This window comes from Malania oleifera, chromosome 3, assembly GCF_029873635.1.
Source record: "Malania oleifera isolate guangnan ecotype guangnan chromosome 3, ASM2987363v1, whole genome shotgun sequence".
Lineage (NCBI taxonomy): Eukaryota > Viridiplantae > Streptophyta > Magnoliopsida > Santalales > Ximeniaceae > Malania > Malania oleifera.
In genome coordinates, this window is record NC_080419.1 from 103886750 (window position 1) to 103958838 (window position 72089).

The window sequence follows — 72089 nt, forward strand, 5'->3', positions numbered from 1 at the left end:
AAATCAACGAAAAAATGGAGACGTTGGAGAACTGTCGGAGAAGATGAATGACGCTGAGACCTGAGAATAAACGAGAGACTGAGAGAGATGAGCCAACGGTGTAAACGCTGTTGTTGCTCTCGTCGGCTACAAAGATGATGAGTAAATGTTTAGAGTTGACGAGAGACTGGAGGAGAGGTTGAGCAAAGATGAATGAGCTTGAGCGAAAAACTGAAAGCTGAGAACTCGAGAGCCGCCGGAGAGGGAGGGAAAGATGCCAACAACGAAGAACCGTGAGAGACTGAGACGTCATCGGGAGCTACTGCTGCTCTTCACTGGAGGAGATGTCGTCGGGGTGGTGATGGTCGTCAGGAAGCAAGGTCGGGTCAGCGGCAGAGAGAGATGTATTGCAAAATAAGTACGTCATCCACTACTATCTGCTATTGTCGGAAACAAAGAGATAGAAGGCTTGAGTGAACGACGGCGGCGGCGGCGACAAAGAAGGTGAGAAAAAATAGGTTAAGGATACTGAGGCTCTGATGCCATGTTAAAATTTGAATAAGGGGATTTTTCTATATTCCTTTTTATTATACATGAGTCAAGGATCCCAGATTATACCTAAATATCTGCTCTATAATAAATACACAATAAATGAAAAATGGAAAGTGTATATGTATCTCTAATATCAATCAACTCTCAAATGCAATCAATGTGCAAGTGAAAGAAGTGAAAGAAGTGAAAGAAAATAAAAGCTCTCTTAGAAATGATTTTTCAAATGAATAGGAGTAAGAGAGTATGATAGCTTGCTTGAATATGTAACAATATGAATAATAAAGCACAAATACTTTTAGAGAATTTGCAAGCTAATCATTAATTAAAAAATGAGTTATGAGGGGGTATTTATAGAGTTTTACAAAAATATGACCGTTTGGGACACAGAGGGTATTTCTTAATTTATTTAATTAAAAAATAATTGTGTTTAAGCACTAAAAAATGGACCAACCCAAGAGGTTCAGTCGACCGGGGGCTTCGCCAGTCGGCTGACCAACGCTAGAAATTCAAATTTTATTTAGGCTCGATCGGCCGAGGAGAGGCCCGATCGGCTGACCATGGTGATTTACCAGACCTTCGTAGGTTCGATCAATTGGGCTCACAAGTCGATCAACTGGTCTTTGAAGGTCGGTCAGTTGAGGCCCATTTTAGTTCAAGTTGGCCGATTGGCTAACCCTTTGAGTTTGGTCAATCTTAGATCGGTTGACTAAGCTCTTCAAGCTTAAAACATGTCGGTCGACTGACTATTAAAATAGGCCAAACAATAGGTTCGGTCGTCTGGTGCCTCTAAGGCCTTCGTGAGGTTGGTTGGCTGGCCATATAAGAAAGGCCGGTCAACTGAGCCTTTTAAGCTTAGCAATGGTTGGTCGACTGAGCCCTTTTGAAAATTCAAGATTTAGCCCAACTTTTGATTTGAAATGATAGTGTTGGTCCCCTATGGTCAGTCTATGATCCTGTGTTTGAGCTTGACATTCATATCATGCATAACATGCATTATTACAAACCAATCTAAATGTAATTACAATTAAAAACAAATTAGTCCTTGCATATATATATATTGATAATTCGGGGACTCCAGTCACTATCGCGGTACTTTGGACACTATGGTGCGGCACCAAACTCAGGGGGTGAAAAACGTCTGCTCATTAATGCAACCATGGTAATTCACCAGTGTAATGTCTCAAGGAAAAATCGAATCCGTAACTTTGGGGTCACCAAAATCACAGATCGCCCTTATCATTTGAACTGGCTCAGCTGGACAGTCCCTATGCATATATTAACTACGTATTCAAAATTATACCATATATATATAACATATATCTTATCGTTTTCCTTAGCGTTTGTGCATTTTCATATTTAAATTATTGGCATTTGTGGCAAGATGTTATAAAAATGTGTTTTTTAATTTAAAAAAAAATGTATAATATGTATCCCTGCACCGCCAATCAAGCGCCATAACACATGCATGCACTTTGGAGACCTTGATTTCCTAGCTAGCTTTCATGTCTTCCACATGCATGGAAGGATTAAATGACCGAATTAGTCACGGCCAACACATGCATGCATGTGTTAAATTTGGGTCACATTATTAGCCAAAAAAATTATAAATGTTAAGTGTTACAATTTGATTGTAGTCTTAAATTTGTGATTTAGGTTTTAAATATAAATACATTAGTTTCAAAATGTGAACATTTAAATCTTAGCTGTTTGGAAAAATTTTTGTTTGGTTATAGATAATTTTACACCAATTATGATGTTTATGACAAAAAATGGTGTCACTTAATTTAAATTACAATGAGAGAATCATAAATTTAAATGATTTATAATGAATGATGCATAATTAAGTTACCATTGTTGGTATATATAATATTAATTAAGTTTTATATTATGAACGAAGCATAATATTTTCATATTATTGATTTTATATTCAAATTTTGAGAAGGATGGTAAGGAATCAAAGATGAGGAATGAGCTACAAAGGAATTTTTACATGGATCGAAAATACCACATGAGATTTACTATCAGTCAATCATGTTTTTATTGTGTCAGTATTTTTCTTATAGGTAAAACCCAATTATAGAAAAATATGAGTCCTACTTATACAAAATGTGAGTGAAAGTAGGTCTCATTAGTTATTCTCGAAAGAAATTAAGACTTGCAAAACAAAAGGATTAGATTGCATCAAAGTAGGGGTGACAAAACGGGTTAACGGGCCAGGTTCGGGCAGGTCATAAATGGGTCGGAGTTAGATAGGTTCGGGTTTGGGTTGACCTGTTTATTAACGGGTGACTATTATGTAAATCCAAACCCGCCCGTTTAATAAATGGGTCATAAATGAGTCACCCGTTTAAAAAATATAATTTATTTATTTTAGATTTTTTAAAAAAATTTCATATAAAATGACATTTAAAAAAAGAAATACTCCTTCATTTCATTTTTAAACGGGTAATAAATGGGCCGCCCGACAAGTGTCCCAACCCAAACCCACTTAATAAACGGGTCAGGTCCGGATTGACCTGTTTATAAGCGCATCAACTTGTATTAAATTCAAACCCGGTTTGAACGGATAGGTCACGGGTCACCCGTCAGATTTCAACCCGTTTTGCCACCTCTACGGCAAAGGCTGAGATTAAGGCATGAACCAACCCGCTCTCTTGGGACGAGGTGCACACTTTTATAGTTTTAGTGTAGTGTAATAGTTTTAATTTACAATATTGCCTACCACTAAACACATCAGCTGCATACAAGTATTAAGTAGATAATATAATTACAAAACGAGTGACAAAACGGGTTAACGGGTCAAGTTTGAGCAGGTCATAAATGGGTCGGGGTTAGATAGGTTCGGGTTTGGGTTGACCTGTTTATTAACGGGTGACCATTATGTAAATCCAAACCCGCCCGTTTAATAAATGGGTCATAAATGAGTCACCCGTTTAAAAAATATAATTTATTTATTTTAATTTTTTAAAAAAAAATTCATATAAAATGACATTTAAAAAAAAAATACTCCATTTTATTTTTAAACGGGTAATAAATAGGCCACTCGGCGGGTGTCCCAACCCGAACCCACCTAACCCGTTTAATAAAGGGGTTGGGTCCAGATTGACCTGTTTATAAGCGCATCAACTTGTATTAAATCCAAACCCGATTTGAACGGACAGGTCACAGGCCACCCGTCAGATTTCAACCCGTTTTGCCACCTCTACGGCAAAGGCTGAGATTAAGGCATGAACCAACCCGCTCTCTTGGGACGAGGTGCACACTTTTATAGTTTTAGTGTAGTGTAATAGTTTTAATTTACAGTATTGCCTACCACTAAACACTTCAGCTGCATACAAGTATTAAGTACATAATATAATTACATAATTATTAGAACACTCTTTTATACACATATGCACATCAAAGTTGAAGGAGTGAGGATTTTTATTAATACTCTACTAACTCCGAGAAAAGGGTATTTGTAGGTAAATGGATAGTTCAAAATGAATTCACAAATAAATTTTTTTGGCCAATAAAAATTATAATTGTAGACCGTTCATTTCCAATTTTTTTTTTTTTTTTCATCTTATAGATATGCTAACCTTTTTTCATTTCCAATATAAAGAAAAGCAAAATTTTAAACCAATGCATGTATATAATATATAATTATTAGAAATGAAATGATTGAAACATTTACATGTGTGCATAACTAAATTATAGTCCCTACCACTCTGTTCTAGGTTATAAGAATTGAATTTTGAGGTAAATAATTAATATTGGACCTTTTAAATTTAGATTTTTAGTATTAAATGGACAGCCTTAATATAAAGTTATGGGACATGTTTGAAAAATAATCATCAATTTATTATCTTTTGCCTTATTAAAGAAATTATCTCGTTTAATATTTATTGAATCCTTCAATATAGAATTAACCAATAAATATAATATAGTTTTAAGTGTTCCAAAACTAAACGTCAATTTATTATCACTTGATTTTGAAGAAAACTACCTTTTGATATACTTAATAAATCCTATAATACAGTGTTACCCAATAAATATAAAATAGTTTTATAATAATAAAAACTAATGTCACGTTTACAAATACAATTTAAAAAAAAAAAAATGGAGCAAGGGAAAGGGAACATGCCCATAGGGGCCACGCCACGGCTAGGGTTATGCCGGCGGCCACCTCGTGACCATGTTTCTGAGCCGTTGCTCTTTTAGCGTTGTCCCTATATTTTTTATCCTATCAAATTTCACTACTTTTCATGATGATTCTTTTTGACCGTTGGACCTTCAAAACCATTACGCCGGTTTTTAAACGGACAAAACCAGGTCCTACTGCCAGATGGATTCCAGTGGCCCAATAAGCAGCTTCCTCAATTCCTAAAATACCCTTCACAGCACCACTCCTAACGGCTAGTTTCTAGCCCCCCTGCTCCATAAATACCAGGGGCTTCTTATCAGCCGTTCCATCAACCACCAGTATTCAGTCATTCACCACAGCCTCTCTCTCTCTCTCTCTCTCTCTCTCTCTCTCTCCGTAGATTGCAAGGGGCTTGCACCAGTTAAGTTTTCTTCAATGGCTTTTTCTGCATTTAGCATTCTTTCATCTTCTCTAGTGCTCCTTCACCTCCTCAGCTTATCGGAAGCTAGAAATTTCGTGGTGGGAGGCAATCCAAGAGCTTGGACGCAGATCTCCGAGACCCAGTCACAATCTCTCAACAAGTGGGCTGAAACTAATCGCTTTCACATCGGTGACACTCTGGGTAATTCAACTGACACCCTCGTCCTCAATCTGGACATTTCTTTCTATCTTTCCCTCTCTGACTCGTTTTGATCTTTGTTTTCTCTTGCAGAGTGGAGCAAAAATGATTCAGTTGTGCAAGTAAGCCACAAGGATTACATCGGCTGCAACACTTCCAGCCCGATTGCAGACTACAAGGATGGCAACACCACAGTGAAGCTCGACCATTCAGGACCCTACTTCTTCATCGGTGCAACCCAACAGCTCTGCAAGAATGGCCAGAAGCTGATTGTGGTGGTAATGTCGGAAAGACACGGGAGTTACACTGGCCTTTCTCCCGCAGCTTCTCCACTGGCAGAGCCTCAAGCCCCAGCAGTCGCACCCACCAGCGGAGCTGCAAGCTTCCGCAGTGGTGTGGTGGTGGCTTTAATGGGGATTTTGGCTTGGGGCTTTCTTTGATGTGGGCTTTAAGGGGGTTTTTGGCTTGGCTCTGGGTTTTCTTTTGGGGTTTGATTTTTTCATTTGATTATGTTGATGTTTTTATGGGATATTTGAGCAAATGGGGGAAATCTGGATTTTCCTTCTAGGGAGGGAGTGTTATGTTTTGGGGTTTATATGTTGGATGTTAATGGCTTACAGTAAATACATTTCTTCATTCATTAAGCTGGTCTTTCCTTCTCTCAACTTTTTTTAGTTAATATTTTTTATTTCTTTCTTTATATCATCTTATCTAACAAAATGCTTTCCCGGCCCAACTTGCATAAAAGATGAAAGACAAAGGGTTTTTAGAATACGTGATGTTCTGCCATAAACATGAATATTTGTGACATTAAAAGAAAGAAAAAGAAAATCTGAACTCAAAATACAGGAAATTTTATGGGTAAATTTGCGAAATGATAGTTTTTTCCAAAAAGATTTTGTACAAATTTCCCACGCGTCACTTTGATTCCTCGTTAAGGCCCTGTGGGGGAGGCATTCCTAAGCTTTGGGCAAGATTGTTCATCCTCTCCTTCATAGCCTGCCAACATTATAACACATTTTTAAGAGAGAACACAAACATCGAGATGGTTAGGGGAAAAGGTGGTTACGATTCTTCACCTGGACGCTCTTCTGGTGTGCATCCTGGTAAGCGTCAGTTACCAAAAGAGAGAGTTTCTGCATGGTAAAAATGTAGAACATTAGACGTTTGAATCTCTTGGATATGTTTCGAGTCCACGTGACAAGAAGAACAAATAACTAAAACACAAGTTTCTTCTTACAGGCTTACAAAAAACATGTCATCATTTCATGTCAGGCTTACAAAAAACAAGTCATCATTTCATGAAGATCCTTGGCTACATTTCTAAAAAGCAAGGAAAACTCACTGCAAGACGCAAGAATTGATTGAACAAAAACGAATTCCAAGCATCAGCAAAATTTCAGTTGTCTGGATCCATTGTTGCGCAATGGACCACGTGTAACCTTTTTAGTTGCTGATTCAAGTTGTAGTGGGCAAAAGAATTGAAAGCCTTAATTTTCTATGCTCCTTACATTTGCTTTTTGGAGCTGTGTGGGTAAGGACAAAGAAAGCCACAAAATCCTCTTCTACCACAAATTAACCAAGTCACAGGACTGACGGGAAGTCTTTGATATATTGGCAAGCATTAATAAAAGAAATTTAGGAATAATTGCAACAATAAATTAAACAAAGTTTGGGATTTGTTTGGATCATTAAGATTATGGTTATAAGAATGTACCAACAGGGAAACTAGTGAATCAAACACCACACACTTTTATTTTTTTATTGAAAAAAAAAATTCTAATGCAACTTCAATCTTTTAAATTTGGCAAGCACTGCAGTTGCAGTTGAATATTCCTAAGATAGGGCTAATGCAGAAATTGGTTTAAACCAACCAAACTAAAGATTATGGTTATGGTTATGGTTAAGATTACGGTTATAAGAATGTACCAATAGGGAAACTAGTGAATCAAACACCGCACACTTTTATTTTTTTATTGAAAAAAAAATATTCTAATGCAACTTCAATCTTTTAAATTTGGCAAGCACTGCAGTTGCAGTTGAATATTCCTAAGATAGGGCTAATGCAGAAGTTAGTTTGAACCAACCAAACTAAAATAACAGTGTCTAATCAGTTTGCTTCTGAACCTGGAATGGAACGGATTGGTTTGGCTCATTTTTAGGTACCGAATCATATGGATTTTGGTTTTCATTGCCAGTCAAAAACCCAATCCGATCAAAAATCAGACTTTCTTTTGCAAAAGAACCTGGAAATATACCCCAGGGCCAGGCTCCAGATGCCCAGGCCCAGGTCAAGCTCAGAGTTTGGGTTAGCTTACAGGTGAACAAATTATATTATATTTGCTCGCTTTCTGTGTCCTGCCCTTCCTCGGCATCACTTAGGATACCTACTTGCCTCTGCACCGTCCTTCCTCCTTCAATCCTCAAAATCAACGAATCAATGCCCAAAATGCAACAGCTCCTCACTCCTCAGCCCCTTGGCATGGAGATCTTCTGCTCCTTTGGTCCTTCCTCAGTCCCCTACTGCCTTCCTTGGTGTTGGTCTTGCATCCAACACTCAGACACTTCACCCAACATTCTGCATGCAGCATTACAGGCTTGCAGGTTGAAGATGTGCGGCATTGAAGGGCTGCCAGAACAATATGGCACTCGCAGCATGCAGAGGCAGCAGAGCAATATCAGTCGGTTCCGTTTGCGGCGCAGCTGAACAGAATTGTTTGGCCAGTGCAGCAGTCAGCTTCCAAAGCTAATTGGTTCAGTTCAGTTCTCAATCTCACAAAACCAAAAAAATTTGACCCTCCATTTTTTCCCCCAACCTGTCTGAACCGACCAATTGCACATCCCTAGCATAAGAGCCATATTTTCCCCGCATACAATACATGGAAAATGATATTTCTCCTTCAAGTTATTCTGAGACAAGTCAAGACGATTCCCATTGAAAAAGAAAGAGACAATTTTCATGAATTAGACACCACCATAAGCCATTCAACAACCACAATAACAGAATCATTAGGATTTGGACATGGATGATTCCAAGTGTTGCATCAATGAGCATCTACCATACCAATGATCAATTGGGATAAATCTCCTATGTAACACTGTCCACATTCTACCATCATGGTGAATCTGGACCATCACTATCAAAACTTTCAGATGGAAGAGGGACTATCAAGAGACTTTTTCTCCCTCCTCAAGGCTCAACTTTCCTTTTGTGGTGAAGAACCTAACACTCGTTTGGGCAAGTACTTCTACCTGCATAGATCTTTTGTTCATATGTGATTAGTTTGTCAACCAGCTTCAGAAATGAAGTTACAATAATCCCGATCCAGGTTGGCATTTCTTTGTCTCTTTATCATGAATTCTGTTTACTTCTCTGTATTACTGAATCATATACCTGGTACTACTCATTCTACAGATCTCCTGAACACACATAATTTATTAAAACTCTTTTGAGTAAATATGGTTTCATCGTCACTGAGTGATACAGGGTCAGCATCAAGGGTCTGCAGCCATGTGGAGAAATTAGAAGAAATTGAAGAGAGGAAAGAAGGGAAGGAGAGGATAGAAGAAATACAAGGGAGAATCACATGTTCACTTCAAATTCAAATTCAACAACCAACTTCTACATGGATTTCGCATGCTATTTATAAGAAAGTCTCTAATACATGAAATTACAAATTTGCCCCTAGAACTGGACGAAATTACAAACATACCCCTAAAAGTACAAATATTACAATCAAGCCCCCAAGCACGGATAATTATATTCTAATTAAACTAAACACACAATTAACTAATAATTAAACGCAACAATCCCTTGATTCAATTCTACTGAATTATTCTCCAAAAAGGATCTTCCCATGGTCTTGCATCTTGTCCTACATCAAATAATGATGCAAGGGCAACATCAAGGATTAGCAGCCATGGGAGAGATTAGCAGAAATTGAAGAGAGGAAGAAAGAGGGAGAGGAGAGGAGAGGAGAGGTGATACAAGAGGGAATAACACTATCAGTCCAATTCAAATTCATCAACCAACTTCTACATGGCTTTCATACACTGTTTATAAGAAAGCCTCTAATACATGAAATTACACATTTACCCCTAAAACTAGACGAAATCACAAACATATACCTAAAATAAAAGAATATTACAATCAAGCCCCCAAGTACACATATCCTTCTGAATTATTCTCCAAAAAGGATCTTCCCATGATCTTGCTTCTAGGACTCTTCAAAAGCCGGCGCTAGATTGATACAAGAAACCATGTTCTATTGGCAGCACCATAGGCTTGGGTTGAGAATTAGCATTAATGAACATACTGGGGACGACAGACATAACAATAGGAATGTTAGAGAGACTTTGAATCTCTTCAAACACGCGCATTTCCTTGCTCATAGTGTCTTCAAGTTGTGTAACTGCAGCTGATTTTTTGTGCTGGTTGATTGGTAGAGCGATGTGATGAAAAAAGCACAGGAAGCCTGGGATTTTGCAAGGCCAGTGGCTGGGGAGTTTATCCCCAGAACATGGGGCCACACAGCTGGTCAGATGGTGATGAAGGTTCGAGGGGAAAGGTTTCAGGGGTTTTTGTTTTCAATGGGATGGATGGTGTTGCAGGATGGTCTCTGGATAGTGTGTTCGAAGAATTGGGACATTACAGGAATTTTTGAAAAAAAAGTTCAGAACTTGTTTCTCAGTTTTTTTTCCTTCTTTGTCCCCCACTGAAATTTCAGAAAAGAGAATAAGAAAATCAGAATCAGGAATAGGAACAGAACAGAGAAGACAGGGCATAGAAATACAGGAGAACAAAATTGAGGAGAACGGAATGGGAAATAAAGAAAATTCGATACAGACAGAATCGAGGAGATAGAAAGAGATTTGAAGGAGAATGATAGAATGAAGAACAGAGTACAGAAGAGAGAAAGAACAGAAATCAGAGGCAGAAACAAAGAGAGTGAGAATGAAAAAAGAGAAGAGGTGAACAAGAAGAGTGAAAGGGGAAGATGGGGGAATCAAAATGGAAGAATGGAGATCTGGTTAAGCTCTGATACCAAATGATGCAGGGGCGGTATCAACGATCTGGGTGAGAAATAAAGAGAATTAGATACAGACAGAATAGAGAAGAGATAGAAACAGAATTGAAGAAGAAGAAGAAGAAGAAGAAGAAGAAGAAGCAAGAAGGAAAGAGATTTGCAGAACAGCACTGAGAATGGAACAGGGTATAGAAGAGAGAGAGAACAGAAATCAGAGGCAGAAACAGAGAGAGGGAGGATGAAAAATGAGAAAAGGGGAAGAAGAAGAAGAGTGAAAGGGAAGATGGGGGAATTGAAATGGAAGAATGGAGATCATTGTTAAGGTCTGATACCAAATGATGAAGGGGCAGCATCAAGGTTCTGCAGGCATGGGGAGATATTACAAGAAATTTAAGATGAAGGGAGGGGAAGAGAATGTTCACTTCAAATTCAAATTCAACAACCAACTTCTACATGGCTTTCATACACTAATTATAAGAAAGCCTCTAATACATGAAATTACACATTCACCCCTAAAACTAAATGAAATTACATAACCCTAAAACATGCAAATATTACAATCAAGTCCCCAAGTAAACATAATCCTACACTAACTGAACTAAACACACATTAACTACGAACTAAACCCAACAATCCCTCGACTTAATTCGTCTGAATTATTCTCCAAAAAGGATCTTCCCACGGTCTTGATTCTTGTCCTACATCAAGAAGTTACTCAAAGGGTTGGCATAGCCTCTCCCAATGGTTTCTCTAGTTAAGTAAATCAGGTGTCATTTTTTTATTTTTTTACGACAATCAAGTGACATCTGGGTAATTGAAATGGATATGCAAAAGGTTAAGATTGATTTAGGCATCTAAAAGAAAGAAAATTTTCATTTTAAGCATGCAAAATAATTCTAAAAAAATGCACAGAAAGAAATGAGGTGCATTAAAACAAATATGTATCTTTAAAAGACAAAAAAGAGGGAAGCTGACAAAAAAATTATGTCCACATACTTCAGCTCCCAGTTCCATTGCAGCCTCAGTTATCTCAATGCGCATAGGTTGCTGGTTACCAGAAAGCGTTGCCTAGAAATTTAAAAAAGATGGTGAAGAGATTTAAGAATAACAATAAAGTTAAAGCCTAATAAAAATAGATGTAAGGAGACTGGTGCTTGCAAAGTCACAAAACCAGGCATTTGCATGATTAAATAGAGCATCTAATAGGGGACTTGTCCATTGTTATTTATTCAATGGGATTTTTTTTAAGGAAAAAAAGTGTGAAAGCAATAGAAAAATACAAATTGAAACCATCATAAAAAGTTAGAGCCATCACATAAGTGACGACTCTGGATCGTTTGGAATCACTTATAGAAAAGCACTTGTCTAGAAAAAGTTTATCTAAAAAAGTACTTGTCTAAAAGTAGTATGAGATTACTTATTATAAGTACTTTTTCAAGTACTTTTTTCAAAAAAAAAATCATAAAATACTTATTTTCCTAAAAAGACATAGTTTGAAAAAGTACTTTTTTTTCAAATAAGTACTTATTTAAGTGTAAACCAAACACTACTTATAGACATAAGTACTTATAAAAACTATTTTTTCTGAAAAAGTGCTTATTTTTTAAGATGTTCCAAAGGGAGCTCAAACAATAGTGAATGATGTCATTTCTCAATTTTTTAAAATGTTCTAAATGTCAGCCAGAAAATGCAGAACAAAATCCTTAAAACTCCCTGCACACTCATACAGGTCATCTTATAAATTGAGATCAAAATAAAGTGAGCAACTCATACCTTTATTAGCTCCCCTTCGCAGTAACCTTCGAATTCTGCTCTGTGAAAGGAAACAATAAAGATCAAGATAAGACATCCATCCTACTAGCAAAAGAAACATAAATGCAAATAATAACAGCTCCAATAAATGATACATACGAAGCAAGTTCTTTCTGAACACGTACTGCCTCAACTTGAACTACCATTTGGGCCTTCTTAACAGTTTCATAGAGATTTTGCATGTTACCTAATATTCCTGCCTGTATTCAAGTTGCATGACAGTAAAGTCATTGCAAAGATGTGGATATGTTAACTTAGAAGTCCTAGAAGACCCACGTAAGTTGATAGTGGCAGGCATCAAATAAGTAAGGCATTATGCACTTCCCTAACTATGAAAAAAAAAAATGATATATAAAAATCATCAATCTAAAATAAGCAAATAAACTTCAGATTATGAGCCACAAAAAATCTAATCAGATTATTAGACAGTAATTATTTTCCAACCTCTAATTATCAATATGCTTGGAAATATTTAGGAGTCAACTGAACAGGGTAAATGTGTCACATGCAGTTGGAACTTATGATGGACCAGCCAAGTCAAGCCATTATGAGTGTAAGACAGCATTCACCGTGCAATCATATGTGTCACGAGCTAAGCTTGTTCAGGGCATTATGCTTGCCTGTGACCGCTTATCTCGTGTGCTTGGGATGGGTTTCCATCATGTAAATACTAGTGTAGGGTTATTTTCTGCTCTTAGTGTCTTTGTACGCCAAATAAGGCAGTATGACTCCTCAATCAAACAACCAAGTACATGGTCGCTGTATTCACCTTTGCCTGTTCTGTGGCCATCTTCACAACGCGAAAGTACTGCTCCACATCAAACAATAAGTTTTCTAACTCCTTGGCATCTCGGGCACCCCCATACGTCCTGGTACCTTGGTCTTGCTAACTCCCAGAGTGTTGGAGTTCCCCAAAGTAAGGACCATTAGATTCACCTTTGCATCCAGATCAGCCATCCGCGACTGCAAAGTTTCAACTGTGTCACAAAAGTCCTTTGACATGTCGCCTATCATACCTGCTTGATGTTTTTGTGATCCCATCACTTCATCAACAAGTTCTCTCATCTGGGCCACCTCCGCGGCCATAGTGTTGGTTGTTGTCTCAACCTGTGCTTCCAGCACGTTGATCCTCTCAACATTATTTGGTGCCATGGTCACTTACCAAAGCTTTCCAAATCCAACAACGAAGGTAATCAAATTCACATAGCAACTCAACCTTGGGTTCTCACCAAGTGTCACCGACTTAGCTTTGATACCAAATGTTACGGTCCGACTATTTTCACACCCTTGTGAAGGGCCGTGCGGTGCTAGCTAAAGCACTCTTGCTTAACTAGTCAGACTATCGTTTACCAACATTCATCCACGAAGCACTTTCATTAACATTCATTCAAATAGCAGCGGAAACAGTAATCAATTTCATGAAAGCCGTGGCAAGCAAGCAGTAAACATTGAAGCAAATGTAATTCATTAACAACACCTCCGTTGACATGGTGTGTTTAGCGAGGGAGGTAAGTAGGCTAAACATGTCGACATATTCACCTTTGCCTGTTCTGTGGTGATGCCAAACTGTGGTGGCGTACCAAGTACCAAGAGATTGAAAATGGAAGCTGTGTAATCAATAGTTGGGCAAACTTGAAGAGAGAGCTCAAGGCCCAATTCTTTCCTGAAAATGTTGAGTATAATGCAAGGAGAAAACTGAGATATCTCAAGCATACGGGGTCGATCAGGGAATATGTGAAACAATTTTCTGCTTTAATGTTGGATATTCGGGATATGTCGGAGAAGGACAAGTTGTTCTATTTTCTAGAGGGGATGAAACCATGGGCATGAACTGAACTTCATAGGCAAAGGGTTCAAGACTTGTCAACTGCACAAGCGGCTGCAGAACGCTTGACTGACTACGCTGGTGATGATACCGCTTCGTCCAAACGGTTTGGCAAAGAGGGAAACAGTGGAAAGTCTTTCAAGAAAGGCAAACCCAAGAGTGGGGGAGCCGACACTAAATCATCAACCTCAAAGGAAGTTTCTTCATCTCAAGGGTTCAACACACCCAATGGAAAGGGGAAGAGTAAAATTTCGTGCTACTTGTGTGGTGGATCTCACAAAGTGAGTGAGTGTCAACACAAGGGAGTACTCAATGCCTTACAAGCTTCTACTTCAGGAAAAGGGGTGGAAAGCGAGGAGGAAGAGGATCATGCCCCAAGGGTGGGTTCAGTGCGGCTGGTGAGCACATTGGAAAAGCAAGCAAAAACACCGAAAGTTACACGAGTAAAAGGGTTAATGTTTTTGGACTTGAGGATCAATGGGAAGAGTATCCGCACTATGGTGGATACGGGGGCTACTCATAATTTTGTTTCGCAATTGGAAGCATGGAGACTCAACTTATCCTTAGAGAAGGATACAGGACGCATGAAAGCAGTTAACTCTGTAGCCCAGCCTACTCTGGGAGTAGCCAAACAAGTGGCTGTAAAGCTTAAACAGTGGGAAGGTCATGCGAATTTCACAGCCGTGCCATTGGATGACTTTCCAGTCATTCTAGGAATGGAGTTCCTAAGGGGGGTGGGGGCAGTGTTGATGCCTTCGGCTGGTTCCCTATGTTTGATGGGAGATCACTCGTGCATGGGGCAAGTCATTGCAATGAAAGGAGACGACGGGAAGTCTCTTTCAGCCATACAACTCAATGAAGGATTGGGTCAGGGTGAGCAGACACGTCTAACCATAGTGATAGTAGACAAAGTAGTAGACAAGAGTTGGAGCCTACGACCATCCAAGCAGTGTTGGATGAGTACAAGGAGGTGTTGCCGGATAAGCCGCCTCACAATTTGCCTTCACGATAGACTGTGGAGCATGAGATCAAGTTGTTATCAGGAGTGAAACCACCTGCTAAAGGGCCATGTCAGATTGCGCCTCGCGAGATAGTAGAGTTGGGGAAACAGCTTGATGAATTGGAAGCGGGAGGTGTTCGCCCTTCCAAAACACCATTGGGAGCATCGGTGTTGTTTCATAGGAAACATGAGGAGCAACAACAAAAGGTGTTTGACGGGCTGAGGGGAAATAGTCTGTATGTGAAGAAAGGGAAGGTCTCTTTCGCTCAGAGGAGCAACAAATTCCTTGGTCATGTGGTTGAACAAGGTCGTATCCGGAGGGGTATGGAAAAGGTAAGGATGATTCAAGAACGGAAGATCCCCACGACAGTGAAGGAGTTGCGTTCCTTTCTTGGCCTTACTAAATACTGCAAGAAGTTCGTTGAGGGGTATTCGCGGAGAATGACTCCAATGACGGGACTACTGAGGAGGTATTATTGGCCGCACACACGGCATGTTGTGGTTGATTATACCAAAACTTGTCTCACTTGCCAACAAGACAAGGAGGAGCGGAAGAAGTATGGTACTTTCATGGCCGCACCAAAGTACTGTTCGGCAAAGGAGATGACACAATTGTTCCTTGTGACTATTGTGAAACATTGGGGTGTTCCCCAAGTTATTATTTGTGACCGAGATTTAATGTTCACTAATAACTTCTTGACAGGATTTTTCAGGATATTCAGGTCACATCTTGGCATCTCTTCGAGTTATCACCGATAGACAGACGGACAGATGAAGAGATTCAGAGAGCTACTAGAGGAGTACTTGTGCCATTGTGTCAACGACAACCAGAAGAATGGCGAGCAACTACTTGATGTGGCTCCGTTCTGTGGCAACGCCCAAAGGCGCTCAACAACCAACAAAAGCCCTCTTGAGCTTGTTACAGGCCAGCTGCCGCTGTTACCTCACACAGTGGGCGAGCCGTACAGACGAAAGAGTCCCAAGGTGTACATCTTCACCAGAGAATGGAAACAGAATGCAGAGTTTGCCCAAGCTAATCTGGAGAAAGCTTCTAAGCAGATGAAGAAGTGGGCAGATCAAGGGAGAAGACCGCAGTTTCATGTTAGCTATCTCAAGTCGTTCAACGCCAACACCAATGACCTGAGCAGAAGTCAGTTCAATAGAGCAGAGTTGAAGATAGTGCAACCTAACAGACATGAAGTTGAAGAGATCCTTGCAGATAGAAAGCTCATATCCTCCAGGAAGAAGCGGCAGAAGTTCCTAGTGAAGTGGAAATGCCTTGATGACAAAGAAATCAGCTGGATTTCTGCGGAAGATATGCAACCATTCGTGGACAAAGTTCAAGTGTACCTACCGCCAAAGTCTACGGGGACGTCGACCGCAAAAGTAGGGGAGAATGTCACGAGTTAAGCTTGTTCAGGGTATTATGCTTGCCTGTGACCGCTTATCTCATGTGCTTGGGATGGGTTTCCATATGTAAATACAAGTGTAGGGTTATTTTCTGCTAGTAGTATCTTTGTATGCCAAATAAGGCAGTACGACTCCTCGGTCACTTTGATGTTTCCTAGTGTCAAGATGATAATTACATAAAAACCTCTTTAGGGGAGGGTGAGTGTTCATCAGTCATTGTAACACTCACTAGCTATTGTCAATATGTATAGCCTACTTGCCTCCCTCGCTAAACACACCATGTCAACAGAGGTGTTGTTAATGAATAACGTTTGCTTCAATGTTTACTACTTGCTTGCCACGACTTTCATGAATTGATTACTGTTTCCGCTGCTATTTGAATGAATGTTAATGAAAATACTTCATGGATGAATGTTGGTAAACGATAGGCTGGCTAGTTAAGCAAGAGTGCTTTAGCTAGCGCCGCACGGCCCTTCACAAGGGTGTGAAAATAGTCGAACCGTGACAATATGGTATATGCACATTTAAAGAATAGATATGCCATCTAATTTCAAAAATAGCATGTATGATTGTACGGCTTGAAAAAGGGAAGTGCAAATCATTGTGCAATCACCTATAACCAACCCATCAAACCTTGTCCATGCTCCTCATTACAATAAACCTGTTACTAAATGTAGATTCCATGAAGTTTTTCACTAACTTGAGTACTAAAATGTCTGAACTAATTGAAGTCAACTGTTAAAACCTTGCACGAGAAGAAGTTGATGTTTTAGTTTCAAATATCCCCAAATATCTAAGCATTTTATTTTATTTTTTTTAAACAAAAATCTACTTCCATGAATGCAAAAAACTAAGCAAAGACAAGGTCAATATGATTGCTTTTAAAAGCAAACAATATTGAAGATGCTAAAAAATGACTTACAAGTATATAGGCTTTCAACTACAAGGAATCCCATCTCCTACATTTAATTATTGCATCCTTTTCACTCCAAAATACTATTCCATTTCTACCCAAGCCACCACAATGTTTATCAACATGTGATTTATTTATATTAAAGAATTCAATGAATCTTTAAGCTAGTAGTCATTTTCAATATCAAACTTCATCTTGTAAACCAAATAATAGTTGAACTCTCTCATTTTTTTAATTAATGGAGCTAAAAAATATTCCTTGCTAGACAAGAGAATGAAAAGTCATAAAATATGTCCTAGAAGAGCACCCACTCTAGTAGATTCATAAATGAATACAAAAATGATGGGGTCATCATAATCCATTTGATAGTGACAAATCAATATGAGTTCTGAAAAGGAATCTGAGGATTTAACCTATGTTAGTATATGGGCATCCGCATTGTTTCCAACTCACTACTAGGACGAGGCAACTGAAACTTAAAATAGCTAAAGAATTCAATTGTATTATAGTAAGGTTATGGCATCCACATGCCAAGCCCATCTATGTCATTTGCTTGAGGCTTGGAAATGGGAGGAGTATGTCGTTGAATCCCACATCAATTATATGAGGGACTTATAGTGAGTTTCTATACAAGTTTGATACTTCATCAAATGGCTAGAGCTTTTTGGGTTGAACCTCACGCATGTGGCCCATTATCTATGGACTTGCAAAAAAATCCACATGGCATTTGAGCATGGTTGCCAGGAAGTCCATCCCTCAATTGTCTATTTTATCATTTCACATGCACGCTTATATAAGAGGATGAAGACCACATCTGAGCGAAAGTGTAAGGCTTGATATATATTTTGGCATATAAAGTGCACAACTTAAGCTTTTAGGTCAAATGAAGATTTTAACACTTGCAACACAAGTTTCTTCCCAGTTTTAAAATTTAAGTTGGCATTCACTAATCCACTACCCTAGATACCCTTGATCAATGAACAGTTGCCTAAGGTCAACTAGAATATTAACTTGCCAAAAGTTAAAAAGAATATTACTTCACAGTTTTGGAATCCAAATTTTCCTTAGTGTTATCATTTTCATCCATCCATCCAAAAAACTAGCATTTGAGGTGTGTGACTAAATTTTCCAGTATATTGAGTCATGGCTTCAAAGCATTCACCATATGGAATTGTTTAGTCTCCATGTTTCTAGGGGAAATTTGGTAATGCTACTGGATTATAGAGACAGGAGATGCCTAATGAGGAGTTCTCCACTCTAGTAGACACCAAGTAAATTATTTTAGTAATCCCAAACTGCGTTCTGTATTTTAAAGAAGTAGAAGAAAATAAATTGTACAACATTGCAAGGAAAAGCTCGATGTTGAAATCAAGAAGAGGGAAGCCTCTGCTAAATTAAAGTTCTAGGTTCGCTAGAAATTACTAATTAGTGGTGTCTAGCAAGAGTGCAATGTTGGCAAGTTTGTCATAGATCTACTCACATATGTGACTCTAAATCTCCAACAACAACTAAGATTACGTTTCGTTTGAAGAATAGCTATTCATAGGAATAAATTGAAATACAATGAAAATTTTAAGAATAGAGTTAATAGTTATTTCTATTTATTCCTTATTATTCCATCCAACATGGAATGTGAGAGGAATAGACATTCCCATGGTGAAACTTAGGCATAGTTTTATTCCATGTCTATTCTTTATTATGGATTCATCAAAAGTTTTATACTGTCATTTGTTTATGAAAATAACATTTTTTTAATACAAACTATCAAAATTTTCTATTATAACTACTTTGTTCCTAGCAATAGGCATCCCGCAAAGTGAACAAAATTTAAGGCATTAGCCCTTGTTGAAGAAGTACAAGTTGCCCAAACATCAACAAAGAGGAGTCTATCATAGCAAAAGCCATCACTCTGAATAGCATGTCTAGCTGCATCTTGACAAAGGCCTAGCAAAAAATTGGAAAGGGTTCGAGATATAAACAAACACAATCAAATCCAATTCGTTCTTAAATATTGCAGATAACGCTCTGTTTTATCTTAATTATAAATTAATGTCAATTTAGCTTGCGTATGTGTTAATTAATTTTAAGTTGGCATTCACACTAATCAATTTACCCTAGCTGTACTTGATAATGACAATTGTATAAGTTCAATTAGAATATTAATAGTTTTGGGATCCCAATATTTTAAGGTTGTGTTTGGGAGTGCATGGATTTCAAGCCTTGGATTGGATTTGTAGAGTTTGGATGAACTTCAATATAATTCTGCATGGCATTTTATGCAAATCTAAACAAGTTCCAATTCATGGTTCGAGTACCAAACTTCCAAAAAAAAGGGTGAGTGCTATATTTTTGGTCCACTCAAAAAACTAACAGTTTGAGATGTTTGACTAAAATATGACTCAATATTTGAGTCATGGTCTCATTGTCTCAAAGCATTCACCATATGGCATTAGTTAGTCGTAATGTCTTGGGAAAATTTGGTAATGCTACTCGATTGTGGAGACTGAAAATGCCTAAAGCTAAGTTACTCTTGTGGAGATCAAGCAAATTGTTATGGGAATCTCAAAATGAGCATTGTATTGCAAACATATGGAAGAAAACAAATCGTACAACATTGTGAGGAAATAGCTCGAATGCTCAATCTTGCATTTTTCTACCCATTTTTATACTATTAACGCAGAGGAGGGAAGCGTTTCACAAATTAAAGTTCTGGGTTCATTAGAATCTAGTGGTGCCTCAGAAGAATGTATGGAGGGGATTTAGTCCTAGATATACTCACATATATAACTCTAACAACACTAAGGCATTAACCCTTGTTGAAAGAATATAACTTATGTTGGGGTCAAATAATAGTCCATAACAGAGGTCATCACCATGAACATTGTGTTTAGCAGCATGACAAAACAGGTCGAGCAAAAACTTGGAATGTGTTAAAGACCTTGGCAAACAGATCCAATCCCAATTCGTTCTCAAATACTGTCGAGCGTTGACCTAGCTTTCTGTTTTACATTAATTATAAACTAATCTCGATTGTACTTGCAATGATTTAATATTAATTGCTTACTAACCATCCCAACTTTATCTGATAATCATTGCAAGGGGCATTGCTGATGCATTGTCAATTACAAATTCATTATGCCATCTTTGTGATATAGCCAGTTAGTTTTATTAATTCCCATCATTTAACCATTCAGACAAAAAATCAAACATCTGTGCAACACTACAAGGAATTTTTTTTTTTTTCACAAACAAAGAATTGTGTTCGAAGAAAAAATAATATGCAACAAAAAAGGAAAATGAAACAAGGAGAACTAGAAATCCTCCTACAAAAGAAAACCAGCTACAACATCTCAGATAAACAAAAAATAACTCAATGAAGCAGAGCCGACCAATGCTGCTGTTAGTCTTCAAGAGAAACATGACGAAAGAAAACACTTCCTGGTAACCGAAAAAAATGCAAGATAAATCACTCTACACCAATGCAAATTGTTAGTAAGACTCTAGCGTTTCTCTCCAACCAAACACACCATATAATAGCCATAACAGTGCACTGTGACAAAGCTTTCCTATCCTTTCCCTCGCCAAACCTTCAAAACATTTAGTATAAAAATCCTTCAACATGTATGGGCAAACCTAGTTTTTAGACACCAAAAAATTTATTCCAAACAGCCAAAGTGAAGGGGCAGTGAAGAAACAAATCTGAGCAAGTCTCCCTGCTCCCCAAACAAAAGACACAAACATCAGGTGACAGGACCTTAGTAGGTCTTCTTTTTTGAAGCAAGTCATTGATGTTGATTTTCTCAAGTATTAGGTCCAAATAAAAGATTTTATTTTTTTAGGGAATTTTAGCTTTCCAAATCAAAGAGTACAAGGCAAAAGGAGCCGAAATAGAGTCATGAGCCAAATAAGGGGGGAAAAAAGGGCTTGCAAGTGAAAAGGATTTAACCTCCATACCCTTATATTAGTCCCCTGATGAACGTGAAAAGAATTGAGCAAATCGGTCAAGAGGACCAACTCATTAATCTCTCTCCGTAAGATTTCTTCCAAAATGGAAATCCCAAGAACACCCATCCTCTTGCACACGGAAAAAAGGCAGAAATTGGGGTATCATGAAGATCTACTATCCAAATGAGCTGAGCATATGCAAGAACCAAAGGCACCTCCCCCACCCAAAGGTCCTTCCGAAAATGAATTCCTTTCGCATTACCCACTTTATCAAATGGACATAAGGGAAAAAAATGATACATCTGAGAAATAAACTATCAAAGACTTTAAGAAGTAATATTAACTCCTACTTTGGCATCCCACCCATTTTTGTAGCAACTGCAAATTATCTTATGCTAAAGAGACTTAGGTTCTAAAGGAAAAATCCATAACCATTTCCCTGTGGAAGAGATGCTTTTGAACACCAAATACCCGGACCCAATCCTTCCTCTGTTTTAGATCTACTCAGTCTCCCAACCTACAAGATGGTCTCTACCCTGCTCACCACCACTTGACTACAACAAATTCCTCCTCAGCTTCTCAAGCCTCTGCCCTACTCTCACAGGATTCTAAAGAGGGAAAGATACTACAACGGGATGGAGAATAGACAACCGTTGATACAAGTAATGCAACACCCCAAAATGAATAACGCTCCTGTCCATCCATCCAATCTCCTAGCCATACTCTCAAAAATTGGGTCCCAAAATGTGTCCACAATGGGTTACCTCCTAAGGGGGCACCCAAGTATGTGGTAGGCCCACTCATAACCACACAGCCTCCGAAAAAGGATCTATATTTTAATACCTATATCCACCATGCCCTGTTAGAAAAGTTAATTTTCAACCCCGGAACTTTCGTAAACACCTGCAAGATGTTCGTCATATTAAAGAAGCAACCCAAATTCCTTGAAAGAAAAAAGGACTCTATCATTTGTGAATCCAAGATGTAATATGATAAAATCCTCTTAGCCTAACCGTCCACCATACCTGTATCAACTCCTGTATCAATCATCCTACTTACAGCATCAACCACAATAGTAAAAGAAATAAGGAGAAAGGGGATCTCCTTGTCTAAGACCCCTAGACACATGAAACCAAGAGTTAGCCTCACTATTTACCAAGATTGAAAAAACCACAGAATAAAAATACCCCCAAATCCATTTCCCCCACCTCAAATCAAAACTTTTTCTATCCATTACCTTTTCCAAGAAAATCCAGCTCACTCAATCATAAGCTTTCTAAGAGTCCAATTTCAACACTGGACCTCTGTTTTCTTCAAACTACATCTTCCAACACCTCATTTGCTATCAAGGCTGCATCTAGAATCTGCCTATCACCTGTCAAAACTCTTACCTATAAAAGCGATTTGACTAAGAGAAATTATATCCTCCACTATTGTAGCCAATCTTTTGGATAACATTGCAAGGATTGGGGCCCACTAAGCATAGGACCAGTTGTGGGAGACGTTTCAGGATTCCTAATTAATCATGGGTTTTGGATGACATAGTGAGGTTTTGATTGGGGAGCCTGAATTGGAGTCCGTTAAAGAAGGCTCGGCCCCTTAACTTTTTCTTAGCAGGCTCAACAATTTGTCAATTGTCATCTATCATCAGCAACAATTGTCCTATCTTGTCCTTTCTCTAATCTTTTCCAAATTAGCCAGATGACACCAGTGGATTATGAAGAACTCTTCTATCATTAGTCAAAACCCTGCATCACCTCCTATCATAGGATGAAGTCATGCTCAACACTATAAATACCTCCGTTCCTTATCTCATGTGGAAGCTTTCCCATAATTTTCACTTGAGACTTTCGACACCCAAAGCTTCTACCCATAGAAACCTTAAACCCTCGATATCACCCTTCCAACTGTATTCCCAAGGACACCATTTGTAAGGATATCATGCTCACATTAACCAACATCCCTCCACATGCCACCTGACACTTGAGCTCCTAAGGTTTTCCTAATTCTTTCTTTGTAACATTGGTGTTTTAAACAGTAGCATCACATCATCTAGACTCACCTATCCTAGTCTGACTTTGCATCTACACTATATGTGAGGTGCCTTGTCAGTTTTACAGTATTTTCCTTTTGTCTTTCAAACAAAATTTACCTTACCAAGGGAAAAAAACATGAGTTTTGTGCAAGGCATATAAAGCTCTTTGTAAAATTGAATTGTGAAATACATCAAGAGAACAAAATTTTCATAATTGACTTGAAGTAGTAGAAGCAACTATTTCTTCACTTATTAACAAATGATGCCCATGACATATAAGGACAACATGGTGGTTTTAATATGAAAAACAAGATGGCCTCAACAAAAGTCAAGTCAATATCCAACACAATATTTAACTAATATAATTCAATTAGGAGAGATAATTAGTCGAACCTTTTGGGTCGTATTGTCACTTTTTTCATTATTGTCTTTTTTCCCTCCAAACAAACCATTAACACAAAGAGATCTTCGAGTCTTCTCAACCTTACTGCTAGACCACGATAAAACTGGAGGATAAACTGGATTTGCATATGGGCTTAACTTACCTGTAAGTAGCACAAGAAACTAAGTTCATATAATAGTCTGAGATCAGGCAAAACTTCTTTGCAAAAAAATAAAACAATAATTATCATAAATTTTTCCTCAAAAAAAGCATTTAATCATATTATCTCATAAAGTTTGGAAACACATGGAAGAAGCATATTATATGAACTTGGTTGGACTGATGAACAACAATAACAGCAATAGATACCATTTCTCATTTAAATAATGTTAAAAAATAAAAAACAAGTTGCAGTATTAATCCCAGAGAATAAGTGAACTGAACAATATCTCTTAATTGATTTTTCACTCAAAACAAGATTTTCATGGGTTTTGAAACCAGGTTGGTTTGACTTCCTCAAATGGTCTCATCCATTTGGCTTCTCTTTTGTTATATCGGTGGGGGGGGGGGGGGGGGGGAGAGGAGTCAAGTAGATGAACCCTAAATCCAAAAGAAATTAACAAACCCCTATAAAGAAGATAAATAGACAAAACATGAGCATGTTTGGTTCAGGAAGGAAGGTATGCCCCCATGGCATCACTTTCCTAGGGATGTGATGCCTATGAGTCAAATCCTGTGAATTTTGAATACCAGTGTTGGGTACACAAAAGATGGAGCTCTCATGGATCTGGTGCGACATGCATAACAGCAAATTAATCATCTCGTGGTGCAATACAGGATTAAATTTGAAAAAAATAATAATAATTTCAGCCTAAGGATAACATCTCAGATTCCTGGGTATCCAACATTATCAGGTGTTTAGGATGCTACAATGAACCAAGCACAGGCATCCCATATGCGAGTCCCATTCCTGGGAAATGAGGTACATTCCATGTACCAAACATGGCCTATATGGTTAACATATGGAAACCAATATAAGCAAACTCAGTTATTAATTTCAGAAGTACTCTCCTAAGCAACCAGAACATTAGCTCAGAATTACTTCGGCGCAAAATTTCTATTAATTCCAGCAGAACCCCCTATTCCAGATGCACAAAGCAAATTCGGTTATTAATTTCAGAAGTACTCTCCTAAGCAAAAAGAACATTAGCTCAGAATTACTTCCACGCAAAATTTCAATTAATTCCAGCAGAACCCCCTATTCCAGATGCACATGCTTCCTCTAGTTGAGACCCAATTTTAAAACACAACAACACAAAGCAAACAATGTCTGAAAGTTCGAACCAAATGGTGAAAGAAAAACTCTATTGGATAAACAAAATAACATGCAAAAATCCATCCATCCATCCATCCATGAGAGAGAGAGAGAGCTTACAGAAGGAGATTGAAGAGGATGCGGGAAATTGGTGGGGATTGAGGGGCAGAGTGCAGGAAAGAATAGGGATTAGAGAACTTGTGGACGCCATTTTTGGGATTGGAGTCTCGCACGTAGCTTCTTAGATAGGCAGAGAGCTCTCTCTCTCTCTCTCTCTCTCTCTCTCTGCGAGTGAAAAGGAGGAGAAGGAGAGAGGTTTGGGTAAATTGAACTGCACGACTGGTCTGACAGAATCATTTGCTCACTCTCGGTGGTGACATAAAAACGAGAACAAATAAAATATTTCCTAAACTAGGATGAGAACACCAAGCACGTGACCCTCGCGCCTTCCCTCTGACCTCCCGCTTCCTATTTTTACTTTTTTTCTTTTAGTAGTGAAGTTGAAATAAAATAAATACATAAATACAAAATAGCTTAAAGGAAATGACATTAACACATGATGTTAACCTTTTTTGAATTTTGGTAAGAAAAAAAAAAGATAATGATTTCTCTTGACTTTTTAAAAATATAATAAATCTTAATTGAGATCTCAAAATTTTCACAAATCTGACTTGAAATTTATCAAATCTTGAGATGGCAAGACAGGTTGTAAACGGATAAGGGTTAAACGGATTCGAGTTTAAATTGATCCGTTTACTAACAAGTGACAAACATAAACAAAAACTCGTATGTTTAATAAACGGATCGTATACGAGTACCCATTAAGAAGTCATTTAAAAATATAATTTATTTATTTTTTTGCTTTTTTATAAAATGACATTTTTTATTAAAAAAATAACACTCTTTTATTTTATTTATTAATATCTTAACAAAAAAACATAAAATGTAGAAAATAATACATCTCTTTAATTAATATTTTTTAAAATTTAATATATATATATATATATATATATATTTATATCAAATTAAAAGGGTCACCTGGTAGGTACCCAATTAAAACTTGCCTAAACAATTTATTAAACAGGTTGGATTCAGATTGACTCGTTTATAAATGAGTTACCTTCTACTAAATTTGAACTCGATTTAAACGGGCGGGTCATGGGTCACCAACTGGCCTCCGACCCGTTTTGCCACCCCCACACAAACCTATTCTTGTATTTTGAAAAAAAAAAAAAAAGATAAGATTTTTTAAAGGAGGTTTGTGTTTTTTTTTTTTTTTTTGACAAATTTTAAGAGAGGTCTGTGACATTTTTGAAACTTATGGGAGATCTATAATATTTATTTAGATATCTAGAAAAGTCTTTATCTTTTTACTAAAACTCAGAGGAGGTAAATGTCTTTTGTCCAATAAAAACAAAAATTGCTCTATCTTCTAAAGTTTCAATCTCACAACTATTCTCACATTTGATGTTTAAAACACTTGTAAAGTTATAATCTTTCATGTATTTATCTTTTGTCAAAATTACTAGAAGTTTTGCATCTTTTTTGTCAAACCTCATAAGGGGTTTGTGTAATTTTTAAAATCTTAAAGAGATCCACTTCTTTCCATCAAACTTTAGAGAAAATTCATAAAATTTTTAAAATCTGAAATGAAGTTCACATATTTTCACTAGAGGTTGGTATATTTGGTTTTTGTTTTTTTTATGTTAAGCAATTTTTTTAGGGGGATGGGGAGAGTGCTTTTGTTGTATTGTATTAGATTTGCTATGAAAATTTTATATTCCACGTTTTATGTCATTTGCAAAAGATAAAATAAGAATATTAGTCAAATTTTTTACGCACGCGTGTCATAATTGCATAGTTCAACATGCAGCCTAAACTAGTGATCAACATCAAGCTAAACAAATTTTCATAATTTCTTAAATATTTAAATTATAAATAATTAGACTAATATTTTGTAATTATCAAAATCCTTTATGGGGTCAAAATGTATCATTAATTCTCCCAACAAATCCAATATACACATCCAATATTGACAAAATATTTGGAGATTTCTTCATCTCAAAAAGAATTATTTGGATTTTAGCTTCTCCTTTTTCTTGCCCTTTCTAGGACTTGCAAATTTTCCTCATTAAAATAAGCATCAACCCTTGTAGTGTGTTTAAGATTTGGGGCAAAAATGTGCAATGGAGCAAAAGAAGAAGACTTTGCAAAAGCTATAGAAACCTTTGCAACCATAGAAATAGACATAACATGATTAATAACAATCCCAATGGTGAGCAACTAGAAAAGGGAATAATGCACTTATCAATATCCATTACAGCAAAAGGAGTAGTCCTCTTATTTCTCACCAATAGCAATCCCACCTTAAGGGTTTCATGTAGCTTCAAAATAAGGCGTAAAATGTAAATTATTAGTCTTAATATTTCTTATTAATGTCGACTTTAGAGGTTTTCTTGATTCATTTTTTTCTCATTAATTCCAACTTCAGAGGTCTTCTTGATTCATTTTTACTTCGGATGATAATACCTAGTCAAATGACCAAAAATTCCACAATGAATGTATTTGGTAGGCTTCGAATCAAATTCAACATCAAGAAGAATAGTCTTGTGCCCAAAGGATTTCTCTAAAATATATTATTATATTGCAATATAGAATCCTTAGATGTAAAATCGTTGAATAAAATCCTCCACTCATTTATGTTTTGGCATACCAATATAGAGATACAAAAGATCAATTAATGTTCAGACTTGGAATAGATTTTTAGCTAGGTTAAAAAAAATTTAGTCACAACTGCAAACAGTGCAATAGGGTCATGCCCTAACCTTACTTTGGAAGAAGCTTGGTTTTGAATTTGTGAATTTAAATAAAAAGTACTATAAAATTATATTGAATTATCCAATCTACACAAATCCAAATCTATAACCCAAAAACCAAGTGCAATATAAAGATTTTCCCAATTCCAATGCATTCATTTCTCTAAGTACATATGTTACTCCAAATGAAACTAAAACAATTTTGGAGAGTATAAAGATCCACGTAATTTCTGATTATGTAAATTTTTTTTGATTATTAACATTTGGATACTCATTGAATATTTCAAATCTTCAAGCACAAATATTATTTGCACACTTGGAACTTTTTAAATGTGAATATTATTTATAGATTAAACCTGTTCCAAAATAAATAAATAAATAACTTTTGCCTTAATATCAGAGTTAATTTTTTCACCAACGCATGCCTAAATACCCCCTCTTCTTCTTTTTTTTCAAATCTAACAAAGATATTGCATAAAGAGATCCCCCACCCCTCCCCCCCTCCCTCCCCTTCACCTATAGACTAGCACATCATCATGTCCACCAAAAAATATAGAACAATTAAGCCCACTATCCTTCTCAGAATTGGTGTGTATATTTTTCGAGAACCACTATTGCCCCAACTTTTGTTTACTGGCTGTGCGTTTATTGTTCAAGGCTATATAGGCTCTAACTATGCAGGAACATTTTTGTCTTGGTGACCCAGTTCTTCCCTCAACCAAAGAGGCTGTCCCATTTTTCTAAAAAATAGAAATTGTTCTTGCGTTGGCTTTGGTGTGCCTTAAGGCCAAGGGCCAGGCTTGAACTCATTGCGTCGCACCTGGCTTAAAAGAGTCATGCTACGGGGAAAGCTGGTCCGGTCATGGACACAGCAATATTCCTCCAGTGGCTTACACTTGGGGCAGCTGAATTACATTCAAGTACAGGATTATGGAGTTCCTCGCATGTCTCGTTGCACCCTTGTTCATGGTTTTAAGTTATCATAGTCCATTCCCAATAAAACATTGCAGAAATAAATACAAATATTTCTGGGATGACAATGACGAACAATCAAAATCACGGATGCTTGAAATTGCACCTCCATAAAATGTCTAGGAACACAACTGACCTAGTATATTACATAATCTAAAATTATTAGGGAAAATTTTGTGATATACATTGCAGAAAAAACTGGCACATCAGTATGGTGATCCGCAAGGGCAGAACAGAAAGAATGCACACTATGAACACTCTTGTACTAGCAATCTGGCACTCTGAATCTCTGATCCTGCAAGGACAGAAAAATTTAAATAGTCAAAGACTAAAGCCTAATAAGGTAATTAAAAACTTTAACTACTCCATCATGCCTGTTCACAACACTGTAATACTGTTCATAGAGCTATGCAGCTATTTTTGAGGCAAAAAACACCAACATCACCCCCCCCCCCCCCCCAAGCTTTCCCAAAAAGTCATACATCTTCCCTAGGTTCAAAAAATAACAGGTGAAATTTAATTATAATAACACTTAAAACTCCTCACGATGATGTTGTATATTTTTCCTAATAATAAATTTGACCTCTAATGGTGTAAGTAGAAGCTCTAATGCCCTAAAAACTCAAATGTGATCCTTGAATAAGTTTCATCAAGAACACCAGCATTGACCAATGCAAAACTAGCCCATTGGAAAATACACGCGTAAGAGGAAAATGAATATATGTAGAAAGACGCATTGAATATTTGCTACTATGTTTATCTCATCAAATTTTTTTTTTAAATTGATATGTCTGTTAAGGAGTGCAGCAAATTAGTTGACTTCTCTTTTCATAGTCAACTGAGGGGTATAAATGTCATTACATTTAAATGTAAAGGAAGGCTGATGTCATTTTTCAAACGCAAGGTCTGCGTCTTTTCAACATATCTTAGGGGAGGTTAGCAACTTAGCGTATTTTGTCCTCATTACTATTTTGTTGTGAATCCGCTATTTTGAGTCATTATTTTGAATGATTTCAGAGAATTAAGTTTTATCTGATTCGCCATGTATGGTGATCAATATTAGTTTATTTCAATTGTCAAAATTAATAATTGCTAGGGTTACACTACTAAGATCCAATTATTCCTACAGCCTTGTGTTCGCTTACTCTGCACCTAATGAAATACTATCATAACTTGCTGCAGATTAAATGCCTTAAACTGGCCTGTGAGATTTCTTCTCCAACTAAATCTGAATCCATAATTTTCTCGCCCTAATTTCACAAATTCCCAATTTCACTAATAAAACCAAACCCAAAGTCAATTTCCCAAAACTGAATCTTTTATTTGTCCTGCATCAATTCTTCCATGGGGGCATAGTGCATCCTCAACCCTCCGCCAGATTACACTATTAACGCCTCTTGAAAGGAATTTATTAAGCCAAATCGTTACATTACAAATGACCTCTGACTTTACTTTTCCTCACCAAACCACTAGAAAATGACATAAGACTTGACGTTATGATTGATATCAAACAGCCCCTTTTAATCCAATATGCCCAAAACACTGGAGGATCAATGCCCAATTTGGGATTCAAGGAGTTACAATAGGATCAAAGTTCGATGATGGGATTGGGTTGCTTTATTCCAGTAGAAATGGTTTGTAATTTATTTGGTTTTTGAGATTTTTGTTTTGCAGTTCTTCATCTTTTTTCTTTTCTTTTGGAGGATATCTTATCCTCCCTACTTTCTTTCTTTCTTCCCTTTTACTCTCTCTAATAGATTTCCTTGTTTACTATTTCAAGGATGGGAAATAGAAAAGAATGCTAAGAAGGAATCTCCAAGGAACCTTACCAGCAGATCTTGGGAACAACACCTTCATATAGAAGGCAATCTCAAAAATGGGCCGGACAATTTATTCCTCTTTAAAGATAATAAGATACCCATTCTTTCAACAATGCCTCTGAAGTGATAATGACCCCATTAACCAAAAAGTAATTGCTTTGTTTAAACCACAACACACCGGAGCCACTGACATTTCACACTTAAAGCATATGTTAAACAAAATCCTTCAATTGCAAAAAACATAAAGTAAGAAAAATTAATGATGTCAACCCCACTCACAAATATTTGCATTTATATTTAATAGGTCATGTCGTACTTTACTCCGCCTGTGATGCACTTAATGATCCATGGTCACATAAATTTGCAGAAAATGATTCATATAGCCGACCCCACTTAGTAGGACTAAGGCTTGGTTTTATTGTTGTTGTTGTACTTTACTCTTAACTAGATATTCCCAAATTTAATATATATAAAAGGAACTTCATTAACAAAGAAAAAGGAAATTTAGAAAAAGTAGAGGATAAGATATCCTCCTAAAGCAACAACAACAACAAACCAAGCATCAAGTCCCACTAAGTGAGTTGGCTAAATAAATCCTTTTCTGCCAACTTATGCGATTATAGACAATATCCTTTGACAAATTGGGCCAAAAATCCTTATTCTCTATCCCATTCCAAGTTATTTTAGGTCTATCCCTACTCCTTCTACTGCCCTCATAGTAACTCACTCAGTTTTCCTCACTCGCACAATATGTGACCTACGTGCCCAAATCATCTGAGTCATCTCTCCCTTATCTTATCTTCTACAAGAGTTACGCCTAACTTATAGCAAATATGTTCATTTATTAATTTATATTTTAACATTATAACACTCATCCATCTAAGCATTCTCATGTTGAATACTTTTACCTTTTGATATGTTGTTTCTTAGTCATCCAACATTTTGATCCATATAGCATAGCTGGTCTTACAGCCGTCCTATAAAACATCCTTTTAATTTTAACGGTATTTTACAATCACAAAGCACACTTGAAGCATTTCTCCATTTTACCCAGCATGCTTTAACTTTATGCATTACATCCTCTTTAATTTCTCCCTCAGCTTGCATAATAGATCCAAGGTATCGAAATCTACTAGTACTATTGATTTCTTCATCATCAAGTTTAACTTTATCTCCAATATTGCTCCTACTATTACTAAAATTACATTTCATATATGCTTGTTTTATTTCTACTTACCCTAAAGTCTCTAGATTCCAAAACTTCTCTCTATATTTCTAACTTAGACTCTACTCTACCTCTAGTTTCATCAATCAAAACAATATCATCAACAAACAACATAACCCATGGAACCTCATTTTGGATACTCTTAGTTACCAAAGCAAAAAGATAAGAGCTCAAAGTAGATCCTTGATGTACACCTACTATAATCCTAACACTAGTCATTACTCCATCGTACATATCCTTAATGACATCGATATACCTACTACATAAAACCTTTTTTTTTCTAATACCCATCATAGAATTACCCTAGATACCCTATCATACACTTTCTCTAAGTCAATAAATATCATATGGAAGTCCCTCTTCTTTTCATTAAACTTTTCCATTAATCTTCTTCAAATATATATAACTTCTATAGTAGATCTATGAGGCATAAAACCAAATTAATTTTCTAAGACATTCGTTTCTAACCTTAATCTTCGTTAAACTACCCTTTCCCACAGTTTCATTATGACTCATAAGTTTAATTCAACAATAGTTACTACAATTTTGAGTATCTCATTTATTTTTGTATTTTTTGTATATAGGTATTAAAGTGTTTTTCCTCCATTCGTATAGCATTTTCTTAGTTTTTATAATTGCGTCAAATAAATTAGTTAACCATATAATTTGCTTATCACCGAAGCATTTTCAAATTTTAACTAGGATGTTATCCAATCCTGAAGCTTTTCCATTTTTCATCTTTTTTAGTGCAAATTTAACTTTGTGAACTCTAATCTTGCGAATAAATCTTATATTTTGTCTTTTTCTTCATTTGTCAATTCTAAGTTTAAGTTTTTTACTTGGTTTTCATTAAATAGCTTACTAAAATAATTTCGTCATCTTTCTTTTATGTCTTCTTCCTTAACCAAGACAATATCATCCTTATTTTGTATACATTTTACATTACCTAAGTCTTTACTCTTTCTTTCTCTATCTTTAGCAAGTTTAAATAGACCTCTTTCCTCTTCTATTGTATCTAATCTAGCATACAAACTATTCAAAGATCTATGTTTAGCTTCACTAACGACATTTTTTGCATCCTTTCTCGCACCTTTATACTTTCCAAAGTTATTTATGCTTCTACATTTTTTTCGTGTTTTACACCAAATTACGTTTCATTACAGCTTTGTGGACATGTTGATCCCACCACCAACTTTCTTTTCCAAAGTTATTTATGTTTTTGCATTTTTGTCATGTTTTATACCAAATTCTTTTTCTTTACGGCTTTTTGGACATGTTGATCCCACCACCAACTTTTTTTTCTATTTGAGAATCTTCCTCTTGATTCACCTAAAATCTCTTTTTCTTTTTTTTAATAGAACTAACTATCCTACTCCAAAGAGTGTTTGTGTCTACACCATCCTCTATAATGCAATCACCATCTTCGATCATTTCATGTTTAGATTTTATTACGTTTTCTCTTCCACCACCTTGTTCTCTTACACTGGTTTAACTTATCCTTTCTCTTTCATTTTTTAATACATATATCTAATACTAAAACTCTATGTTGTATGGTTAAGCTTTCATCTGTGATAACTTTACAATCCTTATAGGATAAACGATCTACCCTCCTAATTAAGAAAAAATCTATTTGATTTTTATTTTGTCCACTTTTTAAGGTTATAAAGTGTTCTCTCTTCTTAAAACAAGTATTTATTATAATACTATCCATATCTTCTTGAAATTGTCTCTTAAGGTCTTCTTCTAAACCTACTCAAGGAGCGTAAGCATTACTAATATTTATTATCCCTTGGCATAAGATCATCTTGATTTTCATAATTCTATCCTCTATTCTTCTGATATCTACAACGCTATCTTTTACATTTTTGTCTATAATAATTCCTACCACATTCTTATGTTTTCTTTTCCAATGTACTAGAGTCTGAATTTTAATTTATCAATTTCTCTAGCTTTCTCCCCCACCCTTTAATCCATTTCATCCATGCCTCTCCAAATCTTCTTATCCATCATGGCATCACCTGTCTAAAAAAATCCCACTTACCATAGTATAGGCATTTCAAAATCCAACCAGACCAAAGCTTCCCTTGTTCCTTTCATCCTCACATCCTCCACCACTCCATTGGTAACAAAAATAACATCTAAAATTTGTCATTGCTCCATAGTATTGTACCCCTTAACACCTCTCAAAGCCTCCTAGGCAAAAAATTAGCCAAGATTCTGGAATAGTAGTAACAAACTCATTAGTCGATAGTCTTTCACACTCCTAGAATGCTCCTTCTCAAGAAGAGCAATAAAAGTAGAATTTACATTCTTCCCCGCCAATGAAGTGATGAAAGAACCGCATAATACCTTCAAGAATCGCCTCCTAACTATCTTAAAAGAAAGCAACTATAAGCCATGGGGCCCTAAAGCCCTATCACTCTCCATCTTGAATAGTGACCCCTAACTTCCTTTATCATCTTCCTAATTTGCTTAGAATCTCACACACCCTATCCAAATCTAACACCAACTCCTTAGTAAGGCTCTCCTCCTCCCTTTGGTATTACAATCCCTCTCCTTCACCCACTTAACCCAAGACATCTATCTTCAACTAATACCTTCTCGAATAAGGACCACATCCAAGTCATTACTAAGGTGACCCCTTATAGCCCTTTCTACTTCACCATCCAAACCACACTCCTCCCACCTATCCAAATTCCAAAAACTCAATCTCTAGAATAATAACATTCTTCCTTTCTTTCATGTTGCCAAAAGCATCTTATTCAACACTTTCAAATTATTTTCAAACTTCAATTTATTTGTAAATTTAAAACCCAACCACCATTGAAAATGACCCTATCCCCTCTAGTTCTTAACACATTCCCTAAAAGGAGGATGCATTAACCAAAATTTCAAATCTAAAAGATTAAGGGCCCCATTGAATGGGATTAGCAATCAACAACACTAGGCAATGATCCAAAACTAGCCTAACTAAAACCTCTTGAACCATATTTGGGAATTCCAATTATTGGTAAAAAAGAAATTTTTTATACAAGAAGAAGCAAGTCTACCATGGTACCACGTCAAACCACCCAAGTAAGATGAACATTAGCCAAAGCAACATCTTTAAGCTACCAATCCCAAATAAAGGAGTCCAACACCCTTATACTACTAGTCATGAAACTCCTAATCTATCACTAGTGAGCCAAATGCCAGTATCACCTCCAACTACCAAATGGGGCTACAAAGCTCAAAGAGATTGACCAACTCATAAGGCTCGTGAATAGATGTGAACCACCAATGTCAAGAACCTCTCGCGTCTAATAACACAAATAGATAAAAAACCCAACTATGTAATCCTTGATAACCGTTGCCCTAGTGCCTTGGACAATAATCTACCTCCTAGACATGCCAAAGGGCAAAGCACCCAATCTTTACGCCTAGACTTCGAAATACTCCTCATAAAAAAACTATCCACCGCCCTTCAAATTCTTGAAGCAATAAGATATCAAGAGAAACTATACTAATTAACTCTTTCACTACCCTACACTTCCTGCAACTCCATTAGCCCCAAACATTCCAAAAGAGAAGCTACATTGATTGCCACTAACAATACCCAAATGCCTACCTCCTTACTCATTATTGATCAAAGTTGCAAGCCTACTAAGCTCTCTATCCAACTTCAAGATCTTTTTCCTCTCCTTTGTGGCTCTCGCTACCAATCCTAAACACTTCCCCATTAAGGTTCAAAAAGCTAAGTCCTAACTCATCGAGAAGGACTTAAGCCTCCTGATTGTCCCTCTAATGTCCTAGAAGGTCCACATGATGCAAATGTCCCCATTTGGCTAACCCCCTTTTGTAGAACAAAGAATCAAGAATAGTAAAAGAATGCTTCAAAGCCGGAATAATACATTTGGAATTACATTTCTTGAAGAAACCCTACGAGGTTCATTACTAGGATTACAAACCACATTATTTGTACAAGAATCAAGAATCAAATTGGGAACTATAGAAGGAGAAGCATTTAAAATAAACCACATTTAACGCATTTAACTTGCAAGGCTTCTCCAAAATCCAAACCTCATCTGTACTCTAAACTCACTTGATAACATTATTACAATGAATGTTCAATACAAATATCTTAAAAATTGGTCCCTCCCCTTCCTTCTCTGACCCTTGAGGTTCTAGCTATCCTTCATCTTGCAAATTCTCCTCACATTGGAAGTCCAAAATTTCCTTATATCGCAATTTCTCTAGTAATAAGAAGAAGAGAAACTGCTACAAGCATAACAAGGAATTAGAGACAAAGCAGAGAAGAAAAGCCAAAATAAAACATGGAGAGAGAAAGAAAGAGAGAGAAATGGAAAGAAGGAAAAAGAAGAAAGGAGGAGGAAGACATAAGAAAGAATACGAAAGAATAGATAGCGAGAGGAAGAGCGTTGCGAGAGAGAAAGCAATTGAGATTCAATTGATCCTCAAAACTTCTTAACCTTCCATTATAAGCCTATAATTATAGGCAACTAAGAAACCTCAAAGATAGAGCTATTAAAAATTACAGAATAACCACAAAACAATCAAAATTTGCAAACAAACCCGAAGCAATTAAAAAACTGAAATGAATATATATCCCTAAAGGCCTAAACTCATATAAAACCCCTAATTATAAATAACTATATGCCTTCTAAAGAACTATTTAAAAGGCAACTAAAGCAATCCCCTATCTACTCCATTAGCTTAATAGAATTTGAATTTGAAGGGTTAGATTGTGAATACCACTCTAAGATATTTGGATCAAGTGCGCACAGATCATCCCCAAGAAATTAAGTAGCATTTGAAGCAGGGTGAGCTCTCCACTAAACTAAAGGTCCACAAAAACCTCCATTTGGAAGTAGTCACACACTCATCATCTAAGATAGTTTCAATCTCATGTTGTTTGTCGTGGAATGATGGGTACTTAAGCAAATTTGCACAAGCACTAGAAACAAAGGCAAAAAACTCGAGGGTGCCACAATTAAGTGTCAAATCCTCCACATTGAAAACAAGACTGGTATTCGAGTAGGCAAATCAAGTAGATAAACATTAGATTGAAGTTTTCTAATAATATGGAATGGGACAATGTCTCGAGCATGCAATTTACGATGCACATTACAAGCTAGTTTATAATCTATATTATTCATAACAAGTTTGAGCCTGCCCTTAACATGCAAACCATATATATTGTGCAAAGAGTTGCACACACTTAGAAACACGAGCATCAAGTGGTAAAGGAATAAGATCAACAAGAGTATAGGGTTAGTATCCAAATACATACTCAAATGAGCTTTTGCTCATGGACTTATTTGTTGAATTATTATAAGAAAAACTCAATAGTAGGCAATACCAAGTCCCAATGCCATGTTTTTCTCCTACAACACACCTAAGGAAATCACGCAAATTACGATTAACAACCTCAATTTGACCATTGTCTAGGGGTGAAAGGCAGAAGAAAATGTCAAAGTAGTGCCACAGCTTCCAAAATGTCTTCCAAAAGTAACTAATAAACTTTATATCTCTATCAAACACCATGGAGATACAAACCATTTAGTTTAAGTGGTTTGACAACTTCCCTAAAGAATAGCTTCGCTATATATGAAGCATTAGAAGTCTTATAGCAATGTACAAAATGTTACAACTTCGAGAAACTACCAACTACCATTAAAAAAATCCATGACATCAACCTATTTTGGGCAAACTCAGGACAATATCCATGCTCAAGTCATTTTATGGCATGTGTGGCAAAGGAAGAGACGCGTAAAGGGCAGTTTTATCATTTACTAGTTTTCTAATTGGCAAGTGTGACACTAGGAAACTATCCAATGACATTTATTAAATAAGGCTAATAAACATATCCTCAAAAAGGGAATCAATCTTGTCTCCTACTTAAATGGCCAGCTAAACCGTTAATACTCATTACATGAAGAGGACTTATTACTACATTGTCAACCTTATTCTCAACACCTGAATGACGTTTGAGACTAACGACGTACTCATTCATGAATTCTACCCACCTAATATGCCAATAACTCAATTACTTTTGTGAACTCAAATGTCGCAATGCTTGGCGATCACATAGAGTACAAACTTTTGAAGCAACAAATATTGTCTCCAATAGTGGAGGGATCTAACCACGGCATAAAACTCTTTATCATAAGTGGTGTTCCTTCGTCTAGCCTCGCAGAGTTTTTCACAAAAGAACATTTTGGGTGTCCCTATTGGCTTAAAGCACTACCAATACCTACCCTAAAGGCATCATAAGCAACCTCAAAAGACTTTAATATAATGAAGATGCCTAAGTATAGGTTCTTGAGTCTTCTTCTAAATCTCAACAAAATCCCTAGTATCCTTAAGGGTCCAATAAAAGACTCCTTTTTTAAGTCGGTGGTTGGAGACATAATAGTACCAAAACCCCTAATCAAATGCTTATAGAAAATAATAGAACCATGAAAACACTGAACATATGAAACTGTTGTAGGCTCAAATCACTATCTAATGGCTTTGACATTGTCTCAATCAAATGCCATACCCTATATAGCGTCTATAAAACCTAGGAAGAGCACCCTAGTCTGATAACAAGTACACTTCTTAAAGGTAGCATACAATTTGGATTCCCTAATGTAAATGACCTAGATGCTCCTCTCCAAACCTACTATATACCAAGATATCATCAAAATAATTTTCCTATGAATGGTTGTAAGACGTGTCAGAACCCTTGTGAAAGTGCTATGGGCATAGAGAGGCCAAAAGCGTGACTAAAGACTCAAACAAGTCACCCTAGGTCTTCAATACAGTTTTCCATTCATCTCCTAGTCTAATGCAAATCTGATGATAACCACCATGCAAATTGATCTTGGAGAACCAACACAAAGCCCTAACATGTTAAGAATATCCTAAAAGTTTAAGGATAGGGAATGGTGATCATGTTAATGTCTCTACTATCTATTCACATTCTCCAAGATCCATTTTTTTTAGGGTAAGAAGTGTTGACACTGCACATGGACTAAAGTATGTCTCACAAAGCCATTCTCAACGAGTTCTCCTATCTACCTATTCAATTCAACATGCTCCTTTGGGTTCATCCAATAATGTGATAGATTAGGCAAATGTGACCCTAAGACCAAATCTATGGCATTTGAATGTCTCGCATTGGTGGTAACTTACTAGGAAGCTCATTAGGTACTATATCATATAATTCAACCAAAAACTTCCCTACCTCTTGTGGAAACTCACTTAAAACTCAATGATCTCAAAGGAAACTTCTCAAGCTATGGATGATATAAAAAACATTTGTTTTCTAAGCTTCCCATTCAAGAGTCCTACAATCTAGCTAGCAACTAGATGTTCTTCCAAACAGGGATGTGAGCTAGCTTGTTCCTAAACCTATGATCTTTTGATATAGCCTAATGGGGATCAAAATGATGCTCTTGTATTTGCAACAAAACACATTAGCATTTTCCCTACCATGGTTGGTCACATTAAGATCATATAAACCACAAATGCCCCCTAAAAGGACATGGGCCACATCCAGGGGTAGCACATCACAATAAATAGTCTCCCATCTAGATGGGTACAAAGCACATCTCAATGACTAGTAGGTTTGACCTACTTACACAATTCACGCTAAAAGGATGGGGGTGTGGTTGTACCTTAGTGTTCAATCTACCAAGAGCAGCTTCTAAGATGACATTCATCCTCCCATCAATAAACAATTTACAACAAATTTACATGTCTTATCTCCACGTCTAATGGAAGTGTGAAAAATAGTAGTTCATTTCCACTTCTCACCATCCATAACAATGGACAAAATACATCTCACCACACTAACATGGTTCTTATCCCCATCAAAATCATCTATTAACTCACCTATGTCCCAAGTACTCTACAACATCCAAAACTGACCCAATGACTCAAAAGGATCCTCTAAGCTACCTAACAGACAACTATTCATCTCCAAGGTGCTTACCAAAAATCTTAGGACTTGTGCCATTTGCCCATTGAGTTGCTCAAATTAATGGCCCAAAATGTCATAATGAAGGGGCAAGGTTTGGAGATCAAATGGTGAGGTCTTAGGAGGGATGGAGTCCATAATTTTGCTATAGGTCATGGCACGTAATAAGATGAGATAGAAGACAAATGCAGGAGGAAACCCAAATGGCAACAAGTAATATAAATTCTACTAAACTATTACGACACACACAAAAAGCTATCAAATTTAATGAAAATGAAATGGCAAAGCCTACTTAGTGAAACAAGGAAGATGGCTACTTGTAAGAAGGAAAAAAGAAAAGATAAAAATCTTTTTTTTTTTTGTAGGAGGGGGGGGAAGAATCAAGAAAACTTGGACTATGCAAACTTATTGATTTACCTAATGAAACGAACAGTTATCAAGCTTTATAAATGAAGGAATTCTACCTTAGAAAGGGCCTACAAGCTCACCTTTGACTCTAGATCAGCATGCTCTGTAGTTCCTCAGAAATCAGCCTAGTTTCTTGTAGCAAACATTCTATTCAGTCTATTCCTTGCAGAGTACTCCAAAATATCACAACAAATATGGATTGAATACTAGTAGGAATAGAAAAATTGGACTTGACACTGACAGGATCAATTTCTTGTCAGTATTCTGAAAACTTCGCAGCAAATCAACTAATCAGAGTCAGATTTGGTTTCTTTTCAGCAATCTTGAAAGTCTCGTAGAGAAGTCCAAATTTTCCTTGATACAATCCAATATCTCTAAAGGGCAGTCTATATCTCTGTTCTCATCAAATTAAGTTGGTTGGGTTATTGATAATTTAGAGATGGAGTATTAAAAATATGAGAGAGAGAGAGAGAGAGAGAGAAGAAAAAAGCAAGTCAAAGGAAAGAGAGGGGGGGGGGGAGAGAGTCAACTATCCTACAACCCTACATTCAGCTCAAGGCCTGCCCTCTTATATATTAATTAGGCTTCAGTACCATGAATCAATTTTGGCATAAGAAACTTCAGGCACATAAGCTCACTCACAATATAAACCATAGCTCTGTGTTCTACTTCAGCAGTAGTAGTTTGTTCTTGCTAACCTAACAAGATAACCTTCCACAAATGTACAGTATTCAGTCTTTAAGACTATGATTATCAATAGAGCCAGCTCAATCTACATCATAGTATCCCATTCTCTCACAATTTATATATATATATATATATAACAACAGAAGATATCATTAATGGAGAAAGAATTTACAAGAAGGAGAGTGAGAAATCTCTCAAGACAAACTGAGACTCTCCAATACTAAACAAAAACATCAAACATAAGAAATGCACAAGAAAAAAATCATCCAGTCAATGTGTTCCTCCAATCTCTTTGCAGCTCCTGAAAATTTGCCTGAAAATTTGCCTCTTTAAAAAATCCATATCCGACACACCACAAAGAGGCCAAATATTTTATTTTTTCCCAAACCAACATCTGATTCTATTTTTTCCCAGAAAATATCCTAGAATTATGTTCCATCCATAAACCTCATAATAGAGAGAAAAAGCCACACTTCCATAAAGTTGCCCTGTCCTTTATTTTGCCAAAACGTACGAAGGATATACCTAAAAGGTCTTCCACCGAGAGAGGAAAAACCCAGCTTTCTCCCATAACACCAAAAAGCATATTCCAAATACTCCAAGCAAATTCGCATTTCAAAAGAAGGTGAGAAGTTGTCCTAGAGTTCTTGTAACAAAGCACAAATGCATCAAGAGAGAAAGCCTACATAGATCTCCTAATTTGCAACAAGTTATTGGTACTTATCTTATTAAGCACAACCAACCAAGTAAAAGCCTTTATGTTAGGGGGAACCTTAGCCTTCCAAATAGGGGAGTATAGTGAGACAGAAGAGTTGGAATAAATCAAAAATTCAAAAAAAATTTGCAAGAAAACACACCTGACTGGTCCAAAGACCAAGAACGAATGTCCCTCCCCTAAGACAAATTACTCCCACTCAATAAAGATAACAAAGACAACAATTCCACCATCTCCTTGTTGTTTTGAGGTCTCCTAAAATGAAGATTCTAGGAAGCCAAAGGACTACTCAATTCACCAACAAAGAAAGAAATGGCTTTATTTTGTTCAGAAATGAGATGGAAAAAAAAAAAAAGGGGGAAAGAAATAGAAAATGGTGCATTCCCCAACCAAAGGTCTTTTCATAAACGAATATGAGAACCCTTCCCCACCTCAAATTTAGTGTGAGGGAAGAAAGAAGAATAAACTTGAGAAATGGGTCTCCACGAACTTCCCAAAGAGCATCTTAAATTGGCATTGGTATCCTACTCGTTCGCATCCAACCCAAACTTACTTCTTATTACTTTATGCCAGCGGGACGATTCTTCTAGATGGAAATGCCATATCCATTTAGCAAAAAGAGTGGTGTTTTTAGACACCAACTTGCCAAGACCCAAACCCCCCTCCTTTTTGGATCCACAAACCTTATTCCAACTCACTAAATGGTCCCTATGACTTCCTCCACCGGACCACAAAAACTCTCTCGTGATCCTCTCAAGCTTGCTCGCAACCCCCACCAAAATCTTGAAGACAGACAAGAAATATAACAGGATGCCAGCAAGACAAGCCTAAATCAGAGTAATTCTATCCCCAATAGAAAAGAGGACTCCCTTCCAACCATCTAATCTCTTCATCACCTTTTCCACTACCGAGTTCCAAAAATCTGCAGCTCTAGGGTTAGCCCCCAAAGGAACACCTAAGTATGTCAAAAGGCCAATCTAAAATACCAGACTGCACTTCGTTAGCTCACTCCCTAATACACTCAACTGGCACATTCATAGCTGCCAAATCACTCTTCCCCAAATGATTTTGAGCCCTATAAAGTTTTCTCAAAATACACCTAAAAGAGAAATTGTGATTGCCTACAAAGAAACAATATAATTAGTGAACTAGAGATGCGAAACCACCACCCCCTCTCCCCACTTCTAAACCTCTAACAAACCCCTTTCCACCGCTCTATCCACCATCCTACTCAAAACATCTGCCACAAGAACAAACAAAAAAGGGCATAAGGATTTCCATTTCTAAAGCCCTTCGAGGCACCAAACCAAGATTTAGGCTCACCATTCACTATTACTAAAAACCACAAATTGGACAAACAACCCCTGATCCAACAATGCCAACACGCACCAAAACCCTTTCTCGTAAAACCTTATCCAAAAAACTCCAGTCGCTTTATTGTAAGCTTTCTCAAAATCTAGTTTAAAGACAAACCCTCTCTTCTTATTCCTACGAATATCCTCCACCACCTCATTCCCAACTAAAATAGCATCCACAATCTACCTCCCCCTCAACAAACGAGCCTTGAGCACTAGAGATGGTATCATCAAGCACTGCACTTAAACCATCAGCTTAGACTAGTAATAATCTTATACACACTAGAAACAAGACTAATAGATCTAAAATCCTCCACTTTAATAGAATTATATCTCACAACTTTTATTACATTTATATCTCAACCTTTGTTGAGAGATCCTTTGAGATACCACAAAAATCCTACAACCAGCAACGAAAGGTGGTTATTTGGGATTTTACGTAAACGGATTTGCCACCCCAACCACAAAAGATATGCCAGGTCTAGTGACAGTTTAAGTAGATCAACAGCCCAACCAATTGCCTATATCAACATTTGTCTTCAAAGTCAGATTTGACATCCTTAGACAACTTCATGTTAGGATCCAAGAGTAGTTGGTTTAGCTCCCAACAAACCAATCTCACTTAGGAAGTCCAAGTTATGTTTTCACTAAGATAGATTCAACCATTTCCTAAACTATAACATCTCATTACAGAGAAAGTAACGCACAATACCGAAGTCTTTGATTTGAAATTTAGCTTGAAGCCACCTCTCAATCTTGATTTGGTCACTGATAATAATGATGATAACATCAACATAACCTACTATAAGTACTACACATATCTTTTATTTTTATCTTTTTTGTGCTAACAAAGACTGAATGACTAGAGCAGCACTAGATAAAGCCAAAGGTAAAGACCATCACACTAAACTTGTCAAACCAGACTCGGGGAGACTACTAAATACCATAAATGGCATCATGCAACCCACATACTTCAACACCCCCTCCCCCCCCCCCCCCCCCCCCCCAAAAAAAAAAAAAAAGCAACACACTCAAGAGGTTGCTATACCTCTTTGTGCAAATCTCCATACAAGAAGGCATTCTTCACATCAATTGGTGTAAGGGCCTATCAAAATAAACTACCAACAAGATCAATAAACGATAAGAATTTAGTCAAGCACCAAGGAAAAGGGTATCAAAAATAATCAAAATACCACATGTTTGGGCGTATCCCTTGGCAACCAAGCAAGTGTCCCTCAAAAGAGACCTTGGGAAGATATTTGGTGTAGACACAACGACACCTAACCAACTTCCTTACTAGGAGGAAGATCCAACAAGTCCTAGGTCCCTCGAGTGATCAAGGCATCTATTCCACATCCATTGCATGCTTACACCCAAGGTTAGCAGGTGCTTCAACATGTGATGAAAGGATAGAAACAGAGGAAATAGACAAGGCAAAAGAACACATACAGCTAGTCGGCTAGGAAGGCAGAAAACTAAAACATAATGAGCAATAAGGTAAACAAATCAAGACCATTGAGTACATGTTTGAGTATCTTTCTAGTAAGCAACATGCAAATCCAAGTCACTATCATGGATCTCCAAAACCAAAAGTCAAAACGATGATGGGCAAAAGAGGTGGTTGCATGGTGGTAATGATGTTTGTGCTTAGTGCTTACTTACTGTCATTAATAAACCCTCAATTGTTTCTCTAGGTCAGCAAACTTAATACTATTGGATTTGGAAGAGTGGAAGATTTCTAGAGAGGGATAACGGTACAAATAGAAGGACCGACACATGAGAGGGGATAAAAAATCGTTGGACTAAAAAAAAGGTTCTTCCAAGGAGGACTTTGCACTAGAGAAAATATTACAAAGGTGGGGATCATTACATCTATAACCTTCTTGAGTTCACAAGTACCTGAGAAACTCATTTAAAAAAAACTTGTCCTCACCATTATCTGGAACATGAACAACACATGTGCACCCAAAGACACGAGGCAAAACAAAGAACATGCAGGTTTACAGAATATAGGTACACAATGGAGACGGAAATTTTTCCTCCTAAAACACTAGAGGCATCTTGTTGCATAGAAAACAAAATCGGTCCAAAAGGTTTTAGAAACATGCATCTAAATAGAGATGGTGCTATGTTAAGTAAATGCCTATTTTTTTATTTTGGCTACTCCATTCTGCTGAGATGTACGTATACATGATGTTCGATAAATAATACCTCTACCCTCTGGACAAATAGAAAGATTGAACCTCATTTTTAAGAAATTCAAGTGCATTATCATATAAAAAATTTGAATACCCAAACTAAGCTTCAATTTTCTAGCAGAATTAAGTAAATACATTCAAAAGTCCATACCTGTTTTTAACAAATATATCCAAACCAATGACAAAAAATCATCCACAAAGGACACAAAATATTGATGATCATTCTAATTCTTGGCTCTACACAGACCCCAAATATCTGAGTGAATAATAGGAAACAATTATTTACTAAAGTACTCGATTCAGATGGAAAAGATGTCATGATAGGCATTCCCACTCAAAAGGAAAAATAGACTTGAACATGGGAAAAACTTATTGCAGTTTTCGAAGGGATAGATGACCCAAACAAGCAAAACACTAATCAAGAGAAACACCATGAGTAGAAATTGAGGAAGCAAATGACATGGATTGGATCTACTACGATTGCCATCAAAATAGTACTAGCATCCTTCTCAAGCCATCCACAAATCTTCTTCTTGAGATCCTAAGTAACACAATGAGAAGAAGAGGGTCACAAGATATGAGATTTAATTAATTGACTAATTGATAACAAGTTCAGCAGAAATTTAGGCACAGATAAGTTATAAGACAAAGAAAAGAGGCATAGAATGACACAAAAGAATATTGCCATAGCCAAAAATCGATGCAACTAAAAGTGACCTTAAAGTGTAAAGTAGTAGGTTTCTAGGATGGGAAGAGACACTAGAATCAATAATCCAAGATGAATAAGCAAGGAGCCTAGTCCTATCTCAATCAACCATAATATCATTAGATATAGAAGATTGTGTTTGGAGTTGTTGAACCATGCAAACAAGATTGTTATACTTCACTCAAATGATGTACTCAACTCTCTAGTGGAGTGGCAAGATGCACTTGTAAGTTTCAATAATGGAATCACCCTTGGCAAGAGAAACTGGCCCAAGTTGGTTTCTAATGGAGATCTCAACGACAATCAATGGTATGGTATTCCTTACGACAATAAATGCAAATGCAAGAATTGCCACAACAAACTCCTCATCCTAATACACTACCTTTGCCACAACTCCTTTCCAAACCCCATCCTCATCCTCATCCTCATCCTACAACACTTCCCTTACCACGATTGTGATCCTGAACTATCATGGGAAGAAGCTTGCGAAGAAGATTTAGAGCCATTTTGGTAATTCTTAGATTTTAGCAAATGCTTTATTCATGGATGGTATGGATACACTGGCAAGAATTTGATCATGGATGGGTTGAAGCTCATGAGTCAACCTAGACAAAAGCTTGGCAGCCAAAAGCTCCGCCCTTTGCCTCTTAATCATTTCAACACGGAAGTTTATAGATGTTGAGTTTCTCCAACATAACCTTCAAAGTGCTAAAGTATTCCCTAATGGCCTACCTTGGTCATATTTGAAAAACTTCTCATATAGGTCAAAAAAACATGAGTTTGATTTTATTTTGTGAAGCTTTCACGAAGATCATCTCACCCTTGTTTGTTTTATAAAACATCACGTTCACAGCAATTCATGGCTTCATGCTATTCCACAACCACACAAGCAATGTGTCATTCTCTTTCATTCAATTTTTATGGTCATTGGAGTCTAAAAACAGAGGAAAATAAAACAAATACTTGGACTTCCCTTCGCATTAATATACTCATGCAGCGCCTGAGACCACAATACGTACTTGGAGGATCCAACCAATTTGATGGTTGTGATTGATGGTTGTGATTGTTAATGGCATCAACTAAAATTCTCTCTATAGAGGCCATCGAAACCATCCCCTATATGCACTGCAATCAGCCACACCAGTATCGGGGATACATAATGTAGCAACTATGCAGAAACAGGCAGCACAGACTGGCACGGCGCATTTCAAAGATACAGAACAAAAATGAAGTCGCAAACCTACAAGGAATTCCTTGATTAGCAGAAGGCAAATCACAAGCAGCACCACAGGCACTTAATAAACAACATGGCAGCCCAACAGCTGCAGGTATTATTGCTGGAAGCAACTAGAAGCGAGTGCAAGCAAGAGCAAGAAATAGAGTCACTGAACACCAATCGCAACCACTGACAACTGATACAAGATTGCAAGAAAGCAAGCAATCACGAATGCACAGCAATAAAGCAGCATTATCATGCCACAACCAGCCAGTGAACAGCAGAACAGCAACAGCGGTATACCCACATCAATAAACCACTACAAAAACACACACACCACCCTACCAAGGATGCTGCACAGCCAAACCAAGATGAAAAATGAAACTAAAAGACTCAAATCAACCAGAAAATCAAACTTGAGAACTAGTGAGGGGAAGCTAAGGGGGAAAAAACAAAAAACAGAGGCTAAAAACAGCTCAGAAAATTCGATTCAGAGGAGGTTCATGCTCTAAAACCATGTTGTAAAGTTAGAGATGGAGCAGAGAAGAAGAGAAAAGGAGAAGAAAAGAATAAAACAAGCGAAAAAAAAGAGGTGGCAGTTCCCTGGGGCCTGACATACAGCTCCAGGTCTGCCCTCTTATATGTTAATAAGAATAAAAAAGACCTAGGACAGAAACAACCCCACTCACACAACATAATTACTAAAATAATATATTTTCTTCTAACAGTATTAAAATGGACTGGGGGAAATTAAAGAGGAGTCTCTCTCACAAATAGACCTGGAATAGAAGAGGGCTATGCTGCCACAGCGGGGCTATGATGATGATTCTAAAATATGATGCTGGAATGACGGGAAGAAGCAGCTAAGAGACTGCAATAATGGGAGAAGGATTTCTTTGATGGCTGGAAGGGTTTCTAACAAAGAGTTCTGGAGGAGGCCTGGCAACAAGTCAATATGGTGTGGGTTAAAGACTTTTCTGGCAAAGACTTGACGAAGTTCCTTTACCAGTGCAGGTTCAAATCAAAGCCTCTTCCAGGGATGAAACTTATTGTCCAGCAGAAGCAGCAGTTTTTTTTTTTTTTTCCCTCCAGGATTCTTCTCTAAATTTCAGAACAGTAAACAGGTTTTTGGGTCCTTTTTTATTTTCCTGTTGTATCCTGCTTTTTAAGTTCTTTGCAGCAGCAATAAAGAGTTTTTTTTCTTAAATCAGAGTGCCTCTGCAGATCTGGGAAAGTTAGAAAGGATTAAGGTTTTGGTTTCTAGGGGTTTTGCTGAAGGCAGCAGTGATGGCTGTGGTGGATGGTTGGTATATAGAAGTTGGGATCCGACACCAATGACATAGGGCAGCAACAGACAGAAACAGCATGAGAGACCTGAGAAAGAGAAACAGAAAGAGGAGAAGAGAAGAAAGAAGGAACAAGAAGAGAGGAGATGAGAAACTGCTGCAGGCAGGTACAGGGTATTAGAGACAGAAGAAAATAGAAAAAGCAGAAACAGTACAGGGAGAAAAAGAGAAAAAGGAGAAGAGAAGAAGGGAAAGGAAGAAGAAAGGTGGATGAAGACGTGAGAAAGAGGGGGAGGGGGAGGGGGAGAATAGACATATGCGACAGGGAGTGATTGCTGTAAGAGATAAGGCAACTTGAGATTCAATTAATCCTCAAAACTTCTTAAATTTACAAATAACCCAAAACAATCAAAATTACAAAATAACCTCGAAGTAATTAAAAATCCCTGAAATAAATAAATATCCTTAAACTAATATAAAATCCCTAATTTCTTAAATCAATGCTTTCTGTAAAAGTGTTTAAGAGGCCGTAAAAGTGGTCCTCCATCAACCTGTTAGTCGAGGAAGACAACCTCTCTTGATGTGCTACAGGCCTGCGAAATTCTGGTTCAGCAGGGAGAATTCTAAACCCACCCACAAAATCTGCATTTGCAGTAGGCTGGGACCTCCTCGAATAAGCAGCCTCCTTAGTTGGGCCTAAATTATCTGTCCACTACTTTCCAAAGATGGCCCTGCCTGACTCGTATTAAGATACCCTGCATGGGTTTTAGCTGCAGAGTCTTGAACTCAAAGTTGCAGTTGCAGTTTGTCAAGTAGGCCTTACCATCCTTCCCTCAACATTGAGTAACTTTCCTTTACTGAGCCGAGAGTTAAGGAACCCTGGGATATTCTTCTTTCTCCAATCATAATATTTGAAAAGTTGCCCCCAGCAGAGGGAGGATATTCTGGCAGCATCCCTAATTTATTTCCTTGATGAAAATTACCAATGTTGAGCTCTTTCCTTCCTTGTCTGCCTCACAGGGAAACTTCCATTGACCCTTACTAGGCATTAACAGCCATTAACATTCCCAAAGACCGGAAACCATGGATCATATTTGCAGAACCACAGTCCAAACACCTGAAACTGCATCTCTGCTATGACCTCTTGAGACACACACCCTGCTTCATCTGCTGCTTTGAATCTTGGTGGATATGAGTTGTGCACATAAAGAATTATCACTCTCCAAGAAGCATAGCACTGCTATAAGAATCCCAAAGTATATTATTTTAAAAAACACTAGCAACAATACAAAAACACATGCAGTAATACAACCATTTCTAACTCAAGAGGAAGTCAATAAAATCTATTACATGTCGCACATCCATCACATTCTGCCCAGTATATCTGGAACTTGACGTCTGTAGCTGCCTATTTAGTATCCCAAGGGGATGTTTCCTCTCCTTCAAAATCTCATATGTTCCTTTCCAACGATCCCTTCTCTTCCCTAAACTCATGCCAGTCTAGGAGATTCCACAAGAAACAAGCCAAATGTCACACCCATTTAATACGGAATAATATGATAAAAGATGATGCACCATTTCAGCTGCACTATTTACACAAATAACATCCATTCACCATTATCTTAACTTGTTCTGGAGCTTATCAATTGTTAAGACCCAAAATACTACTTCCCATGCACCAACATCTTGCCTTTCAAAAGGAAGTTATCCTTTTCTACCCAGTCCCCACATTATGGTTGTCAATTCTCAAAATTAGGAATTTAACATTAAAACAGCCACCTTCATTAGGCATCCCCATTATAGCATTGCTAAATCTTCACCTTTAAATTGACCCTCATATCATATAGCAGATCAAAGAACTCTAGTAAGTTATATAACTCTCGATCTTTGCAATGCCTCAGAAAAGTCACATTTTGACTAAGACCTCCCCTTATAGGGTGCAACAAAGAGCTTGCAAAAGAATCCTTATATATTGCCAACAAATAAAGATTCCGAAACCAATCCTTCAAAGATTGTTCCCCCTCATCATCTCTCCTACCAAAACAGTACTGACTCACCACCCCCAACTTCACATGATGTGCCCAAGGAATCATCCTACTCTTTTCTTATGCACTTCCACACACCAAACCCAAAGGGCTCTTTGAGATCCTTGAAGTCTCAACGCAGTCCAACAAATCTAGCTCATAATTAGCCACAACCGTCATGATGATCCTTTTCCACCATATATTGCCATAACCATTTGCCAAGGTGAGTTTTCTCTCTCCAGCTTTGATAACACTATCAAATGTTTCCTTCACAATTACTTCATAGCAAGGATATAGAAATGAGATACTAAACAGATATTTTCAAGGCATCATTCCCATAAAACAGACTATAAGTCAGAACATTCATTTTAATTCCATCAAGACTAGAGATTTTAACATTCCTGAATAGCACAGCCTTTTTATCCCCACTCTCCTTCAGTGTAAGCAACTGCCATGCTAAAGAAAAACATGTCAAATAAAAATTGTGGGCAAGCAGATATCAAATCCATCTCTATCTGACATTAAAAAGCACAAACCTGTTAGTTTTGCTTCAGCCGCACTAAATCTTTCAAGATGACTCATTAATACACAAAAATAATCATGCAACATATTTTTTCATATCCATCAACTTCACCCAGTGTACCAGCAATACTCAAATAGTCATATCGAAGAGAAAAAGCATGCATTAAATTATATACTCTTGATTCAAATTCAGGTCCTCATATATTGCCTTTGATTCCACCTGAACCAGTACCATGATATCAATCAACAGATATGAACATTAATATTGCCAATATTTCATCTAGCCCAAGTAACATGAAAGGCGAAGATCTTCCAAATAATTTCATAGTTGAGGGTATGCCCTCCCAGCAATTAGGAATAATCACCACTGGAATAATGCCTAAAATAATAAATGGCTACAAAATAAAAAAAATTTAAAATGTTTCATCATGATAATCAGGACCATAATGGCATGCTTAGCTACTGCAGTGATAATTTTGGAGAACTGAGCATCAACATTTAATGAGTAAAACAATGCAAAACTAGAAGTATATTACTGAAAATCTTTCAAAAATTCAGCCATTGCTCCTCAGTTGAAAAGTGACTTGGGTAATAACAATTCAATAAATATTAGGCGGGGCAAATCCGTTAACTAAAAAAACACTCAATAACATCAACAACAAGAACATGAAAGTTTACATGCAAATTGAGAAGGCTGTCAAACTCAACTGGACACTGCAATATAAGCAGCTGATGAGTAAAAGGTTGTTCATTTTAAGGCTTTATAGAAGGACAATTAAACTATAAACTGAACTTCAAAAAGTTCCAAGTAGAATGTACCAGCATAGAGTAGATAATCAGCTCACAGGCAAGTCATCTTCATCTGAATTCTCTGGCTGAAGTGGTCCCTTAAAACCACTTCTATTATCTCTGAGAAGTTCCCGGGCTGCTTTTTCTAGAAAATCCTTGGCAGCAGTTTTAACAGATTGTTTCTCAGATGACTGATATTTTCTCTTCTTTTTAGCACTCTTCTCCAAATATTTAAATTTTGATCCCTCTCCACTGCTGATATCCTTCATACTCTGCTTTTGCCCTGTGGAAATTAGTTCAACAAAACTGGATGAAACATAAGGAAAGAAAAAAAAAAAGTCATACTGTTTAAAAACAGATCAGCTGACAACCTACCCGGAGTAAGATCAGGCAAAGAATGCTGAATGAAACGGGCTGCTGCCTGATAATTTAAGGTAGCAGAAGGTCGCAAAGGAGCTCCAAGAACAAATTCAAATTCTTGTAATCAGTAAAAAACTTAACACCAGAGAAACTTATGGACCGAAATATAGCAAAAAGCCTAAAACAATAATGAAGTTCTCAAACAAATCAGGTTTCAACATTGAATTTGACATGCTATGCATTAGACTTCCCAAACTGCATGGCCATTGCTTTTGCTTTGTTTTAAAAAGCATATTGCCATAAATTTCATCCTTGCTGTGTCGTTCAAGATGAGCATTCAGCAATAAATAAATTACTTGTCATTGGAAAATACCTTTACTCAAATCAATGAACCGCTCTAGTTTGTCTTGATACAAGCTTAATCTCTCCTACATATACAAAGCCAACCAATAAAAAAATTAAAAAACAAACACACACACACAAAACGCACGCGCTTAAATTAGTCAATATCAATAAATCAAAACCACAAAATAGAAATATGCCAAATGGTGAAATCCAAACTGTAAGTGCAGGCCGTTAATCAAAGCATCAAAACTCAAGTACTCAAATTATCAAACCATAATATATATATATATATATATATATAACAGTAGTACTAAGAACCAAAATAATGTAAAATGGAGGGAAACAAGATGTCCTCGGCATACAAAAAACTACAACCAGATAAATTACATAAGAGCAGCCTTCCAATCCCTTTGAAGATCAGAGAACGATAAGCCCAAAAAAAAAAAAAATGAATGGGCCCAAAAGGAAGCCAAGAACAACATTCTATCCCCTAGGGCAAGATGTTCAGCCCCTAAAGATTCTCATGTTCCTCTCACTCCAAAGGATTCAAAAGGTAATGAAAATTGCTCCACTCCATGATACACAGCCCTTTATACTCTAACCAAAATCCCAATACTTCATGAGCAAAAATCTCCCACATTCCAAGGTGCCACCCAAGCTTTCACCAATATAAGAGAAGAGAGCATTCCAAAGTTGTAATGCGACCCTCCAATGCAGTAGGAGGTGTGCATCCATTTCATTGGACTCACAGCAAATGATGCACATACAGAGACATATAAGGCTTTCTTATCTGCAACATATTATATGTATTGGTCCTACTCAATATAACAATCTAGATAAATGTCTAGATTTTCCAAGGCATCCTAGCCTTCCAAATGATGTGGCTCCAAAAACATCGAGAGAAGTGATTTTTAACAGACGTGAGAAAAAAGATTTTTCGAAGAGAACAACCCCCAAAGAATCTCCCTCCCACACTCTCTCATCCTCCCTACCGGCTAGAACAAAAGGGTCCAACAAGCTTATCGACCTTTCTTCCGTTGAGATTCCTACAAAATGGAAATCTCAAGAAAGAAATCCCCTTGGCAAATATGAAAGAGCTGTAGCTGCATTGAAACAAAAGACTTCCCTAAAGCGTACCCTATTTCTGCTTCCTACTTTGAAGCAGATCAGAGGAAAGAACTGACTTGCCACCTGGGGACACAAACTTCCGTGGGCATGAATGAAAAATACCACTTCCTCTCTTCTCCAACATAGTTCAACGGAATCGACATTTACTTTTAATCACCTTGTACTGGGAACTCTACTTTTAGCCGAAACCCCGACATCGATTAAGGATATGTTTGTCTATGCCACAATGTCAAGCCCCAGACTCCCCTTCGGATTTGGGTCTACAAACCACTTCCCAATTAATCAAATGTCCTCTCTTGCCTTTCCCATGACATGCCCAAAGAAAATCACGCATCGAACTCTCTAAAGCCTTGATGATTTTCGGAGGCACTCTAAAAAGAGAAAGGAAATAAAAAGAAATGTTGAAATAACTTACAAGTTCTGATTTCACGGGATGCGAGTCAGGGTGAACACCACTGCATTTCAGCCTCGCTGAAAACAGCAACCCAGGTAAAATTAAATTTGAAGCATCTTTATCACGGGTTTAAAAAAAAGGCTACAATTACGGGTGCAAGAGGGCCTACATGTGAAGAGCGTTGAAGTGGCTCTCGCAAGCACGAGGAGACATTCAGCACGTTGGAGAGGCGGCAGTTCGGCGAGAACTGCTGGGTCGGAGAGAGACAAGAACTCGAGGAACTGAGGTGTAAGCTCTTCTACGTTCTGTAATGTTCTCTCCACTGCTCCGGTAACTCGCTCTGGGATTACCCTTCTCTGTGTTGTACCAGCTTCCATTGGCTCCCAACTCCTCTCTCTCTCCCCCCTGCTCTCCGCGGTTAAGGGCTTTAAGCAGCCGTACTCTCCGGCTTTTTCCCTCTCAGTCCAGGGTTATGAACAGCTCTCTCTCTCTCTCTCTCTCTCTCTCTCATCAAGGGTTTGATTCTTTCGAACAGCTCTCGGTGCTTCATTGTGTGACGGGCTTTTTTGGAAAACATGAAAAGGAGGCTTCATTGGTAATTAGAAGAAACAGTGTTTTTTTCCAATTTTAATATTTTTTATTAGAAATTTTTTAAAGGACCAAACTTTTTTTTCCAAATTAATGTGCCTTTAAAAATCATTGGTCCATTTAACATATATTAAGTAAAAAACACTACATAAATTAGTGACTTTTATATAAAAGAAGTTACTCTATATAACTTTTTTGGTTTAAACATGTTGGATGGACCAATGATTTTTGCATGCATCATACACTTATTGGTTTTTGAGTCAAAATTAGCTATTTAACATATTAACATATACGATAAGTAAATCTTTGAAATTAATTCATGCTTTCACTTCTATAATTGAGTTTTTTTAAAACATATATATATATCTTCTATATATTGATTTCATCCATCTAAATTGTTGTATCTTCTTGAGTGCTAATTACGGGTAATTTTTTCTTTTATTCTTAGTTTTTATCTCTTATTTTTTATTAGTGTTGTACCATTACGTATTGATGGTATTGTGATAGCATTTAGTACAAGGATAACTATAGTCAAATTATATTTTTGCTATGTTGTATGACTGATAAGTCAGCTCCCTAGTTTAATTTCAATAGCCACAGCTTGCAGTGTAGCGCCTGCTAGATATGATTTTATTGTTGGTGTGGGTACTGATGTTGTAGGTGTAAAGCAGTATTTGCATGCAATGAGTGGTGGTGTTAGTTCAAAATTTACATTCTATAATTACTATGCAACTATTATTTTCACTTCATTTATTATTGTTGCATCCAAAAGTTTTAGGTTGTCATATGTATTAATGGTATCACAGCTATCAAGAAAATAACACCTTTTTTTTCTACTTGGGATTTGAGTTGTTCAAATAACAACCTCTACGCTTATATTGGGAATTGATTAGTGTGTGTAGCATATGTAACAAAAAGGTGATGAGAGTGTTTTTGTAAAGCATGCACATGCATAGTAGGAGCAAATTTTGTAAAAAAATTGATAGTGTTTTACAAATCCTGTAAAAAATTCACAACAGAAAAAGCACAAAGTTGTTTTACAGCATGCATTCCTAAATCATGCATATTCACTATGGTACGAATAATTTTGGAAAAATTCTGACAGCCTCCTTTGAAAATTAGATGTGTTTATCTCTACTTGTACCGGTTAAAGAAGAAAACTTTCATAGAAGAACAAGCTCATTTTTTTTTTTTTAGAACATTCATAGTATGAATAGATTCTATTAAAATTTTGGTAGAATCGTTTCTGAAAATTGGATATGCCCATTTCTATTTGTACATGTTAAGGAAACAACTTTTGTAGTAGAACAAGCACAAAGTTGTTTCACAACATTCATACTTAAAAAATGCATATTCATAGTATGACCAAATTTTGTAAAAATTTATGTAGTCTAAAAATTGGATATGACTATTTCAATTTGCACATGTTAAAGGAAACAACTTTCATTGCAAAACATGCACAAAGTTGTTTCACAATATTCATACCCATAATTTAAACATTTATACTAAAACCAAGTTCTGTAAAAATTCCGATAGAGCCTCCTTTTAAAATCAGATATACCTATTTCTGTTTGTGCCTGTTATAAAAAATAAGTTTCATAACAATACAAGCACAAAGTATCTATTGTACGACCACATTCTGTAAAAATTTTGGCAGAGTCCTCTTAAAATTAGATATACCCTTTCTATTTGCACTTGTCAAAATCAACAACTTTTGTAGCAAAACAAGCAAAAAGTTGGTTTACAACATTCATAGTATGACCAAATTCTGTAAAAAATTCGGCAAGGTCTCTTCTTAAAATTGGATATACCCATTTTTATTCGCACTTGCTAAAAAAGATAACTTGCATAGCATAACAAGTACAAAGTTATTTCACAACATTCATACCTAGAATTTAAACATTCAGGACCAAATTCTATAAAAATTATGGCAAAGTCTCCTCTTAAAATTGGATACACCCATTTCTGTTCCCATTTGTTAACAAAACAACTTTCATACAAACAAGGCGATATAGGATCAATCAGATTTACAAAACACAATGTCCACTTATTTACTTATGTTCAACTATCTGACATTGTTCAAAAGATATCAATCAAAAAATGTGATCTTCACAAGAGTACTCCTATCAAGAGTACGTCCCAATCATGACATTCATAATATTAATGAAGTTATTTACAGTTTGACAATTGCATGTACATATCGACAAACAAAAAAATAAGCACGATAACTATACAAAAGTAATACAAGGAGACATAAAGATAATATATAAAAATGAAAGTGATGTACTAAATAATATCATACAAACAAGTGCATAAAAGAAATATAACTACGACTACTCAATTATCATATGTTGGTCGTCTTCTTTATTGTTTAGGCTGATGCTTGCACCCCCTCTCTTGTATGTTCATTCCTATCAGCTCTCCTGCCTCATCGTCGTCCTATATCTCTACCATGTTTGGGCAGAAGTACTATATCATTAGACATATGAAGTGGATAGGGAGATGGCTAAGGAAATTATCTAAATAAGGAACATATGGGAAGGACTGGTGTATTGACATCCTCGAAATTTATACCCGAGTCAGACATAAAGAGTGTGCTCGACTCAGACATAAAGAGTGTGGATGGGGTGGTAGGAGACTTGGTCAATAGTATGTAAAGGAGCATATGCAGTACTACTCGTCGATCCACCATAGAAAGGATGCGAAGATGAAGGTATAAGGAGCATACCATGTACTAGTGGAGTGCTAGACCCAATTAGGTGCCGTCGAAAAGGTATATGGTGCTAAAGGGCCAAAGAGGTCCTAACTCTCTACAAACAGAGGCTCCTCCAAAATTGGGCTAGGTGGGATGTGTGTACCATTATCCATACACCGAGCGCACCCTCCACAATCTAGAACTCCTCGCCCTCCACCTGGCTCTTGTGTTGGGGAAGGAGGCATAGGGAGATGTCCTCATCGTCCATCCTCACGGACAATCATCAATCTAGCCCTGAACAAGCTTTGAATATACTGATTTGGAGAAACCAACTCGACCTCATGTAATATATTAGCATACATGAAAAAGAAAAAAATAGTTATACATTTTCAAAAGAAATTTTTATACCAGTACTAGAACTTGTGTATTAATGTATACTTATGAGGCTCATATATACAATTGTTAAGCTGTCTACGAAGCGCTATGTAATGGACCTATATTAGATGAAGTATGGATCATTTGTACACATATGAATGCCACTAGCTCTCCATCGATGATATGCTCCCTCTAATGCTCCCATAAGCTAGTTCATATAAATCCTATATAAAGATCTCCAATCAGTGACCTATCAACCATGATCGTCAATATGATGCAGGTCATAACCTTGAACTTGTACTACAACGTGATAAATGGCTAAGGAATGCCTTGTCAATAGTCAAACTAATACAATACTCGATTAGGAAGGCACCACTCTACTATATGAAAGCAAATGAATGACATTCGAGTCATCCATAGGTCACTCCCAACAAGATAATCGATAGGTAAGTCTTGTACAATGTCATCGCTATACGACCCCCAAATGAACTGCACATAAGTTCAAAGAAGCTTAGCTAACTCTATATACCTATATACCCTATGACAAAAAAAAGAGATAGAAACATTATTTGTTATGCAGTTAAACTTTGATTGGACATAAAAATACATCATGCTCATAGTGCATGTCCAACTCGATCTTGAGCTAGAACAATGTATGCTAAGCAACAAAGGGACCCCTTATGTCATGCCTCCACCTAGATAACAAATGTGTACACAAATATTACAATGCGTGCAACATTAAGTGCTAGTTGATATCATAAACAAAGTTGAATTAAATTGCACTTATAACTAACTTGTATGCAAGTTGTAACCAATCAACGAGATGGCCATCTATGTCCCTCTCAATATAGAGCACACCTAAGTGAGATGGCGCTAGAGATGAGCATCTCTCCCATGCCTAGATCTAAAGAAGACATATATGACTACCAATCTCTTTCTTAAATGGATGTGTGGCACAACATATCTCTCTATACAACCATGCTAGCATTGCTAAACCTCAACTATATGAATGCACCTACATCAGATCCTCCAAAAGTGGTAGGAACATAAAAATGATTGTAGCTTCCTGATATGTTGCAGAAGAGAGTGTGACAAATCAATCGCAAAATGTGTGTGTGCATAGAAAATAATAGTCTGATTATCTATAACGTCAGGTAATTAATGAAACTGATCCCACAAGAACCTCATCTTGATGCGTGAACCATGTTCTTAGTATCATGCGGGTAACTCCTAATAGTCACTAGCACATACGACACAATGCATGTTGTCTCTATTGGTCTTAATCCCCCTCAATTGGTCCACATGTATGACTAATGATGGGCATTCCATCAACAGGAAAGTTGAATAGAATCGCTACATCCTATAGTGTATCGTGGCCTTAATGTGAAATCCCTTTCTAATGAACTAAAAATCCTAAGAAATTCCTAGATGATATTCCAATATCACACTTGAGTGGATTTTTAATTTTTCAACTAATGTTTCCTCATTCTATTTAATACTTTCATAAGTTAATTTAAGTAAGCTTTCATATTTATCACCTTAATGGCCATGTCATTGATTCATAAATCACCCAATCATATAATAAGAAATCAGGTTCATAGTTGTTTGATAAGTTGTTTATGTAATATTCAACCCAAAAGGCATCGTAACTCATTCAGAAGATTTGAATTGCACTTGGACACTTGAAGGCCATCTTATGAATGTCATCCTCAGAGATGTATAGGTTACCTCAAGTCCCTATCCATCAAACCCTAGCACTTTATTCCTTGTTACTGAATTTACCAGTTGGTCAACTATTGGTATAACATACTCATCTTAGGAAGAGTTGGTGTTCAGATTTTAGAAGGTAGTGCAGATAAGAAGTTAGCCATTCTTTTAAATTATTGAGAATAGGTTGGACATTTATTCTACATATCTAGTTGTCCTTATAAACCTAATTCAAAGAATTTTGTCCACTTCTTCTTTAATTTTAGGAATTGTCTCTTGGGTCATTCACCTAGTTGGTTGCTTAAATGCCTAAAAGACTCCTGTATATGCAATTTGTGATCTACCAACCTTTTGTCCAACCCAACCATCTTATCATATTCCTAGGCAAAGCAGTCCTTGAACTCTTTCAGAAGTTGAACTAGTTCTCGCTCGCCTCGAGGATCAAGATGTATGCAAATATATATGGCCCAACTATCACCTTGCTTCTGTTAGGTTGATTTCTTTCAGTCGATTAGAGATTTCTACAATTGCCTTACTTCCTTTGCTAACTGGCACTTCTTTCATCCTATTGGTTTGTTGCTCTCATCGACTATAATCTAAGTTATTGAGCCAATTTCATCCTCATATAGATGTGCTTCCAAGTTATTAGTTCTTACTACAGATAGGCGACCATCTACTAAGTGATCTCCACAACCTCATTTTGGTTCTAAAGTATTAAGAGTTGGTGTAAAGAGGATGGGATGCATATATTAAAGTGGATATGTCTTGATCAAGGAGAGCATTGTAGGTAGACTTTGAGTTCACCATGAGAAGGGCTCTTTTTACATACTTCCCCCAATGGTCAGATATATTAAGGCAATGCCTATTGATCTTTTGCTGAGTGGATTGGGGTGAGGAGTTTACCCTTGATTTGTGGTTTATGCAGCAATTGATGCTTCCTCTAGATTCTAGGTGACTTTAAAATTTTGTGGCTAATAATAATCACTTATTCAATTCTACATCTTCATCTTTTCACCTTCTTTACCCTCTTACTTGCTGATTAAGGTGATACTTGCTTACTAGTAAGGCAATATTCGCCTAGGCCATTCACTATCTCCACTCTTCACCTTATTGAGAATTAAATTGATTGCACGTCACATTGCTTTGGATTAATACACAAATATTGCACAAACAAGTAGTTTGGGATTTTTTTTGTTTGTATGGGAGTGTTACCACCTCACCTTTATATCCTATTCATTTAGACCCATTTAAAGTATTTTTAGCATCTCATGAAATCATTCCAATTTCCATTTTGTAGTTGTTGTCTTAAAATTTTGCATGCACACTAAATGTCAAATGTCATTTTCGGAGCTCAAGCAATGTAACGAATTGCTATTTAACTTGGGTTTATATATATATATATATATATATATATATATATATATATATATATATATACTGTAAAATCTACAATGCTCTGATACCAAATTTGTCAACTTAAGCAGCAAGAAGCTGAATTCATATAACTATATCCAAAATATACAATACCAGAGTGTTAAAATGTTTCCAAAATATACATGTATGGTTGTGCCCCAAAATACCCTCAACTGGGCTAGGGCTATATAGAAATACTCCAAAAACACACTCACTCTACTGTCAGGGCAATACTGAGGCCCCTCTATCTGCGGACCTGATCTGCTCGCCTACCTGGAACACTTGAAAAATGTTAAAATAATGGGATGAGGCAATGCTCAGTAAGACGAAATATGTTATTGCTAGTGTATGACAATTGAGTTACAATATTGTGAAAATCTATTACTATATAATCATGTATCACTGAATCTGTAAATACAATACCAGTAATATAAATCATCACCTTTTCCCTGTTGTTCAACATATCTGTAATTTAGGTTTCTACTCAAAATATTTCATATATATATTCTATCTCTATAAATCCGTATAAACATAGTAATAACTGAAAACTTCCCTGTGGATAACTGTGTGTCATGATTTAACCCCTCATGATAAGGTTTTGCGATCCGAAGGCAGGATCTACCCTGGCTGGCCAACTAGGAATAAATCACTATACTCCATAGGTCTGATCAGCCCTCCTCAACCCATATCTGATAGGGAGCCTATCCACTCGTGGGCTCTATACAATCGACCTTTATACCACGTATTATCTGAATAGGTGGTTGCACTCTATATACTATATGTAGCTACGATACTGTACTCTGTAAACTGTATGGTCCAACAGGGTCTGATACTATATAGTACATCTCTATAAAAAATTATCTGTTTTACCATGATTCTGTAATAACTGTATCAACCATGACGCTGTAGAAACTGTATCTATATCAACTGTGTTTCTATAATTAACTGTAAATATGTATGTCATGGTACTGTAAAACTGTATAATCATGGTATTTTTTGTAATTGCTGTAAAATATATTCATCGTCTGTATATTCTGAAAACATAACACTGAAAAATACTATGGAACATGTTTCTATACTATATCTATATTCTCAAGCTACACAGTAATTTTAAAACATATTAAACATACTTAATAAACTATTTAAATTTCTGTTGTGAATAATAATCTGGTAGTAGCGTATAATTCATACTGAAAACATACTAGGAATGCCTAGCATAGCATATTTTCCTTACATTTTTTTTTTTTCTAAAAACCCCATACTGTAGCAGGTCCTACACCCGCAGGGTTCTTCACTCAACAACCTGAAAACAACATTCGTCAGAACAAAATATCAATATTTCTTTGCCTACATCATTTCCTACAACGGCCAGAAGGCCAAAAATTGACTAAAAAATCTTACCCTGATTTTGGGAAGAAATTCGACTCGATCCCATTGACGATCCGCCCCAGCAGACTTGAAGAGAACTCTAGCTGGAGTGTCGTGGTGGCCTCAGATCGTTGATCTGACAACTGATGAGGCTGAAATCGAAGAGAGAAGGGGAAGGGTCGTAGAGGAGGGAGAAGAGAGAATCTTTGCTGAAATTTCTGCGTAAAACTGAGTTTAAGCACTATTTATACTGCGAGTCGACAAGCCACGTCACCTCGTCGACAAGTATTGTAGAAAGTTCGTCGACAAACCTGCATCCTTGTCAATGAATTTCAGACTTCCAAAAATCTTTCTCTGTATCTTCTCATCAACGAGATCCTGAAGAACCCTTGTCAACGAAACCCCTGTGTTCATCGACGAGGCCTGGAAAATTCCTTGGGTTATTTCCTCCAAAGTGCAACGTCATCAACGAACCCTTCTACGACTTCTGTTACTGATTTCATTTCCCTCCCTCTTTATTATTTAAATACCATTATTCTTTGGGTCGTTACAAGTAAAATCACAACACATATGATAATATGTACATATTTGAAAAACTAGATGAATTAAAAGGAGCTCCTCTATATTTTTTTCTTTCTATTTGTTTTTGTTGAACTTGCATTTTTACAAATCTTAATCATGATCATGATTTTATTGTAAATGGTACACAATGTACTCATCAATTTCTTTCTTATATTTTTTTTTACGAAAAAAAACTTAGGTGCCACAAGGGTACCATGCCAAATGTTGTGCACGTCTTTCTTTGTACATATGCTAAGTTGGTAGTCCTCATTTGAAAATAAAAGAAAGGACAGATTTACTTTTCCTTTTTTGAAAAGCAAGCATATGTTATGAGATGTGTAGCTAGACCAATGTGGAAATAATTGAACTATCAAAGATCATAGGCAATGAACTTGTCTTTCTTTTATTCTAAAATTTTCATATAATCTATTAATTGAATTGTAATATGTAAGCCAGTGGATGATCAACCAATAATCATATATTGGATTATTAAGTAGGCGTCAATGTCATGATCTTGGAAATATTTATTCATGATGCATATGTTGTTGTGTAATTGATATTTTTTATTGAGGAGAATGATCCTTGCATGTTGTTAGGATGGATGGGAATATGAAAAGTCTTAGTAAAAGGAAATATCATTAGGGACTTGTCCCTCCATGCGTCCATGTCTTCGTTTTTTAGATGTGTAACATATAATGTTCGTGTTGGGTGGTCTAGGGTCTTCTTAACCCCAAAAGCTAGCTCATGAAGTGAGATTTTTCCTCACTTAATAACTGACACCAGCCCCTTTCACAACTAACGTGGGATAACCCCAACAATCTCCCCTCACACATTGGGCTCCAAATAACCCCTTCCACAATCGATGTGGAATAACCCCAACAATCTCCCCCTCACACATCTGGCTCCAAACGGCAGCACTAGTACTCAGCAACTCAGGGAGAATGTTAAACCATGGGCTCTGATACCAGTGTTTGGTGGTCTAGGGCCTTCTCAACCCCAAAAGCTAGCTCATGGGGTGAGACTTTCCCTCACACTTAATAACTGACCACTAGCCCCTCCCACAACCGATGTGGGATAACCTCAACAATCTCCCCCTCACACATCGGGCTCCAAACAATCATTCCACAATCGATGTGGGATAACCCTAACAGTTCGGTCCTACATTCATTAGTATTAGACATATGAAGAGTGTGACTCATTTGTTACATGTGTCATATCTAAAAATAGGCACATAAACAACATGGAAAGGAAGGTCCCTTGCATAATTTTTCCATTACTTTAAAAAGACATCACATTCTACTTTAAAAGGTTTGGGTGTTACTTGCATATAATAGTGGAAAATACTCCATTTTAATGTGCTACATAGGAGTTGCATATTCTTGAGGATGTACTTTTGAGCACAACTACTTTAGCCTTTATATATGTTATCTTTGATTAAATTTTTAGTCTTTTAATTGCATATTAATGCACTTATTCATTACTCTACTTTTGGATCGATGTTACGAGTTTTAGTTTATAAATGACATTAAAATAATAATGTACCTTATCTATTTTCTTAGAATTACTTGAAGATTTTAATATATTTAGAATTGAATAATTGACTCACTACTGTATATATAATTATGTTGGAAAGTCTGAAAAACAAAGTTAGCATGAACTGCTAAGGAAAATAAATCTTTCAAAAAAACTTTGTCGAAGCACTATATCTGGGGGAAGAGGGACATGAGAACGGAAGAAGAGAGGAAGAGGAGGAGAATCTTACTAATCATTGAGAGAAGCAAGAAGAAGGAGAGCATGAGAGGAGAAGAAGAGAGGAAGGGAAGAAGGAAGAAGGAGAGAAGGAGGAAGAACAAGAAAGAGGAGAGAAGAGAAAGAAGGAAGAGGAAGAAGGAGAGGACGAAGGAAGAGAGAGAGGAGTAGAAGAGAGGGAGAGCGAGAGAAGAAATATATGAGAGAAGAAGAGGAGTGGGGAGGATCGAAGAAGAGAGAAGAGGAGGAAGGAAGAGGAAGGAGGAGAGGAGGAGAATTATGGAAGAGGTATAGGAATGAGGGGGGAGAGAGATTAAGAATAGGAGGTAGAAAGAGAAGAGGAAAGAAATATCTAATAATAATTCATGAATAATTATAATTATTAATGAATAGAAAGAAAGGAAGAGTAATATAAGGATTTGAATGAAAGAGGGTGGGATCTGAAATATAAAAGTATAGGTGGATTAATATACAGAATATATCTTATTATTAGAGCATAGGGAGAAGTCGGGGCGGATGGTAAGAAGAGGAGAATGATCAATATTAAATAATTATTAATAATAATTAATAAATAATTATAATAATAGTATTATTATCATGCTAAAAGTATTATAATTTCGTAAAATAACATTTAATACTGTAACTTCAAGATTGTATTTTTAAAAAAAATAAATTTAAAAATTACTACATAAAATTTTTACCATCAACTATAACAATAAAATTTTATAACCATATATTGTAATTGTCAAGCTGAACTTGTTAACTTTAAAACTATAACTATAATACTTAATTATATATATATATATACTATAAAAATCTCCTTTAGGTCTGTTAACTGTAAGCCATGTTTATTCACATGACTGGACTTAGATGGTTGACCGACCAAACTAAATTAATTTATAAACTGTAAGCGAGATTTTTCCTATTAAATCCCGGTCCGAAACCAAGTATGCAATCCGGAGAAATTTGGCCACTGTCTTGTAAAACCATTTTTTAAATAGTGTGGGTGCACTCTAATCCCTTTAAACTTTAAGTTACGGTACCAAACATTTGTAACTTTGAACTTTATTAACCATAAGAGTTTTTTTAAAACATACTATTATATAATTTATATAATCTCGTACATATCAAAACATTCACTAAGATTGAGGCATTACGTATCGTCATTCCTTATTCAGCAAGCCCTCGGGCTAAAGTCCTGATAATTGGGGTGTTACGTATCGCCGTCTTCCTTTGCCTTGATACCACCAAATTTAATTTAAAAATAATATTAATAAATATTTTATAAATATATATTATAATATTTTAATCTAGTAATTATTATTTTGTTCAATTATTAATATTAATATTATATTATTATAATATATTACTAATATATTATATAATATTATATTATTAATGATTAGAAGAAAAAACAAAAGAAAAGTGTATATATATATATAATTAAGTATTATAGTTACAATTATAAATTAACAAGTTCAATTTGAATTATATATTAAATAATTATAATATTATAATAATTAATAATTATAATATTATAATAATTATATAATATAATAATAATTATTAATAATATTATATTAAATATAATAATTATAATATTATGATATAATATTATACAAATGCCAACATAAAACATATAATATTATTAATAAATAATTTTAATAATTAATTAATATTATTATAATGTTAATGTTATAATATAAATATTATATATTATTAATAATTAATAATAAATAATAATTAATATTATAATATTAAAATAAAATATTGGAGTGAGACAATGCTTAGTAAATACGAGAAATTATAATTAATGTGTAGCTAAGATGAGTTTTACGGTATTATAATAAATAATATTTAATACTATAGGTCATGTTTAAAAATTTATCTTTCTGTATCACTATTTAGTACATATCAAAAGACTCACTGAAATGGCTGTCCACAAATCATTTGCCAATCCAAAAAGCTCGCGGATTAAACAGTAATCTTTAGTAATTTAATATATATTATTATATATAAAAATAACAATAATATTATTATTATTTAATTATAAATAATATAATAAAAATTATAATAATATAATTTTTAATATATTTATAATATATACTAATAAATATTCTTTTTAATATTATTATACATATGTAATAATATTATATTATTATTTATATGAATGGATTAAATATATAAATATAATATTACATATAATTAATGACTCATACTCTACCAACTCATCTCATCTCATTCATATTTAATTATATACATTGCATTATCTCTCTCTTTCTTATTTAATTGTCAAGTCTTTCTTTTGATTTCTTGTCTAGATAGGGTGCTTACCAATATTGACTTCATAGTCAATTTTTATGCATATATATATATAATATTTTTTTAAAGAGCCACCCACTTTATGCACCTTTCATGCATTAATGACATTCTCCCTTTCCCTCCTTTATTTTATTTTCTCTTCTTAACTTTTTCTCTCCCTATTCTTCTCCAGGCAATATGTATAATATATGTATACATGCATGATAATCCATATCATAAAAAACATGTATACATAATAAAAAATAAATAAATAAATTTACTTTAAAGAGCATCTTCACAAACAGTCGAATTTATTTTTAATTAATAAAATAATATTTTTTAAAAACAATCATGATTTTGAAGCACGTGTCGCTCTCCTTGAATTCACGGCACGCATCATTTTCTTTGAATTTCGTAACACACGTCCCTCTTTTGACTCTCGCGGCATACGTCGCTCTCTTGACTTTCGCGGCACGCGTTACTTTCTTGAGTTCTGCGACACACGTCGCTCTCTTCACTTCCGCAACACATGTCACTTTCTTAGTTCTGTAACACACGTTGCTCTCTTGACTTCGGCAACATGCATCACTGTAATGCCTTGAACCCTAAAACCCGGTCCAGTATGTTATACTTGACAAAGTCCTGATATTCTATAATTACATGCAAACATACGTAACGAAAAACATAACTATGATCCTCAATCATAAAGATAAAGACCAGAGTTTACTATTTCTATTCATAATCCATAAAAAATCATTCATCATTTGTATTCTCATATATACACAAATCTCCAAAAATATTCAGTATTCTCAACACCAGTATATTCCACAACCATCCATAAATTAAAGAAAACTTAAAACATAAAACATAACTTATATACATCTCAAATATTCTCAAAATGTTTATACCTTTTTCTTTATCTAGAACCCTAAAAATGCTATCCACCTCGAGCTTCTTTAAGCTCGTTTATGTGGTGGTCCTGAAAAGATTAAAATCGTAATCGGGTGAGACACATCTCAGTAAAGGAAAGAAACAGTATATATTAAAACAGCGTATAGTCCACGTGAGATTATAATAAACATTTTAATATCATTTGCAAAACTAATAACATATATTCTGAAATCATTTTTTGAACTCTATCAAACACATGTAAAATATTTACCCACGAGACTACCCAAGGATAGGGGTTATTACCTGTCCATACAAGTAGCACCCCTCTGCCCTAAGTAACCCAAAGATCACAACTGAAGCATACCAAGGCACTCACCTTACTCAGTAAGCCCTTAAGTGATAGATTAATCTCGTACTCATACAATTCATACAAAGGTTTACTAGCAAAGGCCCCCAAGAATAAGGAAATCTACCCACCCATATAAGTAGTTTCCTTCTACTCTAGTGCGTTATGTAGCCTACTGCTACATCTGATACTACTAGTACACTCGCCTTTCTTAGCAAGCTCTTAGGTGAAGAGTTTGCCCCGCCCTAACATGACATGTTCTACTAGTATAAATACTTGATAATACCATAATACATTATTCTGTATTCAATCATCCATAACTGTTCATGTTTATAACTTTAGCATTTCTTCGCATTTCACTTTACATAACCTTTAACATTTTACATCGTTCACATTTCACATTTCATATTCATTTCATTCACATTTCCATTTCATTCATTTTCATTTCATTCATTTGTACTACAACTCCTTTTACTTGTACATCAGTTAGTCCACATAGATATGCGATAGAATCTGCTAACACAGCTCCTTTTAGCTGAACATACATTCAAACAACATTACTATCTACTTATGCCACACATTTTAACAGTAAAATTCATACATTTTCGGTAAAATAAGCCAACCAACATTTTAATGTTTATATACTGAAAATATACCTTCATTTTTTTACATAATTATCCTAAAATACTTTCCACTTTCATTAATTCATTTTCACATATACGTAACTAAATAAGCAACCCTAAGCTCAGAAAACATAATTTAAACGGTTGACATTTTATACCCACGTGGAAACATATATACATATATATAACATAACCCATTTTCATTTAATTCATGAAAACCTGATTTAATATATATATATAAAATCCCCCTTACCTGAATCCTCGAACTATACCAACAGGTATCCCAAACTAATGCTTGTAATGCTCACCCGGACCCTGGTTCCAAAACCCTAGTTTAATTAAATAATCCAAAATAAACAACTATTTTCACATTTTCTCAACTTAATAACCTTTTAAAAACCCAAAATTGTAAATCTTAACCCTTACCACAATTTAGGAGTGTTTCCCAAAAAGCTCAATTTAAGAAACCAATCTACTAGATGTGTAGAGAATTTTCCCTAGAACACCGCGACTTCCGATCGTCGATTCAGGTTGAATCCGGGTCGAATTCTTAGAGAGAAGGGAGAGGAGACGACCTAGAGAGAGAAAAACTTAAGGAAAATAAGTTTCCTTCGCAGAAAAGCTTCCCAAAACCTTCTTATACTCGACTTTGCAACGTAAACTCATCGACAAGAAAATAGGACTCGTCGATGAACCACTGAAGAACACTCATCGACAAGGTTGTGAGCTCGTCGACGAGTTTCAGAATAGCCAAAACCCTCTCGGTTAATCCTCGTCGACGAGACATACTTACTCGGCGGTGAGGCTCGCAACTTCTCTCATCAACAAGAAAATTCTGCTCATCGACGAGCACCTGCTTATTATCCCTTTTTAAATTTCTTTTCCCTTTTTCTTCTAAACTTTTCTATTCCCCTCTTTTCCTTATTCCTTATTTATATTTTTCATCTATTATTTTTCCTAATTATTTTATAATTATAATTTTCCAAGTCATTACATTCTTCCCCCCTTAAGAAATTTCGTCCTCAAAATTTTACCTACTAATCATCCTTTCACATCATTAGAATTCATCAATTCATACAATTCAATGTATACACATCACCATATACTTTTGCATCATCAATAATATAATTATCATATAAAACTTTACATCATCTATTAGTAAATAAAATTATCATTATCTTAGATATAATTTCATACCTACTTCTCTGATTGCATCCTCCTTAACCTGAAGTGCATACAGTCGGGGTGGAGCACCTCTTCCAAGTGGTACCAACTGTTTTCCCCGATCCTAGTTCTAAAGAGATACCATAGGCAATGGTTCTTGATAATTTTTCTTGATATGCCTCGACTTACTGCACCTGAAGCAATTTGGTGTGCCAAACCAGCATTCGCCCCTATGCCTTTTATTACATTTCTGGCATATGGAATCCTCTGTCTCTTTCTCTTTCTTCCTTGTTCCCTGATTGGCCTCAGACTGAAAACTAGATGGTGTAGACTTCTTCTTCTGCTCTAAAGGCTCTGTGCTACTCTGGATACTCTTCTCCAGCACCAAAGCCTTATCAACCAATTCTGAGAAAGTCTGAACCTGAAACCTCATCACCAGCTCGTATATTCTGTGCTTCAAGCCTTTTTCAAATTTCCTGGCCTTCCTTGCCTCGGTTGGGATCAAATATGGTGTGAAGCGTGATAGCTCTACAAATTTTGCTGCATATTCCGCAATGGTCATCTCCCCTTGGGTCAGATTAGTAAATTCTTCAATCTTCTCCTTTCTAACAGATGAAGGAAAATATCTGTCAAAGAACAACTCCTTGAATCTCTCCTAAGTAAGAGCTATCTTTTCCAGCCTCTGGTCCTTTAGCAGTTTTGCAGAAAGCCACCAGTGTTTAGCCTTTCCAGTTATCTTGAATGCAGCATAACGGACCTTCTGCTTGTCTGTGCAATAGAGTATGACCATGATCTCCTCTATTTCCTGTACCTAATTCTTTGCAACCAATGGATCAAGTCCACTTACAAAATCCAGAGGGTTCATCCTCATAAACTCCTTAATGTTGCAGCCCTGACCTGCAGGTGGACAGTTATGTTCTTTAGGATCCTTCTTCATCTATGTCCTAACCTGACGGGCTATACCCCGCACCACCTTGGAGGTATTAACGTCTTCTTCACTGGAAGTATCTGAACCTTCCCTTCCTTTCACTTCTATATTCTCATCTCTAGAATCCATCCTAAAAATAGGACAGAAAAGACATAAGAATTCCATATCATAATCCCATAACATCATAATCATTAAATTAAATCCAATAAAAATCCAAAATCTCAATATAAAGATTAATCTCACGGCTAGGAAACATCACCATCGATGGATTTATTGTGGTTTTCTAAAACCGTCGACTGAATCAGAAAATCATAAAAGTGCACCAAGGGATTTCTGCCTCTAGGTTATAAGACAAAATCATGTACTTCCCTACACCAAACCTACCCATCTCCTATTTTTCATCCTAACTCATTCTTATACTCTAGTATAAATCATTTCCTAAGTTCTTAAAATCCCAAAATCATTGTTCTGATACAAAAAATGTAACGCCCCAAACCCTTAAACCCGATCTGGTGCGTTATACCTGATAAAGTCCTGATATTCCATAACTACATTCAAACATACGCAGCGAAAAACATAACTATGATCCTCAATCATAAAAATAAATAGCAAAGTTTACTATGTCTATCCATAATCCATAAATAACCATTCATCACCTATATTCTCATGTATACACATATCTCTAAAAATATTCAGTATTCTCAACACTAGTATATTCCACAACCATCCATAAATTCTAGAAAACTTAAAACATAAAACATAACTTATATAAATCCTAAATATCATCAAAATGTTTATACCCTTTTCTCTATCTAGAACCTCAAAAATGCTATCCACCTCGAGCTTCTCTAAGCTCGTTTACGTGATGGTCCTAAAAAGATAAAAATCGTAATCGGGTGAGACACATCTCAATAAAGGAAAGAAATAATATATATTAAAACAGCGTGTGGTCCACATGAGATTATAATCAACATTTTAATATCATTTGCAAAACCAATAACATATATTCTGAAATCATTTTCTGATCCCTATCAAACACATGCAAAATATTTACCCACGAGACTACCCAAGGATAGGGGTCATTACCCGCCCATACAAGTAGCACCCCTCTGCTTTGATACATTAGGCAACCCAAAGATCACAGCTGAAGCATACCAAGGCACTCACCTTACTCAGTAAGCCCTTAAGTGATAGATTAATCTCGTACTCACACAATTCATACAAAGGTTTACTAGCGAAGGCCCCCAAGAATAAGGAAATCTACCCGCCCATATAAGTAGTTTCCTTCTGCTCTAGTGCGTTATGCAGCCTACTGCTACATCTGATACTACTAGTGCACTCGCCTTTCTTAACAAGCTCTTAGGTGAAGAGTTTGCCCCGCCCTAACATGACATGTTCTACTAGTATAAATACTTGATAATACCATAATACATTATTTTGTTTGTCGTTATTCAACCATCCATAACTGTTTATGTTCATAACTTTAGCATTTCTTGGCATTTCACTTTACG

General features: G+C 36.3%; 3 protein-coding genes across 3 annotated transcripts; 1 reads left to right on the top strand and 2 right to left on the bottom strand.

The window, feature by feature from the left end:
* Window positions 1-4987: 4987 nt before the first annotated feature.
* LOC131150426 (early nodulin-like protein 13) lies at window positions 4988-5920 on the top strand. Its single transcript, XM_058101131.1, has 2 exons — window positions 4988-5279; window positions 5370-5920. Exons 1-2 carry the CDS (start codon window positions 5093-5095, stop codon window positions 5714-5716), a joined length of 534 nt encoding a protein of 177 aa, XP_057957114.1. The 5' UTR covers window positions 4988-5092; the 3' UTR covers window positions 5717-5920.
* Window positions 5921-6039: 119 nt separating this feature from the next.
* On the bottom strand, window positions 6040-25403 carry LOC131150425 (nucleoid-associated protein At4g30620, chloroplastic-like). The gene is made up of 7 exons (XM_058101130.1): window positions 25061-25403; window positions 23637-23788; window positions 12215-12315; window positions 12077-12116; window positions 11300-11371; window positions 6356-6412; window positions 6040-6275 (listed from the first exon to the last, which is right to left on the bottom strand). The coding sequence occupies exons 1-7, from the start codon at window positions 25149-25151 to the stop codon at window positions 6195-6197; spliced, it is 594 nt and encodes a 197-aa protein (XP_057957113.1). The 5' UTR covers window positions 25152-25403; the 3' UTR covers window positions 6040-6194.
* Window positions 25404-28723: 3320 nt separating this feature from the next.
* LOC131151886 (uncharacterized) lies at window positions 28724-54439 on the bottom strand. Its single transcript, XM_058103349.1, has 6 exons — window positions 54039-54439; window positions 53891-53946; window positions 52376-52430; window positions 52018-52098; window positions 51673-51925; window positions 28724-29023 (listed from the first exon to the last, which is right to left on the bottom strand). The coding sequence occupies exons 1-5, from the start codon at window positions 54244-54246 to the stop codon at window positions 51690-51692; spliced, it is 636 nt and encodes a 211-aa protein (XP_057959332.1). The 5' UTR covers window positions 54247-54439; the 3' UTR covers window positions 28724-29023; window positions 51673-51689.
* Between the last annotated feature and the right edge of the window lie 17650 nt (window positions 54440-72089).

Excerpts from the sequence above, each read along its gene's own strand:
- LOC131150426 (XM_058101131.1), top strand. The coding sequence starts at position 5,093 with ATGGCTTTTTCTGCATTTAGCATTCTTTCATCTTCTCTAGTGCTCCTT. Across the intron at positions 5,280-5,369 it reads TCACATCGGTGACACTCTGG|AGTGGAGCAAAAATGATTCA; the intron begins GTAATTCAACTG and ends TTTCTCTTGCAG.
- LOC131150425 (XM_058101130.1), bottom strand. The coding sequence starts at position 25,151 with ATGGCGTCCACAAGTTCTCTAATCCCTATTCTTTCCTGCACTCTGCCC. Across the intron at positions 12,316-23,636 it reads GTGACAATACGACCCAAAAG|GCAGGAATATTAGGTAACAT; the intron begins GTTCGACTAATT and ends ACTTGAATACAG. Across the intron at positions 6,413-11,299 it reads CAATGGAACTGGGAGCTGAA|AAACTCTCTCTTTTGGTAAC; the intron begins GTATGTGGACAT and ends TTTACCATGCAG.
- LOC131151886 (XM_058103349.1), bottom strand. The coding sequence starts at position 54,246 with ATGGAAGCTGGTACAACACAGAGAAGGGTAATCCCAGAGCGAGTTACC. Across the intron at positions 53,947-54,038 it reads CACTTCAACGCTCTTCACAT|CGAGGCTGAAATGCAGTGGT; the intron begins GTAGGCCCTCTT and ends TGCTGTTTTCAG. Across the intron at positions 51,926-52,017 it reads TTTGCCTGATCTTACTCCGG|GGCAAAAGCAGAGTATGAAG; the intron begins GTAGGTTGTCAG and ends TAATTTCCACAG.